The sequence below is a fragment of the Ahaetulla prasina genome, chromosome 13 (assembly GCF_028640845.1).
Source record: "Ahaetulla prasina isolate Xishuangbanna chromosome 13, ASM2864084v1, whole genome shotgun sequence".
NCBI lineage: Eukaryota > Metazoa > Chordata > Lepidosauria > Squamata > Colubridae > Ahaetulla > Ahaetulla prasina.
Window position 1 is genome coordinate 60,001 of NC_080551.1, and position 56,099 is coordinate 116,099.

At 45.3% G+C, this 56,099-nt stretch overlaps 2 protein-coding genes across 2 annotated transcripts; both read right to left on the bottom strand.

The window, feature by feature from the left end:
* Positions 1-21,680: 21,680 nt before the first annotated feature.
* On the bottom strand, positions 21,681-23,490 carry LOC131184904 (vomeronasal type-2 receptor 116-like). Its single transcript, XM_058156779.1, has 2 exons — positions 22,943-23,490; positions 21,681-22,845 (listed from the first exon to the last, which is right to left on the bottom strand). The coding sequence occupies exons 1-2, from the start codon at positions 23,234-23,236 to the stop codon at positions 22,615-22,617; spliced, it is 525 nt and encodes a 174-aa protein (XP_058012762.1). The 5' UTR covers positions 23,237-23,490; the 3' UTR covers positions 21,681-22,614.
* A 189-nt stretch (positions 23,491-23,679) lies between these two features.
* On the bottom strand, positions 23,680-42,321 carry LOC131184739 (vomeronasal type-2 receptor 26-like). The gene is made up of 6 exons (XM_058156444.1): positions 42,072-42,321; positions 32,080-32,877; positions 25,993-26,205; positions 24,143-24,269; positions 23,768-23,841; positions 23,680-23,691 (listed from the first exon to the last, which is right to left on the bottom strand). Exons 1-6 carry the CDS (start codon positions 42,087-42,089, stop codon positions 23,680-23,682), a joined length of 1,242 nt encoding a protein of 413 aa, XP_058012427.1. The 5' UTR covers positions 42,090-42,321.
* Positions 42,322-56,099: the final 13,778 nt, after the last annotated feature.

Below are 56,099 nucleotides of genomic sequence, written 5' to 3' on the forward strand. Positions count from 1 at the left end.
AAAAAAAAAAAAAAAAAAAAAAAAAAAAAAAAAAAAAAAAAAAAAAAAAAAAAAAAAAAAAAAAAAAAAAAAAAAAAAAAAAAAAAAAAAAAAAAAAAAAAAAAAAAAAAAAAAAAAAAAAAAAAAAAAAAAAAAAAAAAAAAAAAAAAAAAAAAAAAAAAAAAAAAAAAAAAAAAAAAAAAAAAAAAAAAAAAAAAAAAAAAAAAAAAAAAAAAAAAAAAAAAAAAAAAAAAAAAAAAAAAAAAAAAAAAAAAAAAAAAAAAAAAAAAAAAAAAAAAAAAAAAAAAAAAAAAAAAAAAAAAAAAAAAAAAAAAAAAAAAAAAAAAAAAAAAAAAAAAAAAAAAAAAAAAAAAAAAAAAAAAAAAAAAAAAAAAAAAAAAAAAAAAAAAAAAAAAAAAAAAAAAAAAAAAAAAAAAAAAAAAAAAAAAAAAAAAAAAAAAAAAAAAAAAAAAAAAAAAAAAAAAAAAAAAAAAAAAAAAAAAAAAAAAAAAAAAAAAAAAAAAAAAAAAAAAAAAAAAAAAAAAAAAAAAAAAAAAAAAAAAAAAAAAAAAAAAAAAAAAAAAAAAAAAAAAAAAAAAAAAAAAAAAAAAAAAAAAAAAAAAAAAAAAAAAAAAAAAAAAAAAAAAAAAAAAAAAAAAAAAAAAAAAAAAAAAAAAAAAAAAAAAAAAAAAAAAAAAAAAAAAAAAAAAAAAAAAAAAAAAAAAAAAAAAAAAAAAAAAAAAAAAAAAAAAAAAAAAAAAAAAAAAAAAAAAAAAAAAAAAAAAAAAAAAAAAAAAAAAAAAAAAAAAAAAAAAAAAAAAAAAAAAAAAAAAAAAAAAAAAAAAAAAAAAAAAAAAAAAAAAAAAAAAAAAAAAAAAAAAAAAAAAAAAAAAAAAAAAAAAAAAAAAAAAAAAAAAAAAAAAAAAAAAAAAAAAAAAAAAAAAAAAAAAAAAAAAAAAAAAAAAAAAAAAAAAAAAAAAAAAAAAAAAAAAAAAAAAAAAAAAAAAAAAAAAAAAAAAAAAAAAAAAAAAAAAAAAAAAAAAAAAAAAAAAAAAAAAAAAAAAAAAAAAAAAAAAAAAAAAAAAAAAAAAAAAAAAAAAAAAAAAAAAAAAAAAAAAAAAAAAAAAAAAAAAAAAAAAAAAAAAAAAAAAAAAAAAAAAAAAAAAAAAAAAAAAAAAAAAAAAAAAAAAAAAAAAAAAAAAAAAAAAAAAAAAAAAAAAAAAAAAAAAAAAAAAAAAAAAAAAAAAAAAAAAAAAAAAAAAAAAAAAAAAAAAAAAAAAAAAAAAAAAAAAAAAAAAAAAAAAAAAAAAAAAAAAAAAAAAAAAAAAAAAAAAAAAAAAAAAAAAAAAAAAAAAAAAAAAAAAAAAAAAAAAAAAAAAAAAAAAAAAAAAAAAAAAAAAAAAAAAAAAAAAAAAAAAAAAAAAAAAAAAAAAAAAAAAAAAAAAAAAAAAAAAAAAAAAAAAAAAAAAAAAATAACTTTTTCACCCTTCTGAGTAGTCCCTATGCAGATAGCCACACCCACCCAGTCAATGACCAGCTAGCCAAGCCCACCCGGTCACATGACCACCAAGTCACGCCCCCCCCAAAATAAGCCACACCCACAGAACCAGTTGTTAAAAATTTGAATCCCACCCCTGGTTAAAGATGCTTTGTGATCCTAATCATATGGGAAGTAATCAAACCAGGCTCTTTGTGCCAATAAAGAATTAAAAATAAAACTGCCCTGAAAAGTTTCCCTTTCCTAAGAAGAGAAGAAACGGCTGTTCCCACCCCTGAAATTTCCCAACCCTCTGAGAACTTGGCTGTAAAATTGGGAAGAGCCCAGAAGACTCCTCACCTCATGAAAGCCATCTTCTCTCGGATGATTGGCAGTTAACTGGCAGTTGAGCTGGAGCGATGACATCATCCAGCCAGTAGAATCCCAAGGAGATTCCAAGGATGGAGAATCTTTTCTCCACCTTTTCTGCCCACCCCAATGCCAGCCCAAGGCCTCTGGGACACTCCGGACAAAGCCCCAAAGCTGCCTATTTCTCCCCTTCGGGCTCTTTTGGGGTAGACTGCCTCTTCCTAAGGAAGCTCAGCTAAGCTAGAGAACTGAGCAAGATTCCCTGATGCAGCTCTTGGTCAGCTCCCAGTTCGATTCCCTTTGTGTTGAGATATTGGGGTGTTTTTTGTTGTTGTTGCTGTTGTTGCTGCTGTTGTGGCAACATCCCTCTGTCAGCTCCCTGTGTTTTTGCTGCTCAGGTTCAGACCTCTTTTTCTGGGTGCCAAAGTCTCCTTTGATGGTTTTTAAGGGCAGAGAAAGGGGAGAAATTCTCTGCCTGGGTTTTTAAATGCAGACCTCATTTCTAATAGCCTAATGGAGCTGAGCCCCAAATCCCAGGACCCTCTTTGAGACAGGATCCAGTGGGGGGGGAGGGATCCAGGTGTATCCAGAGAGCCAAAAGATCCCATTTGGCCTTTTTGCCCAAGAGGCCAAGATCTTCCCAGGTAGATTCTCTGTGATGGATGGAGTCCATAGAGTTGAGTTAAGGGCGGCTAAAGGGAATCGAACCTTTAGATGAGCCTCACTCTTAACTCCAACTCTTTTGGGGGGGAACTTTGAACATTCGTATTGGGGGGGGGGCTTTTTCAAGGCTTGTGATTGGTGGAGGCCCTGTGGGCCCAGAGTATCAATTACAGGGATTTTCCTGCAGTTCCTCAGTTCCAGTTTTAAGTCAATCAATGCTGTTGTATCTATGCTGGTCTGTTTCTTGCCTACTGAAGCCCATTATATCATAAAAACTCTCAGAAATTGGCTCTGCTTCGACTCCATGACTGCAACGACTGAGGGCAGAAATTCCAGGCCCCTCTGTGGTCGTAAACCAAGGACTGCCTGTGAATAGAATTGAATTGGATTGAACTAAGAGAGGAAAATAATCTAGAGTCCTTTCACCTTTTTCACCCTTCTGAGTAGTCCCTATGCAGATAGCCACACCCACAGAACCAGTTGTTAAAATTTGAATCCCACCCTGGTTAAAGATGCTTTGTGATCCTAATCATATGGGAAGTAATCAAACCAGGCTCTTTGTGCCAATAAAGAATTAAAATAAAACTGCCCTGAAAAGTTTCCCTTTCCTAAGAAGAGAAGAAGCCCCATTGGTTCTTCAGGCCAAGATCTTCCCAGGTAGATTCTCTGTGATGGATGGAGTCCATAGAGTTGAGTTAAGGGCGGCTAAAGGGAATCGAACCTTTAGATGAGCCTCACTCTTAACTCCAACTCTTTTGGGGGGGAACTTTGAACATTCGTATTGGGGGGGGGGCTTTTTCAAGGCTTGTGATTGGTGGAGGCCCTGTAGGCCCAGAGTATCAATTACAGGGATTTGCCTGCAGTTCCTCAGTTCCAGTTTTAAGTCAATCAATGCTGTTGTATCTATGCTGGTCTGTTTCTTGCCTACTGAAGCCCATTATATCATAAAAGCTCTCAGAAATTGGCTCTGCTTCGACTTCATGACTGCAACGACTGAGGGCAGAAATTCCAGGCCCCTCTGTGGTCGTAAATCAAGGACTGCCTGTGAATGGAATTGGGGGGGGGATTCACCTGAATTTTGAACCAGGCAATAAGGGTGACAGGGGCTTTTGGGCCCTTTGGTTGCCCAATGCAGGTCATCTGGGGAAGGTCTTCTCCATCTGGGCCTCCAGGGCTGCATCTTCCTCCCCAAACGTTGCAGGATTTTACTAAGACTGGACCTCAACACAATGGACAATCTAACAATCAAAGTGAAATAGAAAACCTAAAGCCTCTGGATTTTTATTCAGGAATGTAATTTCATGTAATTCATTTAATGGGTTTTGATATTCAGTAGTTTTGGGTGATGATTACAAAGCTATCTGCAGAGGGAAGATTTTATGAGTCTATTTTGAATCAGAATAGGGACCATGGAGGTCTTCTAGTCCAACCCCTCACTCAAGCAGGAGACCCTGTCTGGAACCCTTGTTTGGGGAGCATCCGGTGGAAAAAGGGGAATTTCTTTTTATCACTCAAAGGCTCTGAAGAAGGTTCATAACTGATCTGAACAAGCAGTGAAGAAAGCTGTTTTATATCTGAGGTCAGATCAAATGCAAAATATTTGCTTTTAATAAATCCAATCTGGTTCTCATGAATGTATTTGAATAGTTTGCTAATTAGACATAGTTTCAAATATTAAAGACAGATTATTAGCAAGATTGTATCATAATAATGGAAAATAGCAAACAAATTAAAAAAGTATTAAAAATGTAAATCATATTACTGTATCACCCTACAATTTACCCCAATTAGATTAACATGTGGAAATGCCGACAAAAATATTCTATTCCAACAAAGGGCCTATTATAATATTTGAGGATTGCTGCATCTCTTTTTGCTACTATATCCCAGATTCCTTGTGGAGGATTCTTTTTAGCTTTAAATATTATGCCAATAATACCCATATTTTCTGATTTTAGACAACACAGTAATTGTGTAAATTCCCAAATTAGCTCTGAGGGCAGCAACTGGAGTCCTTTTACCCATCCCAAGATACTCCTCAGAGGCTGTGATGGGGTTGGTTCTGCTGGTGGTTTCTCTCTGAAGCCCCAAACATCAGATTGATATGAGAATATGGGGGAAAACTGGGCCTCAGATACTTTAATAATTGGGCTGAGGGAACTGGAGAGCTATGAGGTTTTCATTTAAGCCCCACTTTCACTCCTGCCCTTTCTCTAACTGAGCTCCTTTGATGATGAGGGAGCCAAGATTCAGTCTCGGAGAAAACTAACCCAGGTAAGGAAAGGTGTTACTTGCTCTACTGGATTACCATCAAATAGGCATCTACAGCTATGATGCTGTTTTCCAAAGACCATAACTTTTGAACTTGATTTATTAATTATCAAAGAATTATTATGACAAAAGAATCCAAGTCGTCTTCACAGGGTATAGAATTGGATTGAACTAAGAGAGGAAAATAATCTAGAGTCCTTTCACCTTTTTTTCACCCTTTTTGAATCTCTTTCACAAAATCCAAAAAAGGAGAGAAGCCATGGAAATCAAAATTATTCAGGAAATTACAGATATTCCCCAATATAGGAATAAATGAAAAATAAACAAACAGAAAAGAAGGAGACTGTTAGAATGGAGGGAGTGCAACTCCATCACCCTGAATGATTTACAGTTCATGGAAAACAAACTGAAGAGAAGGAGCCCCATTGGTTCTTCAGGCCAAGATCGCCCCTCCCACTTTCTCCGCTTCTCTCTCTGCGACGAACTCCCTCCTCCTTCAGGTGAAGCCCCAAAGGACTCTGCCCGGAGACCGATGACGCTCAAGCAGGAATATTCCCATTGGTTCTGCCGCTGGTTCTGGCCCCTCCCACTTTCTCCGCTTCTCTCTCTCCGCAGAACTGGCTCTCCTCCTTCAGGTGAAGCCCCAAAGGACTCTGCCCGGAGACCGATGACGCTCAAGCAGGAATATTCCCATTGGTTCTGCCGCTGGTTCTGGCCCCTCCCACTTTCTCCGCTTCTCTCTCTCCGCAGAACTGGCTCTCCTCCTTCAGGTGAAGCCCCAAAGGACTCTGCCCGGAGACCGATGACGCTCAAGCAGGAGAATTCCCATTGGTTCTTCAGGCCAAGATCCCCCCTCCCACTTTTTCCGCTTCTCTCTCTGCGATGAACTCCCTCCTCCTTCAGGTGAAGCCCCAAAGGACTCTGCCCGGAGACCGATGACGCTCAAGCAGGGAGAATTCCCATTGGTCCTTCCGCTGGTTCTGGCCCCTCCCACTTTCTCCGCTTCTCTCTCTCTCCGCAGAACTGGCTCTCCTCCTTCAGGTGAAGCCCCAAAGGACTCTGCCCGGAGACCGATGACGCTCAAGCAGGGAGAATTCCCATTGGTGCTGCCGCTGGTTCTGGCCCCTCCCACTTTCTCCGCTTCTCTCTCTCTCCGCAGAACTGGCTCTCCTCCTTCAGGTGAAGCCCCAAAGGACTCTGCCCGGAGACCGATGACGCTCAAGCAGGAATATTCCCATTGGTTCTTCAGGCCAAGATCGCCCCTCCCACTTTCTCCGGTTCCCTCTCTCCGCAAAGGGATCGCAGAAAGGCTGCCTAGCCCTGAATGGGGCTTCCCAGGGGATTTAGGAATTGGGCGGGTCCAGGAAGAAGGAGGACCAATGGAAATTCTCCCTTCTGTAGCGTCATCGGTCTCTGGGCAGAGTCTTTCTTGACTCCGCCCACAGGAGGAGAGAGTTCCCGAAGAGAAGAAGCCCCATTGGTTCTTCAGGCCAAGATCGCCCCTCCCACTTTCTCCGCTTCTCTCTCTCTCCGCAGAACTGGCTCTCCTCCTTCAGGTGAAGCCCCAAAGGACTCTGCCCGGAGACCGATGACGCTCAAGCAGGGAAAATTCCCATTGGTGCTGCCGCTGGTTCTGGCCCCTCCCATCTCCAAAGTCCAAGATAGACGTTTCCTCCCCCCAGTTCAGACCCCCGATCCCTCCTCTGGGGCTGGAAGCATCTGAATGGACACACACCAGGGATTTCCCTACTGCTTCTGTGGGCGTGGCAGGGGAAGGATACTGCAAAATCTCCATTCCCACCCCACTCTGGGGCCAGCCAGAGGTGGTATTTGCCGGTTCTCCGAACTGCTCAAAATTTCCGCTACCGGTTCTCCAGAACCTGTCAGAACCTGCTGGAGTTCAACACACACACGAGCTTGGTTTTGGTTCAAGACTTCCTGTTGTGGATGTCATTGGGGGAGGGTTAAGGGGGGGGAGCGGGAATCCCTGGCTGAGACTTGTAAAGAGAGCAAAGCAAGTGGAGGGTCCCATCTAGGGCTGCCATGAAGCCCCCCTTGAGCTGCATCCCCCCAATTCCGAAAGGATCCCCCAGGGCTGTGTGCTCTCCCCACTTCTCTTCTCTCTGTATACCAATGACTGCATCTCCAACGATCCATCTGTCAAGCTACTGAAGTTCGCAGATAACACAACAGTGATCGGTCTCATTCGAGACAATGACGAATCCGCATATAGACGAGAGGTCGAACGACTAGCCTTGTGGTGCAACCAAAACAATCTGGAACTGAACACACTCAAAACCGTAGAAATGGTGGTAGACTTTAGGAGAAACCCTTCCATACTTCCACCTCTCACAATACTTGACAACACAGTATCAACAGTAGAAACCTTCAAATTTCTAGGTTCTATCATATCGCAAGATCTAAAATGGACAGCTAACATCAAAAACATCATCAGAAAAGGACAACAAAGAATGTTCTTTGTGCACCAACTCAGAAAGCTCAAACTGCCCAAGGAGCTGCTGATTCAATTCTACAGAGGAATTATTGAGTCTGTCATTTGCACCTCTATAACTGTCTGGTTGGTTCTGCAACCCAACAAGAAAAACACAGACTTCAGAGGATAATTAGAACTGCAGAAAAAATAATGGCTACCAACCTGCCTTCCATTGAGGACCTGTATACTGCACGAATCAAGAAGAGGGCCGTGAAAATATTTGCAGATCCCTCACATCCTGGACATAAACTGTTTCAATTCCTAACCTCAAAACGACGCTATAGAGCACTGCACACCAGAACAACAAGACACAAGAACAGTTTTTTCCCGAATGCCATCACTCTGCTAAACAAATAATTCCATCAACACTGTCAGACTATTTACTGAATCTGCACTACTATTAATCGTTTCATAGTTCCCATCACCAATCTCTTTCCACTTATGACTGTATGACTATAACTTGTTGCTGGCAATCCTTATGATTTATATTGATATATTGACCATCAATTGTGTTGTAAATGTTGTACTTTGATGAATGTATCTTTTCTTTTATGTACACTGAGAGCATATGCACCAAGACAAATTCCTTGTGTGTCCAATCACACTTGGCCAATAAAAAATTCTATTCTATTTTTCTGCTTCTCTCTCTGCGACGAACTCCCTCCTCCTTCAGGTGAAGCCCCAAAGGACTCTGCCCGGAGACCGATGACGCTCAAGCAGGGAATATTCCCATTGGTTCTGCCGCTGGTTCTGGCCCCTCCCACCTCCAAAGTCCAAGATAGACGTTTCCTCCCCCCCGTTCAGGCCCCCGATCCCTCCTCTGGGGCTGGAAGCATCTGAATGGACACACACCAGGGATTTCCCTACTGCTTCTGTGGGCGTGGCAGGGGAAGGATACTGCAAAATCTCCATTCCCACCCCACTCTGGGGCCAGCCAGAGGTGGTATTTGCCGGTTCTCCGAACTGCTCAAAATTTCCGCTACCGGTTCTCCAGAACCTGTCAGAACCTGCTGGAGTTCAACACACACACACACACACACACGAGCTTGGTTTTGGTTCAAGACTTCCTGTTGTGGATGTCATTGGGGGAGGGTTAAGGGGGGGGAGCGGGAATCCCTGGCTGAGACTCGTAAAGAGAGCAAAGCAAGTGGAGGGTCCCGTCTAGGGCTGCCATGAAGCCCCCCTTGAGCTGCATCCCCCCAATTCCGAAAGGATCCCCCAGGGCTGTGTGCTCTCCCCACTTCTCTTCTCTCTGTATACCAATGACTGCATCTCCAACGATCCATCTGTCAAGCTACTGAAGTTCGCAGATAACACAACAGTGATCGGTCTCATTCGAGACAATGACGAATCCGCATATAGACGAGAGGTCGAACGACTAGCCTTGTGGTGCAACCAAAACAATCTGGAACTGAACACACTCAAAACCGTAGAAATGGTGGTAGACTTTAGGAGAAACCCTTCCATACTTCCACCTCTCACAATACTTGACAACACAGTATCAACAGTAGAAACCTTCAAATTTCTAGGTTCTATCATATCGCAAGATCTCAAATGGACAGCTAACATCAAAAACATCATCAGAAAAGGACAACAAAGAATGTTCTTTCTGCACCAACTCAGAAAGCTCAAACTGCCCAAGGAGCTGCTGATTCAATTCTACAGAGGAATTATTGAGTCTGTCATTTGTACCTCTATAACTGTCTGGTTCGGTTCTGCAACCCAACAAGAAAAACACAGACTTCAGAGGATAATTAGAACTGCAGAAAAAATAATGGCTACCAACCTGCCTTCCATTGAGGACCTGTATACTGCACGAATCAAGAAGAGGGCCGTGAAAATATTTGCAGATCCCTCACATCCTGGACATAAACTGTTTCAATTCCTAACCTCAAAACGACGCTATAGAGCACTGCACACCAGAACAACAAGACACAAGAACAGTTTTTTCCCGAATGCCATCACTCTGCTAAACAAATAATTCCATCAACACTGTCAGACTATTTACTGAATCTGCACTACTATTAATCGTTTCATAGTTCCCATCACCAATCTCTTTCCACTTATGACTGTATGACTATAACTTGTTGCTGGCAATCCTTATGATTTATATTGATATATTGACCATCAATTGTGTTGTAAATGTTGTACTTTGATGAACGTATCTTTTCTTTTATGTACACTGAGAGCATATGCACCAAGACAAATTCCTTGTGTGTCCAATCACACTTGGCCAATAAAAAATTCTATTCTATTTTTTTGCTTCTCTCTCTGCCAGGAACTCCCTCCTCCTTCAGGTGAAGCCCCAAAGGACTCTGCCCGGAGACCGATGACGCTCAAGCAGGGAATATTCCCATTGGTTCTGCCGCTGGTTCTGGCCCCTCCCACCTCCAAAGTCCAAGATAGACGTTTCCTCCCTCCAGTTCAGACCCCCGATCCCTCCTCCTCCTCCTTCCTTCCTTCCTTCCTTCCTTCCTTCCTTCCTTCCTTCCTTCCTTCCTTCCTTCCTTCCTTTCAGACGATCCTCCATTGCCCGGAGGCTGCGAGGGTCCGGAGGGAGAGGAAGGAGCCCCCCATTGCTTGGAGGGACAGGAACAGGACGGGGCCCGGGTGCTTGCAGGACCCCCTTTCTCTGAGGGTCCCTGCCCGTCTCCCCAAGCCAGAGCAGGTGGAAGCCTCCAGGTCCTCCCCTTCCAATATTGTCACCTGGGAGATCCAGCTGCCCCTCCCCCTCCATTAGTTAGAGAGCGTCCTTGAGGTCCTTTGCGGCGGTGCTTGCAGTTTGATAAGATTTTTAAAAGAAAGCACCTTTTTCCACTCGCGGATTGTGAGAATATGCGGAGGGAGGGAGGGGCAGTTGATTGGGGGCAGAGCGTGGCGTGTCCTCCGCTGGGGAGAGGTGGAAGCCTCCCTCCCTCCCTCCCTCCCTCCCTCCCTCCCTCCCTCCCTCCCTCCCTTCCTCCCTCCCTCCCTCCCTCCCTCCCTCCCTCCCTCCCTCCCTCCCTCCCTCCCTCCCTCCCTCCCTCCCTCCCTCCCTCCCTCCCTCCCTCCCTCCCTCCCTCCCTCCCTCCCTCCCTCCCTCCCTCCCTCCCTCCCTCCCTCCCTCCCTCCCTCCCTCCCTCCCTCCCTCCCTCCCTCCCTCCCTCCCTCCCTCCCTCCCTCCCTCCCTCCTCCTCCTTCAGGTGAAGCCCCAAAGGACTCTGCCCGGAGACCGATGACGCTCAAGCAGGAGAATTCCCATTGGTTCTGCCGCTGGTTCTGGCCCCTCCCACTTTCTCCGCTTCTCTCTCTGCGACGAACTCCCTCCTCCTTCAGGTGAAGCCCCAAAGGACTCTGCCCGGAGACCGATGACGCTCAAGCAGGAGAATTCCCATTGGTTCTTCAGGCCAAGATCGCCCCTCCCACTTTCTCCGCTTCTCTCTCTCCGCAGAACTGGCTCTCCTCCTTCAGGTGAAGCCCCAAAGGACTCTGCCCGGAGACCGATGACGCTCAAGCAGGAGAATTCCCATTGGTCCTTCCCTCCCTCCCTCCCTCCCTCCCTCCCTCCCTCCCTCCCTCCCTCCCTCCCTCCCTCCCTCCTCCTCCTTCAGGTGAAGCCCCAAAGGACTCTGCCCGGAGACCGATGACGCTCAAGCAGGAATATTCCCATTGGTTCTGCCGCTGGTTCTGGCCCCTCCCACTTTCTCCGCTTCTCTCTCTGCGATGAACTCCCACCTCCATCAGGTGAAGCCCCAAAGGACTCTGCCCGGAGACCGATGACGCTCAAGCAGGAATATTCCCATTGGTTCTGCCGCTGGTTCTGGCCCCTCCCACTTTCTCCGCTTCTCTCTCTGCGATGAACTCCCACCTCCATCAGGTGAAGCCCCAAAGGACTCTGCCCGGAGACCGATGATGCTCAAGCAGGGAGAATTCCCATTGGTGCTGCTGCTGGTTCTGGCCCCTCCCACTTTCTCCGCTTCTCTCTCTGCGATGAACTCCCACCTCCATCAGGTGAAGCCCCAAAGGACTCTGCCCGGAGACCGATGATGCTCAAGCAGGGAGAATTCCCATTGGTGCTGCTGCTGGTTCTGGCCCCTCCCACTTTCTCCGCTTCTCTCTCTGCGACGAACTCCCTCCTCCTTCAGGTGAAGCCACAAAGGACTCTGCCCGGAGACCGATGGCGCTCAAGCAGGGAATATTCCCATTGGTTCTGCCGCTGGTTCTGGCCCCTCCCTCCCTCCCTCCCTCCCTCCCTCCCTCCCTCCCTCCCTCCCTCCCTCCCTCCCTCCCTCCCTCCCTCCCTCCCTCCCTCCCTCCCTCCCTCCCTCCCTCCCTCCCTCCCTCCCTCCCTCCCTCCCTCCCTCCCTCCCTCCCTCCCTCCCTCCCTCCCTCCCTCCCTCCCTCCTCCTCCTTCAGGTGAAGCCCCAAAGGACTCTGCCCGGAGACCGATGACGCTCAAGCAGGAGAATTCCCATTGGTTCTGCCGCTGGTTCTGGCCCCTCCCACTTTCTCCGCTTCTCTCTCTGCGACGAACTCCCTCCTCCTTCAGGTGAAGCCACAAAGGACTCTGCCCGGAGACCGATGACGCTCAAGCAGGGAATATTCCCATTGGTGCTGCCGCTGGTTCTGGCCCCTCCCACTTTCTCCGCTTCTCTCTCTGCGACGAACTCCCTCCTCCTTCAGGTGAAGCCCCAAAGGACTCTGCCCGGAGACCGATGACGCTCAAGCAGGAATATTCCCATTGGTTCTGCCGCTGGTTCTGGCCCCTCCCACTTTTCCCGCTTCTCTCTCTGCGACGAACTCCCTCCTCCTTCAGGTGAAGCCACAAAGGACTCTGCCCGGAGACCGATGACGCTCAAGCAGGGAATATTCCCATTGGTGCTGCCGCTGGTTCTGGCCCCTCCCATCTCCAAAGTCCAAGATAGACGTTTCCTCCCCAACCCTTCCTTCCTTCCTTCCTTCCTTCCTTCCTTCCTTCCTTCCTTCCTTCCTTCCTTCCTTCCTTCCTTCCTTCCTTCCTTCCTTCCTTCCTTCCTTCCTTCCTTCCTTTCTTCCTTCCTTTCAGATGATCCTCCATTGCCCGGAGGCTGCGAGGGTCCGGAGGGAGAGGAAGGAGCCCCCCCCCATTGCTTGGAGGGACAGGAACAGGACGGGGCCCGGGTGCTTGCAGGACCCCCTTTCTCTGAGGGTCCCTGCCCGTCTCCCCAAGCCAGAGCAGGTGGAAGCCTCCAGGACCTCCCCTTCCAATATTGTCACCTGGGAGATCCAGCTGCCCCTCCCCCTGCATTAGTTAGAGAGCTTCCTTGAGGGCTTTCGCGGCGCTGCTTGCAGTTTGATAAGATTTTTAAAAGAAAGCGCGTTTTTCCACTCGCGGATTGTGAGAATATGCGGAGGGAGGGAGGGGCAGTTGATTGGGGGCAGAGCGTGGCGTGTCCTCCGCGGGGGAGAGGTGGAAGGGGCGCCTGCGGGCGAAGGCGGCATCCAGTGGCTCCTCTCCAAAGAGGGCCGGAGGTTTTGGGCAGTGCGGGGCCAGGTTCGCAAGGCCGGCGGAGGTCGCGTGTTGCTGGTCGTGGCTGGTTCCGGGCAGGCGAGGGGCTTGAGTGACAGCTGTCTGTTTGGCCAAGGCGCGAGGGGAGCTGCCTGGAGCGTCTCCGGTGCTAAGCAGGGCTGCTGAGGGTCTCCTCTGGAGGGGCGACCAGGCCGAGCGCTGCGGAAAAGCCAGCCGGCAGGGACCCACCAATCCTTCTCAGCTCCTCCTTTCCCTTCGCTCTGCCTCCCAGTACCCAAACCTCCCTATTATGACAGCTTCCAGGCCCCCCGCCAGTCTCGCCCTTCCCACAGGGGGCGCTCTTCCTCCCCATTGGCCCAAGGGCTCAACTTCAGCCCCCCCCCGGCTCCCCCGCAGCCCAAGGCCTCGGCAGCCCCGGAGAGGCTCCGCTTCCCCCGTCGCCCTTTGGACTTCAGCCCCGCCGTTCGCGGACTCCGCCAGCCGAGCTGAAGGGCCCGAAGGCATCTGGGGAGGCGCAGAGCAGCCCTTCCTGGTGGCCCTTCAGCTCCGCCGTCCAAGGAGGCTCTTCCTGCCTCCTGTCCATCTTCTCCGGCTGCTTCTCCCACTGGATCCCTTTCTCTGCAACGGCGCCAAGGACCTCGATCTGGCCGGGAGCGATGGAGGCTCCTCGGGAGTTTGCCTTGGTTGTTGGATTAGACTGACTGGGTTTCACTGGTTTAACTGGAGAAGTCTCAGCCTGACCGACTCAAAACTTCAGAGCTCAAACCAAGGAGAAGCTTCTGGGCATGTATTCATTTCTCCGTCCCCCCAGCTCCCCCCCATCTTTCCCTTCCAGGCTGTTTTCCTCCCTGATCAGCTGCCCCAAAGCGCCTGGAGCCTCTTTGTGACGTCCTCCTCTTACGCAGCCCTTACACAGCAGAGCAAAACCTCAACCACCAGCCCAAACTCCCCCTGAAGAGCCTCCATCAGGCCCGGGAAGACGGAGCTCCGTGGCGCAGGTGAGGCAAAGGGATCCAGCGGGACAACCAGGCGGAGAAGATGGACAGGCGGAAGGAAGGAAGAGGCTCCTGTGGCGGCGGAGCTCTTTCAAGGGCCGGTCGGCCAAGTCCCAGAGCGGGATGGAGATCCGGCGGCTCTGAGCGCGAACGGCGTGGAGCTGGGAGCGGAGCCTCTGCGGGGCTGCCGAGTCCTTCGGGGGGGGGGGCAGCAGAGGGAGCCTCGGGGGGCCTGAACCCTTGGGCCGAAGGGGAGGAAGGGCGCCCCCTGTGGGGAGGGCTGGAATAGCAGGGGAGGCAAAGAGGCCTCGGAGCTGCCGGACTTTGGGGACCGTCGGGCTGAGCGAAGGGAAAGCAGGAGCTGCGATGTTGAGGTGGGTCGGTCGGTAAGCAAAGAGCCTGCTTGTCTCTGGGTGGGAAAGAGGCAGGAAAAGACCTCCTTGCTGCTGCTGCTGCTGATGGCCGGCTGGCTTTTCCGCAGCGCTCGCCCCGGTCGCTCATCCAGGTGGGACCCTCCGCATCCCTGCTCAGCACCGGAGACGCTCCAGGCGAGCTGCAGGCCGAGGCGTTGAAGCCGCTCCGGGAGAATCTCCGCGGTTCTTTGGCCCCTTTCACTTTGCAATTGCCGCTTCCTCTTGCCGCGCCCCCTCCCCTCCCTCCCTCCCTCCCTCCCTCCTTCCCTTGCACCTCCCTCCCTCCCTCCCTCCCTCCCTCCCTCCCTCCCTCCCTTCCCCAAACCTCCCTCCCTTGCCTGTCCCCTCCCTCCCTCCCTTCCCCAAACCTCCCTCCCTTCCCCAAACCTCCCTCCCTCCCTCCCTCCCTTCCCCAAACCTCCCTCCCTCCCTCCCTCCCTCCCTTCCCCAAACCTCCCTCCCTCCCTCCCTTCCCCAAACCTCCCTCCCTCCCTCCCTCCCTCCCTCCCTCCCCCCCTCCTCTCCCTCCCTCCCCCGTAGTTTCTCCCCTTCCAACAATTCCCGCCTTAACAAACGAGCAAACTTTCTTTTCATAATCTGATGAAACCTCGGGAAACAGGGCGCCAATCTAGAAATAAGGGGCGAGGGGCTGAGTAGGAGAAGTATTCGAACCCCCCTTTCTTTTCTTCTCTGGATCCTCCTCATATTCCAGACAAGGAAGAACTGATGGAAACTGAGCAAGGAGAGATTCAAGCTGGAAATGGAGAAATTTCCTGACAGGGAGACCAGTCAACCCATGGAACAGAAGTTGCCTTCGGAAGTTGTGGGAACTTCATCCCTGGAAGCTTTCAAGAAGAGACTGGACTGATCTCCTACTTGTATTGTATTTTCTTATTTGCAAATACATCCTAGATATGATAAAGATTTTAAGACAGAAGGTTTTTATAATAATTGGACAAATTTAGATAAAATTTTAACAGATACTGATGAAAATGTAATTAAAAAATTATATGGATATTTATTAGAGGTTAAATTGGAAAAAGAACAAAAAGAAACAATGATTGCTTAGGGGGAAAAATTTGGACATGGGATTGATTTAGAGAAATGGCAAAAATTGTGGTCATAAAATTACAAAATGACAATGTCAACTGCATATAAAGAGAATTTGTATAAGATGTTTTACAGGTGGCCTCTACCCACGAGAATAGCCAGAATGTTCAAGAATAAATCCAAAAAATGTTGGAAATGCCATCAGACACTGGGCTCATATTACCATATGTGGTGGACATGTGTAGAAGCTAAAAGATACTGGAGTAAAACCCACACATGGTTGGAAAAAATGATAAAAAAGCACATAGACTTTAAACCAGAGGTTTTTTTATTGGGGATTATACCTGAAACATATAATAGAGAATTGAGATATTTGATGTGAATGTAGCAACAGCGGCTAGAATTGTGTTTGCTAAAAATTGGAAAAATGAGAAAATACCAACGCAAGACGAAGTTATTAAGAAAATAATGGAATGTGCTGAAATGATTAAACTGACATTTGAAATTAGAGAACAGGAAGATAAACAATATTATAAGATATGGGACTTATTTTATCAATGGTTAGAAAAAAAAACATGGTAACGTAGTTTGATAGAGATTTTTATAATACAAAAATTGTAGAATTTTACGAAATATAAAGATGTATTATTATTGGATTGATCAGAGATGATGAAATGAATGGTATAATATAAATTAACCTAAATTTTAGAATATTTTGTATGAAGTGAGGGAAGAAACAGACATAGCTAAATAAATGATTGATGGAGATAATAATATTTGATACATATTAGATTGATAAAATGAGAAATTAGGTAAACTATAAGCTATGAATATGGTGAAAATGCACAAAAGATTTGTAATCAACCGACACACTGTTTGAATTTGTAATTGAAGATGGTGTTATGCTTTTATGTATATTTGTTTTAAAATAAAAAGTTTCAGAAAAAAAAAATCTTATGGAAAATGGCATTGCAATAGCCTGCCACCTGATGGCCATCGTGAATATGGCAGGTGGTGCAAAGAAAGAGATATAATAATGAAAATACTTGTACGTATAGCATGGCTAATTATGAGAAATGGTGCGGGATATTCTTTCCTGATGCTCCATCAAGCCCTTGTGTATGTTGAGACCTTATAAAACTAAGAGATTTAGGTTAGATATAAATCTAAGAGGTAACCCAGGAGTGAAGCCACCTGGAATGAAGGTGCTCCAAACTCAGCGGTGCCTCATTGTCAGCTTTGATGTCTCCATCAAAGGCCTTGGAAGAAGAGCAGAAGAGATCTCAAAAACACAGACAGTGACAATTACGGGAAGAAGCAGCTTCTCCTTTTGGGATCCTGAGCTGCTTCTCCTGGGGTCCATGTGCAGAGGAGAGGCTGGGGGAAAGCCTGGGGGTGAAAGTCACAGATACACCCCTGGGGACTCGGTTCTATTGCAGTTGTGGTCCTTCCTATCAGGACACTTTAATGTCAGCGTTCCGAGTAAGTCATCCGCCAAAAGCAGAACTCCGAGACGGGTCGCTTCCTCAAAGAACATGTTTATTGGATACATCATATCGGCACAGCCAGTGAAAACCAACTCTAAGTGTTCCCGGGGATTTTAGCCTAATTAAAGGAACAAATGGTTCCTCCCCAGATGTCACCAGTCACATCGTCCAATGTAAGTATCTGGCAGGCTGCTTGGTCCCTCCTCCCTTCCTTCAACTGCCACCTGTTAAAATGACCTTGGTTCCCACAAGAAAACTTTTTGTTTTGACTGCAGTCAGTCGATCTACTTCCCCTTCCCTTCCCCCTTTCAGAGTTCGTGGCAACTGTGAGGCAGCAAAAGATGGCTTCAGCCAGGCTCGCTTCAGAGTTGACACGCAGCTTCCGAGATCTGCAAGTGGCCGTCACACAGCATCTAAAGCAGGGGTCTCCAACCTTGGTCCCTTTAAGACTTGTGGACTTCAAAGCTGGCTGAGGAACTCTGGGAGTTGAAGTCCACAAATCTTAAAAGGGACCAAGGTTGGAGACCTCTGATCTAGAGGCTACCATGTCAGGACAAATCATGCATTGTAAAGTCTGCATGGAGGTGGAAGACACTTCTAATTAATCTACTGGATCCCCTGCATGGATTGCTCCTGTGACACGTAGGACAGGCGGGGAGGAAGCTAACAACCAAAACTGCAAGAACACAAGTGAGCAGTCAGACGAGGAGACCTGAACTCAATGGTAGCCTCACTGTGCAACGAATGAGAACCTACGTTCAATTCTGCAGCTACTAAGATTGTTGGTGGAGTAGGTACAAAAATAGCCAGGGAAATGACTGAAACCTGGGAAACGGGCCCTTTGTCAATCAACAGGAGTGCTGATTTACCACCAGTTTATCAGGTACTTAGGAACTAAGGAATCACCAGCCAACCAGTGGTGGATTGCTACCGATTCGCCCTGGATTGGGCCAACTGATAGCGGCGGCGGTGGGAGGCTCCGCCCACCCACCCGGACATCTCTGCACATGGGCAGAAGTGTTGCGCACGCGCACGAGTGCACACATGCCCAGGAGGAAACTGGTAGCAATGGGATTTGAATCCCACTACTGCAACCAATGACTTAATAGTTGGCCATCAACACCTGAATCAACCAATGAAAAGCCACATGCAACCAGGCACCACATAAATACTATGAATAGAAGAGCCCAGAGCACCCATTCTGGTCGAGAGACGTTCCCTGAGGATGAGTTCACCCTCGGAAGGAAATTCAGAGACTCGGATCCCGGTGACTGACCCAGATTGGATCCTGCAATCTGAAATCTTTTAGCGGGGAAATATGACCATAAGTAGAATACTGTGCTGCAGAAGTTTCCAGATACAGCTCAAATCCATGAAAATCTACTCCTTTGTCACTTTTACTCTTTCTAATATACCCCATAGATGGTTGAAGCATTGTTCCCTGTAAGGAGAAACTGCTGATGGTTATAGCAGAAATACAAAAACTGGATTGCTAAACACAGACACAAAACATACACAGTTGTGTTTAATATTTTTTTTTATTTAAGAAAAAGTGTCACATTTCAAATAAAAAAAGCCCGGAGGCCAATTTCTCTCTGTTCCTCGTAACTGACAAGAAGATCCTGGAGATTTCAAGGCTGTGGTCAGGAAAAGAGGAGCTCCAGCTGAAGGACCAGGAGCTGATGGTGAACAATCTCCAACTCACGGCAGAAAAGGAGGAGCTCTGCAAAGATTTGGAAGAGAAACTGAGCAAGGGAGCAATTTAAAATGAAGATTTGCAACAGCAGAGATCCAAGCCCATCCTCCCTTGCTCCGAATGTCTTCTCCTCCACCGTTGGCCCTTTGCCTTTTTTTGGGTGGAGGGGGGGGCGGAGAGGATGGAGGGCAGCAGGAAGTCTCCCTTCTAGAGAAAGCCCAGAGATCTCCTCACCCACCCCAAAACCTATCTTCGGATTTTCCGAATGAAAATGCTCAGGCTACTACTGTATCTTCTAGGTGCCAATAATTATTATAATATGGCAGGCAGCTTTCTCAGCACATGTCATAGAACCTTGGCTGGGCTGTCCTGGCTCATTCTCAACTGCTCTCTTTGAAAGATGGCTGGCAATTTCATTCACAAGATGAAGAAAAAGCTCATTCAAAGAAACAGAGGTAGGAGAGAATTAAAAACATTTACTAACTATTTAACTTTAGCAGCAAGTGTAAAGAGTTTAGATGCCAGAAATATCAGCTGGCACCTAATATTTGGGAATGAAGAACCCAGATAAAACTGTGGCTGTAAAAATGAATGTCTTTCATCACGGTCAATAAGTTTGTGTTTTTAAAGAAGTCTATTTTATTCCCCAGTGGTACCAGAAGAGCAGCTCTGGAGACGCCCAGAGGTATGTAATATATGAGACATAAATCATGAAAGTAAACCGGGCTCTTTTGGGGGAGGGTGTCTATGTCAACTGGGCTGGAGGGTTTCCCCTGTGCTCAGGCCCAACGTCCTAATGGTCTCAATTGCTTTTCAGCAGGGGCCAACATCACGGGCCAACAAATTGCCTCCATCCCCCAGGAGCATCCTCCTCAGTGGTCCATCACCCCCCATCACCCCCCTCAGGTAAGCAGTCTAAATCTTCTGGGGAATGTTTTGAGGGTCCATTTCTAAGTATAGCGGATAGCGGAGGGTGAGGGAGCTGATATATGAGTCTAGGCAGATAGACAGGCTCAGAAAAGAGAATCAAGATCTGAGTTACGCTACATAACTACTTTGCCGAAAGCACGAAGTAAGTTGAACCCCGCAATCCGAAATCCAGGTAAAAAAAATAATAAGGGGCTAATTTCTCTCTGGTCCTTGAATTTACAGCAAAACAACGCAGAAGTCTTCTCCGAATGAGGAGCTCCTGAAAAAAAACCTCCCAGCTTGTTGAAACCAATGCAGAACTCTGCAGGGAGCTGGAGGAGAGACAGAGGAGGTGAGAAAGTGCCAGGTAGTTTTAGGGAGTTTTCATTTTAAACAGGTTGGATGGTTGGAGTAAAAACCTGAGGGGGCTCATTTCACTCTTGTCTTCCTCTTTTACCGAATTGAGGAACTGGAGATAAAGCTGGAAGTAGAACAATCGGAATATAAGAGCCTCCTCCTCTGCAGCAAGCTGGGGAGAAGCAGGAGCTCCTCGCGGAGAATAAAAAGCTCCAGGAACAACTGCACAGGTGAGAAATATTTAATACCATCTCTCATCTCTCATGAGGGGGCTAATTTCTTCCTGCTCTTCATAATTTAAAGAAATTCAATGTTGTTTCAAGATATAGCAGGGGAAAGAATACAATTAAAAGAAGAACCAAAGGACCTGCAAAGAAAGAACCTGAAGTTGAGCGAGGAGAAGGCGACCATCCTGAAGAACTTCAGGGGGAGGCTGAGCAGGTGAGAAACGTTGAGACAGCAGCCCTGACTAAGGGAGGGAGAGGACCAGGATTTCTTGAAGCAGCTTAGAAATGCAGAAATACAGTGATATTTACATCGATGGTCACAGAACGAATGGAACTACTACAGGGGAAAATGGACAACCTCAGGATGAAGAGCATCACCTTCACAGAAGAGAAAGAGGCCATGCGGAAGAACTTCAGGGAAAGGCTGAGCAGGTGAGAGATCTTTAGACAGCAGCTCTGACTTTCCCTCCCAGAATTGGATATGAAATTCTCCCTCCCTGGGGAGCTTCACAGGGGAGCTTCGCCGCTACATCATCTCTACTCAAGAGATCCCCACTGTAAACTCCATTTATGAATATTTAGATAAAATGACAGTGGATGTTTCAGGACAATATTATTATTAGCAGAATGTTACATATAAGACTCTTCAAGAATTGAGCAAAGATTGAAGGCCATATTCCCCTTCTGATCGAGAGATCTGAGGAAGGACTGCTTCAAATTAATAAGAGCAAGTCAACCGCTGGCATTCAAGAACCATCATTCACCTGCAAGGAGGAAGGCCTGGGACATCGAAAGAACATGAGGAGGCATAGGTGGAAGCTCTCAGGAACCCCACAATCCAAAATTCAAATAAAAAAAATCAAGGGTCCAATTTCTCTCTGGTCCTCGTATTTGCAGTAACACAACACAGAAGGTTTCACCAAATGAGCAGCTCCTGAAGGAAAATTCCCAGCTTGTAGAAAACAATGCAGAATTCTGCAGGACTCTGGAGGAGAAACGGAGGTGAGAAATTTTTCGGACAGCAACCCTGACTTGGGCAAAATGGCAAAACTAAATTACTTTAAAAGTAAGGCAAAGAAAGTGCCAGGTATTTTTAGGGAGTTTTAATTTTAAACAAGTTGGATGGTTGGAGTGAAAACCTGAGGGGGCTCATTTCGCTCTTGTCTTCCTCTTTTACAGAATTGAGGAATTGGAGATAAAGCTGCAAGTGGAACGATCCGAATATAAGAGCCTCCTCTGCAGGGTTCTGCAGCAAGCTGGAGAGAAACAGGAGCTCCTCACGGAAAACAAAAGACTAAAAGATCAACTGCACAGGTGAGAAATATTTAATATCACCTATCATGATAGGGCTAATTTCTGCTTTTCATAATTTACAGAAATTCGACCTTATTTGAGGACATGGTGAAGGAAAGAGGGCAGCTAAAAGCCGAAATTAAACACCTTCAGCAAAACAACCTGAAGTTGAGCGAGGAAAAGGCCCTCATCCTCAGGAACTTCAGGGAGAGGCTGAGGAGGTGAGAAACTCTTAGACAGAAGCCCTGAGTAAGGGAGGGAGAGGACCCGGATTTCTGCAAGCAGCTTAGAACTGACTTGCTCAAGAAATGAGATCTCGTCCAGCCACTCCTGGAATCATGAAGTGGACGCAGGAGGGATCGATGACAAAGGCCCCCATTTCCCGATCCCTATTTAGATTCCAAACTTTATTTCTTTCATCAGCCTACATAAAATAACCTTAGAGCAAAAAGAAGATTCCAGGATGAAGAACTTACCCTAGAAGGGATGGAGGGATAGCTGAATATTAGAAAGGGGAGGCTCCATTTGAACACTTACTACTAAATCTCCCCTTCTGAGTCTTCCAGAGCCAGAGACCGACCGCCGTGCTGAAGGGGCTGGAACATCACACGGGGAAGGAGAGGACCAGGAGGAGGACTTGAAGAACTTGGAAAAGCTCCCGAGGAATCCCAGAATGGATTGAAACATCTATTGTACTACAAACATCCCTAAATTTGTAAAATAAAATTCCAAAAGAAAGAAAAAATTCATGAATGTCTGGCTCCTGACACTTTTAGTCCTACCTATACAAAGCTAGGAGTAAGTCCCATGGAAGTGAATGGGATTTTTCAAAGATATGTATAAGAGAAAAATTTTAACACCCATACTTCCTGCTGCCCCAAACTATTTATGTGCTTTTGGAGTTGCCATTGTGGTTAACTGAGAAAATTTGGTTGGTGGTCCAAATTCATCTCTAACCTTCCGATTTTTCCAGAGAGAAAGAATTGAGGAAGAACAGCTGCAGGTGACTGATGTGCAGAGAGCAGCCGGTACCACTTAATAGTACAGAGTCCAAAAGAAACACAAGGGCGGACATGACAACACCGGAAGACAAGAGAGAAGCTCTTGAAGACACAAAACCTCCGATGCTGCCGTGTAAACCGGAGAAGCTTCTGGGGAGAATCTGAAAGCCAAGACATTCCCAGAATCCAGGCAAAGTGTCCTGGGATGGCTTCTCTGGAAAAGCTGAGAGAGGCCCTCAAGAGACTCCCTGGCAGGATGGCCTCTGGCATCCCTGGTCAACCTTCGAAAGGAAGCTCCTGGAGCTTCCAGAGTGGTTGGCTGGATCGATCCGTAATTCTTCTTCAGGAAGAAGGAGCAGAAACACCTCATTGAAATGTGCAGAAATGGATGGAAGCATCTGTTCAACCATTCAAGATCTATCTATCTACGGTGGAGTTCCACGCTTCATGCCTTCAGGTGATTTCTCCCCGAGGGGATCCTTTGATGGGAAGTGAGGGATCTCCTCTTCCTTTTTCCACCCATTGAGCACTGAAATGGCTGCTCCTCTTGTCTGTTTGGCTGCTGTTCCTCAGGCCTTTGAGGTCCCAATGGAGCCGGATATGACTCTCCTTCCAGGTCACGTCCAGTTCCTTGCAGTGACATCAGATTTGGTTCTGAATCATTCTCATCCATTCCCTGATAAAAATAAAGAAAAGCCTATTAAAACACCTTTTAAATAAAAGGAAATTTTACAATTCTTTAAATATCATGGTGTTATCTCTCATGCTTTTACATTTGTTCTGGTCATAAGCTGCTCCTTTGTGTTCAGGTCTGGCCTCAGAAGGATAATGCAGCACTTGGGGATGAAGATGCAGCCCAGCAGACCAGCACTGGAGGCCAGGATGGAGAAGACCTGCACAGCCACCATGTATTTCCCTTTGGTGCTCAGGTAGGTGGGCACAAAAGTCACCCAGACACTGCAGAAGACCAGCATGCTGAAGGTGATCAGCTTGGCTTCGTTGAAGGCCCCAGGCAGATTCCTGGCCAGGAAAGCCACCGTGAAGCAGATGGCAGCCAGGAAGCCCATGTAGCTGAGGGTGACGTAGAACAGGACAACGGCCCCTTCGTTGCATTGCAGGACGATCTCTCCAGGCTGGGAGTGGAGGTCAGAGTCAGGGAAGGGGGGAGAAACTCCCAGCCAGGTGGAGCAGATGATAATTTGGACAGCAGAAGAAGAAAGGATGATGGAGTTGGCCAAGCTCTTCCCCAACCATCTCTTCACTCGGTTTCCTGGTTTTGTGGCCAGGAAGGCCAGCACCACCGTGATGGTTTTGGCCAAGAGAGAAGAAATGGCAACTGAGAAGATGAGGCTGAAGACCGTCTGTCGGAGAAGGCAGGTGGCTTTCTTTGGTTGACCAATGAAGAGAGAAGGAGACAAGAAGCAAAGCAGGAAGGAGACCAGGAGGATGTGGGAGAGGTCCCGGTTGTTGGCTTTGACAAGGGGAGTTTCTCGGTATTTAATGAAGATGATTAAGGCAAGGCCTGTGGTTAGAAACAAGAGAAGGGCAAAAGAGACCAGGATGATGCCCAGAAGTTCTTCATAAGACAGGAAGGTTACGACTTTGGGGATACATTGGACTCTGTCCTCATTTGGATATTTATCCTCTGGACACTTGGTGCATTTTTGTGTATCTGAGAAAGCCAAAAAGCAATATTTCTTTAATATACTGGGTTTTTTACATTTCCAAAAATACCTTTTTGGACAAAACCTGATTACAGGCTTTGCTTAACCATTCCACAGGGGGAAAAAATGATAACATAATTTTCTAATACCTTTATAGCTAAGGTATAGTAAATTGGAGGATTTCTAGTGCAATTTGAATAAAGAAAAAAAGAGCTGAGTTTCAATGCATATTTTAATTTGTACTTTCATCAAAATGCTGTGGAGAAATCCATTTTCACAAAGCCTCCCATTTCCCTCAGTGTGACCCACCTTCCTGAGTGGAGAAGGTCCCCTCTGGACAAGGAATGCAGTCATAGCAGCAAACTGGCTCTCCTTCTCGAGCCCTTTTGACAAATCCAGGATGGCAACTTTCCACACATCTGGACTGAGGCAGGGACTGAGCAGAAAAACAAGGAATGCCAAAGGAAATATGTTAGGACTCTCCATCCATGGAAAATAGGGGGAGAAATGGACATTAGACAAGTAGATTCTGGGCTTCACTGAGGTAAATATGAAATCTCTGACTCCTCCCAAACACGGAAGGAGATGTGACCCTGGCAGGTTCTTTCTTTAATTCTTCTCTTATGCTTCTACCATAACACACTGTAATAAATAACTTTTCCACTTAATAAAGTCTGGGGGGGGATGGAATTGAGAAAAGATTTAAGCATTAAGTAACAAACAATTGGTTCCTCCTTATGGCTGTATTAAAATGCATTCCTCCACTCTTCTTCTATCCATGGTATGGTTATCAAAGATGTATCAAATTGTTATTAGATTTTTTAAGTAGAATAAAATGTGATTAAGAAGGAAAGTTCTGGAAAGGTTTCTTCTGGACTACAGAAAGCCTTGCAAAGCTGTTTCCCCTTGTCACCAGTTCAAAATAGTCTTTTGTCACCATTTAAGAGATAAAGGAAAAATCCTCATAAATTATAGCTGATGATGTTTCTGCAAGAAAACCAGGAAGCTCAGAGAGCACCAAGGAGCCCCCATGTCAACCCTGAGCTACAAATATTCTCCTTTATTAAGGCTAAAGGTTTCTGCATTGTTTCTAGAACTGTCATGAGATTGAGGGGAGATCATGAGAAAGTGTCCCTGAAAAAGATTAAGTTGCAAATCTTTGGCTGCAACAGACGGGACGTGAATGTGAATATCAGAAGATATTTCTAAGTTATCCAAGAAAGAGTCCTTTGTGTTGAAGAACTGCAATTAGGAGACTCCAACTGGCATGGAAAGACAGGCCCACATTTAATGTTAGTTAAATTTGGAGACTCCTTTTGCCCGGAGGGACTGAAGGTGGCTAACACTCAAGATAAAAAAAGGCCATTCAAGGGATTTCCAGATGAAAGACCCTCTTAAGAGCCAAAGGCCAAATCTAAGTAGTGTTTCCTGTCACAATCTCTCTCTTGTTTCTTCTGATATCAGGAAGACCTTTTCTTTCAATCAAAGTTGTGTTTCAGTGTTTCAGGTTTCTGGGTCAAGGGATTCTCTCACTGGTCACTCTCCTTTTATGGGAACTGAAAGTCTTGGATCTCCTTCCTAAAGGCAGAAGGTCAATTGCTCCCCCCAGTTGGGTGAGAGACAGATATGGCTACCTTTGACCAGGTCTGGACTACTTAAAAAGTATCACTGACCATGGAGCTGCCCTTTGAGGGAACCATTTCCCAATGGCCTTTCCCTCAGCAGGAGAAGAGGAAGCTTCTCTCCCAATGGGACCCCCAGGAGCTCCATCCAGCCATGATCCAATCTCATCTCATTCAGTCCAAACCTCAATTCAGGGTCTGTTCCACAGAATTCCCTTCTACTTTGCTCTTTCAGGACAAGGAACAAGCAAACCGGAGGCTCTTAACAACACAACCTCCAGCACGTGAGGGTTTCTCATCCCAGGTTGGACATGGCTGAATCAGCTAAAAAGTCTTCAATATCACAGCATCTGAAGAAGACCTTGGTCAATAGTACTGAAGCCTCCCAAGTGGTCTATAGAAAGAAAACTAAAAGGTTTCTACTCCCCATGTTCAATTCTCAGTGAAGGTCATGGACCCTGGAAACAGAGCTTAGTCCACATGAAATGGGTCCCAAATCTTTGGAAAAAAGAGGAAAGACTCCCAAAATTTTCCCACCTTGTTGAGCAACTTTAGCCGTGAAAGAGCTCCTTGGTGGATAGTAAGTCTCTGTCTTTTCCAAGCCCCCATTTGCTGTTCGATAGGATCCTCCTTGGGGACAATCAACAAGCTCATCATTGCCAGATCTGCTGCTACATCTCCATTTTGATCCAAGTAGAGTTTCCTATCAGAAATATTGCAATACTCATTCTTCTGCAGGAAAGGATGGAACTAGAAGGGAAACATCCAGGAATTTTACAATTTGAAAGCTTTTTTAAAAAAAATATTTAGCTTTTATACACTTGAATCTTTCTTCTACAGTTGTTTTAACATCAAAATACGCTTATTGAGAAAAACAGGTGCTACTGCTATCTTCATGAATTAAAAACAGGTTGAGCAAAATTTCTCAACCATATATTGGCAAAATATATATTAACAAAACATAATTTATGCAATTGGTAAGTTATAGGGGACATTCTAGAGCAGGTGACCAGTAAAATGAATTTTAGGAAAAAAGATTATTCATAAATGCCTAGAAAACATCAGGCTGATTATGAGAAATGGTTCATTTAGTGACCGTTACAACAGCACTAAAAAAGTGACTAATGATAGTTTTTCCCACGATCATTGCAGAATCCCCAGGGTCTCCAGGTGATCAAAATCTGAATTCTTGGCATCTACCGTATGTTTTGGACTATAAGACGCACCTTAATTTTTGGGGAGGAAAACAAGAAAAGAAGAATTCTGCCTGTCAGCCTCCGCTTATTACTTTAAGTGTTTATTTACTTAGTAAAGTGTTTAATTGTTTTATCACTTCGTTAAATGTTTTATTGCTACTTGTTGTTATGTGTGATTAATGGGGCGATGGCCCCTTAAGCGCTCCGGCTGCCACATGAGAGGAGGAGGGAAGAAGGATTCAAACAGACAGACGCGGTTTAACGAGCACTGCATGCCAGTAATACCAACCAGAAGACAGAGAGAGGAATAACATCGGAAGTAAAGTACCACGTGGCCAAAGAGGAGAAGGACAATGGACTAGAGCTGTTTGAACTTTGGAGGGAGGAGGGCTGAATAAGGGGAAATGCATCTGTAAGCCATATCTATTTCCAGTTCTAGCTTTGCTTCTATTGCTATCTGACGAGCTCAGTAAAAGTTACCTTTCTCTATAAACAAATGGAGTCAGAGTTATTCTTTCTTGAGTATTTTTTTTTTATTGAAAGAGTTTAAAAAAAAACAAAAACATTTCCCCCCCCTTTTTCCCCCTCCCTCCCAAAACAAAACAAAAACAAAACACCCCCCTCCCTCCCCCACTCCCCGGCTTCCCAGGTCAATCACAAGGTAAAGTTATACATAAACCAAACATAGAATAAAATTTTCCCTTCCAATCCAAATAACCACATCCAAAGCTTTTCGTCTCCCAACCCCCTCCCCATTACATCCAGTTCAATAGCAATAAATCTTCCTTGAATATCTGCCTCAATTAGCTTAGCTGGTATATCCTTCCTGATATATACAACAATTCCATGCTTCTTTTCCAAAGCTGATGCAACAAAATGGTTACCCAATTTTGAATTAATTAAATATTTTTGGTCTGATAATTTTATATGTGTCTCTTGCAAACAAATCACATCATTTTTAAATTGTTTCAAGTAGTGAAATATTTTCCTTCTTTTCTGAGCTGAATTCAAGCCATTAACATTCCATGACAAGATTCTATTTGCCATTACTGGCCTCCTGAAGCTTTGAAGCAGACAACGGAAGCTCCTCCTCCGGTATCTTCCGTCTAGCTCCTCCCACAGCTTCCATAATGGGATCCTGACTTTTACTTTGAGACTGTTGCTCTTCTTTACGCTTAAGGGCTCCTCTTGTCACCCTTTGCTCTTGTGGTTCCTCTAATACTGGCAGCAATAAAGGCTCTTGGATCACCACGCCTTCTTGAGTCTCTTGAACGTTTTCTATCACTTCTATTTCGACTTTCAAAACTGTAGAAAGAAAATCCTTTGCCATTAAAACAGTGTCAATTCTATATCTCCTTCCTTGATAGAATAGTGTCAGTCCAACTGGCACCTCCCATCTGAATTGAATCTGATGTTTTTTAAGTTCTTGTGTAAAAAAAGCAAATTCCTTCCTGTCTCTTAACATCTTTGAAGGAATCTCTTTCAACACCTTCAACTCCTGTTCTCCAATTTTTAAAATTGTCTGATATGAAACTTGCAGAATTTGATTTCTCATAGTCCTTTTCACAAAATAAACCACAATGTCCCGAGGAAGCTTTCTCTGTCTTGCAATCCAAGAATTAACTCTATATATTTTATCAATTTGGTAAGCTACCTCTTGGGGGTCCACTACAATAAATTCAGCCAATGCTTCTGATATAATTTTTCTTAAGTCTTCTCCACGCTCTTCTTGCATACCATGAATTCTAAGAGCTCCTTCCATAAGTTTATATTGTAATATCACAACCTGATCTTCATTTTGATCCACTTTTTTCTGAACACCTTTCATTTTGTCTTCTAAATGCTTATTTGACTGAGAGATCTGTTGCATTTCCACTTCCAATCCTTCAATTTTTTTACTCAGTCCTTGAACTGCCATAAGAATATCTTCTCTTATTTTTGCATTAAAATTCTCCATCATCTCTTTTTGCCTATCTTCAGAAAGTTTTAATTGTTCTTTCAATATTTCCTCAAGACTTGGTTCAGATCCCCTTCTTCCAGAAGGCTTTAAAGGTTTAGCTGCCATTCTGTCTTCAAAAGAATCAGGAATTCAAACTTAATAACTCTCCTTCCCTCCTTTCAGTATAAAAAAACTCCGTTTGTAACAATCCACAAGTAACGCTGCTTCATCGTACTAAAAAATTTTTACTTTCACTTTTAGACGCCATTTTAAAAGTCAATTAATCAAAGACAAAGAAGGGTTTCAAGTTTCAAAAAGGGAGTCGGTACTTGCCGTGCTGATTCTGCATCAAAGATCGAACGCTTGTGAAATTCCCGTCTGCTTGGAATATCAATCAATTTAATAAGTCCTCTAGAGCAGAAGCGACATTCCTCTCCTTTTTCCTGATAAAAACAGGAGCGTGCTGAAGTTGGAGGGAGTGGAATTCGGTGGGGTCATAAATCCAGGAAAATTCGCTCTTGAGAGCAAACCCCCTATCAGACCTGCCACTCTTCCACAACTCTGATAACCTCTTTCACCCAGAGATTATGCTAAGCTCAGTGAACAGTGATTTATTTTCTGTTTCACTGACTTTTACAATCTTCTAACACGGAGTGCTCTGTTAGAGCACCCAGCAGGAGGGTGACGTCACTGGAGCCCCCTTTTTTTCTTTCTTGAGTATTGATTGGAGGCAATCTGACACTGCCTCTGCCTATCAGCATCAGAATCAGCATCACTTCCACTCGGATTTTGATAAGGAGCAGCACAGATCTTTTTATCCATTTAAAACAAACCCTATCACACTACGCGCATTTAACTGGAGTGGGTGGGGATGATTTTCATGGGGGCAGAAGAGGGACTTGGCACCAAAGGCTCCACTCCCGAAACGCCCCCGTCTTCCTCCCTATAGCCGTAGGCGTTGAAAGCCTGGCTTTCTCACAGCCAGGCCCAATACAGACGCAGCACTTCAGTCCTCCTGGGCGCTGCCATCTCGTAAACACAGTGCTGGGCTTCCCGGCAAGCCCCCTCATTCCGGAAGCGGCCCGAGGAAGCGTGGAGGTCAGGACTCGATTGACAAAGCGGGTGCTGCACAGGGGGCGTAAGGCAAGGCGCTGCCATCCCAAACCACTGTTCCCATGATCTCCGCTGCCTCCCCAATTCCAAAAACGGGGCGTGCAGAGGCAAAGAAAGAGCATTGCGTTTTCGGGCGGTTCCAGGCAGCGGAGATCACGGCCACAGTGTGTTTGGGTGGCAGTGCCTTGCCTTGCACTTCCTGCACAGCCCCCGGCAAGCCCCCAATTCCTTAAAGATGCAAGCCCGTTCAGCATATCTGAAGCCTGCAGGTGGCCTGCCTGGACCATCCCCACCCTATGCCATGCAGCAGCCATAGGGGCAGAAATCTCGGGAGGCTAAGACTGTAGAGAGTGGGGATCTCCAGTCTTCACGCAAGTTGTGAAGGCAGCAATCAGAAGTGCTGGAGCTGCTTCCAGGCAGACCCTGGGAGAACTCGGAGCTCTCGGTGGCTAAAGGGGAAGAAGAAGAAAACTCTGGGCATGTTGAGAAGACACAGACTCCTGTTGCTGGAAGAAAGGCTGCTCCTCCTGCAGTCCCCCCCACCCCCGTCCTTGTGCCTGCACTCCTCCCTCCTCAGCCACCTTCTCCTCCCAAACGGTCTTCCTGCCCAGAGGGGCTCCATCCGTGGTCAAGGTTGGCTCCCCCCCCCCCCGCTCTCTTAAACTGAACTGCATTGGGCTTTTCTGGCTTGTTGATAAATGATCCTGGGAGAAAGCAGCAGCCGGCCACTGTGGAGGCAGCTATCAGACTGTCTCTGATTATATTTAGGAAAGAAAACACCTTGACTTCATTTGAAAATAAAGAAAAGTACTTGTTTTGACCCAGGTTCCTGGATCCGGACTCCTGGACTCGGATGATTCAGAAAGTGAGGGAGAAGACCTGGCAAGCCCTGCTTCTCTTGGGCCCTCTCCCTCCCTGGCACCCACTCAAAGGGAGGAGGAGGGGCAGCAAGGCCTGATTCTCCCGAGCCTTCTTCTGATTTGGCAACGCCCCAAGAACACTTTTGGAGTGATGCAAGACTGTGCAGACGTGACCGGCGCGCGCAGCAGAGGAAGCGTTGGGACAAAGTCAAGGAATGATGGTCATGCAGTGACATCTGCAGAGACTATAAATAGGAGGCGGGACTTCCTGGTTTTTTGTCTTGGACAAAGCAATGAATTTGCGCAGGCAAACTGTATCAATGGAGGGAAGAATATATTCGTGAGTAATTCTGGCCTTATCTATAATTTCCTCGTTATCTCCAGAGACTTGGCAGGCCCGTGGGTAGACATGGCCAGGACATTTATCTATGTAAATAAAGTAGAAGAGAAGGCCTTTGACTGACTCTTTGTTGGGAGTATTGGGGGAGGGAAACAGAACAGTACTTTTACTAAATACATCTGGACTACAGCTGTGTAAAGTTGAATCTGAGACAAAATATGGCCAACATCCCATATCCCCTCGTTAGTCCCTCCTCCCCACAAAAGGTCAGGCAGGGCTGGTTCAATGCCAGCTCCTTCTCGCCCCCCCCCCCCCCCGGTGCTAATCTTCTTCCGAAGGTCTCCGGCAGTTTATCATCTCAGGAATGCAGGGTTCGTTGGAAAGCCCGCGCATCTGGCGTTCATGCTGATTTCAAACCTTTCCTTCCCCCTCCCTTCTTCTTTTATGTCAGAAGACACTCTTAAAGGGCCGTCTTCTCTTAACCTGAATAGGATAGTAATACATCTTAAGTCCATGAGCTATTTTACATTAAACATAATGACACTGCAATCTAACTACTGAATATAGATTGTACAAATAGAAGTGAGGATTGGAGTGGAGGCTGACAGCAGCGCTGATCCGTTTCAGGTGGTCAAAAGGGGCAGGCATAAGAGCACAAAGGTGCCTACTGTTCCTGTCCTATTGTTTCCTTCATTATATTCAATTAATATAGTTATCACATACTTATGCTCATATATATGCTTATATATTATGTAGTCACTTTCATGCTTATGCTTATATATACTGTTGTGACAAATAAATAAATAAGTAAATAAATAAATGGCCAAGTGGCTGTGGGGAGCTGAGACATTTCTCCTTCATGCTGCCCCCCCAGCTGCTCAGTGCAGTTCACACCAGGCCTTTGCTAACTTTCTCTTGCTGTTTTGCGTAAATCAGTTATATTGTGAAATGTGTCCGTTAAGCTATTGCTCTGAAAGCCCCTCCCCCTTTTCTTTCTAGACTTTTCTGAACCCCTTTGTTCACTGTAAGAACAATACTGTTTAAACTAGTTTTTCCAAAAGTTCCTTAACTTTTTAATTCCTTATTTTCTCTATTTATTATGCAGAAGCGAAAGCTGTAATGAAACATTATTTTAGAAGCAATATTTCATATTCCACAATATCGGGACCCCCATACCTGCCACGGCTGCAGCCTTGGAGCCCCCAACCTCCCTTCGCCCTCCTTCCTTCCCCTCCTCGATCTGGAGGAATAGGCAGCATTCAAGGCCTGGGCCAGAGTCTGAATGAAACTGTAGAAAAGGTGAAAATTTGGGATCCGTCTTCTGTCCCATTTCCACTGGGTATCCAGTGGGGCTTCCTGGGTGCATCTTCTGCGGCCTTTGACAGAAAAGACATGCTTTGAAAGAGAACAGTGGAAATAATGATCTTCAAACTGATGTTCCACAAAGAAATAAGGTTCAAAGCCAGCATCCTTTGGCCTTTCTTTTCCCAGAAAAGCAAAGCTCCAAATACTATGGATGTATTTGTAAACTCTGTGCTTTTTCAATGCAGATGTTCCCAAAACTGTCATGATCCAGACTTTCTCTTCGATGGGTCCTGGCAAATGTATAAGTGTTTTGTGGAAAGGAAGAGCTCTGTCCCTAACGGACTCATATTCTATGAAGTGAACAAAGACGTTGACTTGTCTCCACTTAGAGAGGGCCTCCCTGAGGGATGCTGCTGTGTATCCAGTTGTTGACAATCGTTGTGATATAATAGCACAAATTCCACTCCTGACAAGCATAAGAGTAAAAATCTTCATGAAATTCTCTCCCTTCTCTGTGTCTGAAGCAAAGAGGCCAATGAAGGTCCATCTGAAATGGAGGAGCAGCTGGACAATTGCTGGGTAGTGGAATCCTTCTCTGGGAAGCATTTGGTGGAAAAAGGGGAATTTCCTTTTATCACTCAGAGCCTCTGAAACAATGTTATCACTGACCTGAAAAAGTAAGGAAGAAAGCTGTGTTATATTGAAGGTCAGATAAAGTCCAAAACTTTATTTTTTAATAAAGTCAACTTGGTATTGATGAACAAATTAAATAAACTATTGCTGATTAGCAATTATGCCATAGCAAGAAACAGAATATTAAGCACAGAGCGTTAACAACACTGTATATAAAAATGGAATACAAGAAACAGATGAAATAAAAAAGAATAAGAATAAAAAAACATAAATCATATTTCGGTATCACTCCTACAGTTTATTGCAATCAGACCCACATGTCTATGGAGATTCTCAGTCATCCAGGTCACAATTGTCCCCAAAGTGCTTTTTCAAGAGGCAACTGGACTTTCTGGTTTTTCTTTGAAGACGTTTCGCTTCTCATCTAAGAAGCTTCTTCAGCTCTGGATGAGAGCAAAAGATCTTCAAAGAAAAAACAGAAAGTCCAGTCGCCTCTTGGAAAAGCACCTTTGGGACAATCAGACCCACATATGCAGATGTCAAGTGAATGTTTTGTTCCAATGAAGGTCCATAAATGTTTAATTCTGACTGCACAGAACATGTGTTGCTTTAACACAAGTATCTCAATAGGTTGTTTGTCTAATGTGCGGTCCAAGACTCTGATCTCTCGTTCTCTTTCTTAAGACAGTTGACAGTCAATATTCCAGATTCTTGGTGAAGCAATATTTATTTATTTATTTTATTTCTATCCCACCTTATTATTTTTTGGCCTATTCTCTAGTTATACAAGAGACAAGGAGATATATATATATATTTGATTATATATGTAATAATGGCAGCAAGAATGGTATTTGCACAAAATTGGAAGGCGGAAAAAATTCCTACAAAGGGAGAGGTAATGAAGAAGATACTAGAATGTGCAGAAATGAGTGTCAGCCTCCACTCCAATCCTCACATCCTTTTGTGGGAGGAGGGACTAACGATGGGATATGGAACGTTAGCCATATTTTGTCTCAGATCCAAATTTATACTGCTGCAGTCCAGATGTATTTAGTAAAAGTACTTTTCTTTATTTGCAATTGAAGTCAAGGTGTATTCTTTCCTAAATATAATCAGAGGCAGCCTGACATTAAGTTGGATCTCAACTTAAGCTCTGAAGAGCCCAAACAGCTGCAAAGTTTCTTGGGATTTGCGAACTTTTATCGTCAATTCATCCCCTCCTTTGCTCAAATTGCTTTGCCAATCACCAACCTCTTAAAAACTAAAGGAGATACAAAACCCAAACCATCATTACCTCTCGAATGGTCAATGGAATGTCAAGCAGCGTTTGAAAAGTTGAAATGACTGTTTGCTGCTGAACCTATTTTGAAACACCCTGACATGGATGCTCCTTTTGTTGTACAAGCAGATGCTAGTGACGTAGCGGTCGGAGCCGTTTTGCTCCAAAACAATGCTGATGGTAAACTACAACCTTGTGCTTTCACTTCTCGAAAATTGACTGAAACTGAAAGAAGGTGGGCTATTTGGGAGAAAGAAGCATTTGCAGTTCATTGGGCTCTTCACACTTGGAGACAATTCTTAGAAGGTTCCAACCATCCTTTTGAAGTTTGGACTGATCACAAAAATCTGGAAGCGCTAAAAACTCCTAGAAAACTTTCACCTAAACAAACCCGCTGGGCTCAATATTTTAACCGTTTTAATTTCACTTTACATTACATTCCCGGAGGAAAGAACTTTTTGGCAGATGCTCTTTCACGTCTGCCCCAATACAATGGTACACGCTCCGAGGTGGTTCGCCCAATACTTCCCATTCAGCAATTAGCAGCTCCGGCTATAACCCGAAGCCATACCAAAACCGAGACGTCACTGCCAGATGAATTAACTAAGTTATTTAAGGAAGCTTTGAACTCAGATGATTGGTTCTTGGCTCATTCGCACGAATGCACGCTCCGTGATGGACTAGCTTGGATTGGAGGAAAACTATATGTTCCTCTATCACTCAGAGAAACCATCCTTCAACGATGCCATGATGCTAAAATGGCAGGACATTTTGGGTTTGTGAAAACCTTGCACCTCCTTAAAAGACAATTTTATTTATTTATTTATTTATTTGTTCACACTTTTATACCGCCCTATCTCCCTAGGGACTCAGGGCGGTTTACAGCCATATAAAACATATATATATACAGAATAAAACATTAATTTAAAAAACTTATTACAAAGGCAGAATATTTAAAATAGAGATATAAATAATAAAACCCCATTAAAACCAGATTTAAAATTTAAATATTTAAAAATTTGAAAATTCTAGTCCAGTCCTGCGCAAATAAATAGATGTGTCTTAAGCTCGCGACGGAAGGCTCGAAGGTCAGGAAGTTGTTGAAGTTCTGGGGGAAGCTCGTTCCAGAGGGTGGGGGCCCCCACAGAAAAGGCCCTTCCCCTGGGTGTCACCAGTCGGCACTGCCTGGCCGACGGCACCCTGAGGAGTCCCTCTCTGTGAGAGCGCACGGGCCGGTGGGAGGCATTCGGTGGCAGCAGACGGTCCCGTAAGTAGCCCGGCCTTATGCCATGGAGCACTTTGAAGATCATTACCAAAACCTTGAAGCGCACCCGGAAGGCCACAGGCAGCCAGTGCAGTCTGCGCAGGAGAGATGTTATGTGGGAGCCGCGAGGGGCTCCCTCTATCACCCGCGCAGCCGCCTTCTGAACTAGCTGAAGCCTCCGGATGCCCCTCAAGGGGAGCCCCATGTAGAGAGCATTGCAGTAATCCAGACAAGAAGTCACGAGAGCATGAGTGACCGTGCATAGGGCATCCCGGTCTAGAAAGGGGCGCAACTGGCGAACCAGGCGAACCTGGTAAAAAGCTCTCCTGGAGACGGCCGTCAAATGGTCTTCAAAAGACAGCCGTCCATCCAGGAGGACGCCCAGGTTGCGCACCCTCTCCATTGGGGCCAATGACTCGCCCCCAACAGTCAGCCGCAGCTGCAGCTGACTGTACCGGGATGCCGGCATCCACAGCCACTCTGTCTTGGAGGGATTGAGCTTGAGCCTGTTTCTCCCCATCCAGACCCGTATGGCTTCCAGACACCGGGACAGCACTTCGATAGCTTCGTTGGTGTGGTCCGGTGTGGAAAAGTACAGCTGAGTATCATCAGCGTACAGCTGGTACCTCACACCGAAACCACTGATGATCTCACCCAGCGGCTTCATGTAGATGTTGAACAAGAGGGGCGAGAGAATCGACCCCTGAGGCACCCCACAAGTGAGGCGTCTCGGGGCCGATCTCTACCCCCCCGTCAACACCGTCTGTGACCTATCAGAGAGATAGGAGGAGAACCACTGATAAACGGTGCCTCCCACCCCCAATCCCTCCAACCGGTGCAGCAGGATACCATGGTCGATGGTATCAAAAGCCGCTGAGAGGTCTAATAGGACCAAGGCAGAGGAATAACCCCTATCCCTGGCCCTCCAGAGATCATCAACCAACGCGACCAAAGCTGTCTCAGTGCTGTATCCGGGCCGAAAGCTGGACTGGAACGGGTCTAGATAGACGGTTTCCTCCAGGTACTGGGGTAGCTGACATGCCACCACACTCTCTACAACCTTCGCCGCGAAGCGAAAGTTGGAGACCGGACGATAATTATCTAAAACAGCTGGGTCCAGGGAAGGCTTCTTGAGGAGAGGCCTCACCACCGCCTCTTTCAAGGCGGCCGGAAAGACTCCCTCCAACAAAGAAGCATTCGTAATCCCCTGGAGCCAGCCTCGTGTCACCTCCTGTGCAGCCAGCACCAACCAGGAGGGACACGGGTCCAGTAAACATGTGGTGGCGTTCAACCTACTCACCAATCTGTCCACGTCCTCGGGAGCCACAGGGTCAAACTCATCCCAAACAGTCTCAACAAGACGGCTCTCTGACAACTCGCCTGGATCTACCCAATTTTGGTCCAGGCCGTCCCGAAGCTGAACGATTTTGTCGTATAGATAACCATTAAACTCCTCAGCACGTCCCTGCAACAGGTCATCCCGCTCCCCCTGTTGAAGGAGAGAGCGAGTCATCCGAAACAGGGCGGCCGGGCGGTTATCTGCCGACGCAATGAGGGAGGAGACATAGCAGCGTCTCGCTTCCCTCATTGCCACTAGGTAGGTCCTAGTATAGGACCTAACTAGTGTCCGATCAGCCTCCGAACGACTGGACCTCCAAGAACTCTCTAGGCGTCTTCTCCGGCGTTTTATCCCCCTCAGCTCCTCAGAAAACCAGGTAGCTGGTTGAGACCTGCGCCGGGACTTGGTGGCCAAATCTTAAAAAGGACATTCAATCGTATATAGCACGTTTCCCTGTTTGCGCATCATCTAAAAGGCCTCCAGGAAAACCTCCTGGATTACTTCAAACAGTAGCCCGGCCAGAAGCTCTATGGAAAGAAATATCCATGGATTTCATAGTGGAACTACCCGAAAGTGCAGGCAATACTGTAATCTGGGTAGTCACAGACCTGTTCTCCAAACAAGTCCATTTTATTCCATGTTCCAAAATACCTTCTTCAAAGACTCTGGCAAAGTTGTTTGTGCAACACATTTATAGACTCCATGGGGTTCCTGAACACATCATCTCAGATCGAGGAGTTCAATTCACTTCTCAGTTTTGGAAAGAGTTTTTGCGACTGATTGGCTCCGCCCAAGGATTAAGCTCCTCCCATCATCCCCAGACTAATGGAAGTTGTGAATGCTCGAACTCGGTACTAGAACAATATTTACGTTGTTACATTAACTATCAACAAGACAATTGGGTGGACCTACTACCTTTTGCAGAAGTAGCCTACAATAACTCAATTCATAATAGCACAGGATTTACTCCTTTTAAAGTAGCTTCAGGCCAAGACTTTGTTCCCATCTCGCAACTCCCAAAGGAAAAAACCACGGTTTCATCCTTGTCAGAATGGATAGATCAAATACAAAGCACATAGAAAATTACTCGAAAGGCGATTGATGATGCCCACCATGCACATAAAAAACAAGCAGATAAAAAAAGATCTCCTGAGAACAAGTACCAAGTTGGAGATAGAGTTTATCTCTCCACCAAATATTTACAAACCACTCAAAAATCTAAAAAACTGGGACCTAAGTATGTGGGACCGTTCCCCATAGTGAAAATCATCAACCCCGTGACTGTACAGCTAGATTTACCAAAAACACTTAGAAGAATTCATCCTGTTTTCCATGTGAGCTTACTGAAACCAGAACACACGTCTACTTTCCATGCTAACCATACACCCCCTCCTATACCAATTCTCATAGAGGGCGAACAAAATTTTGAAGTAAAAGAAATCTTAGATTCCAGAAAACATAGAAATAAAATTCAATATCTTATTGCTTGGAAGTACTTCCCTTTGTCCCAAGCTGAATGGGTGAACAAGGAAGATGTTCGTGCTTCAGAAAAGATAGCACAGTTCTATAAAAAATATCCTGACAAACCCTAACTTTTCTCTTTTCTTTTCTAGGACTAACGTCCTTGTTGCAGGAGGGCCAAATGTCAGCCTCCACTCCACTCCAATCCTCACATCCTTTTGTATACTTTATATTCAGTAGTTAGATTGCAGTGGGGTTTTATGTGTAATGTACATAGCTCATGGATTCAGGTTAAGTAGAGAGGGCCCTTTAAGAGTGTCGTCTGACATGAGATCAAGGGAAGGGGAGATTGATGGTTTGAATTCAACAGGAATGTTAGAGCGGGGGCTTTCAATAGACATTGCATTCCTGAGATGATTTACAACCAGAGACCTGCAGAAGAAGATTACCACGGGGGGCCGAGAAGGAGCTGGCATTGGACCAGACCTGGCTGACCTCTTGTGGGAGGAGGGACTAACAATGGGATATGGAATGTTAGCTATATTTTGTCTCAGATCCAACTTTATACTGCTGCAGTCCAGATGTATTTAGTAAAAGTACTTTTCTTTATTTGCAAATGAAGTCAAGGTGTATTCTTTCCTAAATATAATCAGATTAAATATAATCAGAGGCAGCCTGACATTGAGTAGATTAACATTAGGGGGAAGGAAGAATTGGAGTATTACATCATATGGGGGCAATTTTATCAATGGATAGAGACTGAATATAGACAATAGGCAATATAAAATATGGGAAAATATGTTGTAATACATTAAATTTAAATGTAAAAGGAAAGATAAGTACTAAGAAAATGATGATAAATGTTGAATATGATGACACCAAAAATTTTTTGTACCCAGACGTTACACTGATTAACAATGAAGTTTGTTTAAAAATTAAAATTAAAAAAATCCCCTCCCCCCCAAAAAAAAAGAAATGAGACCACAGCTCCTAATATAATTTGTCCGTTGCATAATCCAAGAGGGCTTTCTTTGCAATTCTGCATCTTCTAACCCTGGGACTCTGTCAGGTCCTAAGAATTTCTTTCATGTGGAAAAGGAAGGAGACCCTCTATGAGTTCTCTGGTTTCACGTATCAGGACACAGTAAAAAGCATCTGGTCTTAAGCAGTTCTTAAAAGTAGGTAAATGCAACCTTAGATGAACAACAACAACTACAGGACATATTACACCCTGTCATCATTTCCTTGACAGAAAGAGAGCCAAAATGGAGAAGCCAGGTGTGAAAGGCCAAGGACATCCTGACTGCTTCCACAGGTGTGAAGAGGCTGAGAGGTGCTGCTGATCAAGGGACCCGGATTAATCAACCATCGCAAGTGTGACTTTTTCTATAAAAGCCAAAGTTTCAGGAGTTTGCTGGTCTCAGCATTTGAAGTGTGTGTTAACACAATGCAAAAGGGTAAAAAATCTAGCAATGATCTGAGAGAAGCAATTGTGGCTGCCTCTATCAATCTGGGAAGCGTTACAAGGCCACTTCCAAACAATTTTTTTTATTTTATTTTTTTTATTGAAAGAGTTTTAAAAAACAAAAACATTTTCCCCCTTTTTTCCCCCTCCCTCCCACCCAAAAAAACCCCTCCCCCCCCCGGCTTCCCAGGTCAATCACAAGGTATTGTTATACATAAACCAAACATAGAATAAAATTTTCCCTTCCAATCCAAATAACCACATCCAAAGCTTTTCATCTCCCAACCCCCTCCCCATTACATAAAATAACTTTCTAATTATTCAAAGGCAATCTGATATTTCTTAATCTGATATCTGTTTTGTAGATAATCAATCCATTTTTTCCATTCAATTAAATATCTTTCCTGCGTATTGTCTTTTAAAAACGCTGAGATTTTAGCCATCTCATCCAAATTAATAACTTTCAATATCCATTCTTCTATTGTAGGTATCTCTCCTTTCTTCCAGTGTTGTCCAATCAACAGTCTTGCTGCTGTTATTAAATTCAGAATCAATTTAGTCTCAATCCCTGTACAATCCGTTATAATTCCCAAAAGGAAAAATTGTGGCAGGAACTTTATCTTCTTCTTCAGTACATTTTGAATAATCCACCAAATTCTTATCCAAAAGACCTTAATTTTCTTGCAAGTCCACCAAATATGAAAATATGTAGCATCATCACAATCACATCTCCAACATTTCGCTTGGATATTAGGATACATACATGATAATTTTTTGGGATCTAAGTGCCATCTATAAAACATCTTATAAAAATTTTCCCTTAAATTCTGTGCTTGTGTAAACTTAACATTTCTAACCCAAATTTTCTCCCAACTTCCAAACAATTTAAAGTCCATCATTCTATAGTGAAGAAGATTATTTAGAAGGGGAAAACATTCAAGGCAGTTCTCATAGTTTCCTCATCTTCTATTTTTTTTATCTTTAAGCCATAATTGTGCTTGTTTGTTTCCGTTAATAGACTCTCGGACCATCAAAAGCATCTCCCATAATTCCTCCCAATTTTCCATATTGGAAAGGAGAAAAAGTTTTTAAAATTTATTTATAACTTAACCCAAATTCAAGTCCATGTATCACTTTTCTTCTTTTCTTCTTTATTTCTGGAAGAGTCTAATTCCAATGTGTCTTGAAACTGTTTCAATTTCAATCCTTATCGGTTCCTTGTCAGTTCTACTCCTCTTTCTAGCAGGAGCTGTAAAAATAATGCTCCTTCCTAGTTTTCCCACGGCGATCTGAATAACGTGATATATTTTCTTTCTTTCCTCCAGCAGATGTTTTTTGCCAATTCACAAATACTTCCACAACAAAATGTCCCTTATTAGTCAGCAAAGTTATTGTTTCCGGTCTTAGTTCTTTTGTTAGCGAACGGTGTTTCCTTCAATTTTCTGTTTCTTGTAATGATCTCTTCCGACACCAAATTAAAAATCAGATGGAAAGTTTTTTAAGGGCTTCAATTGCAAAGTTCCGTTTTACTTTTACTTTTCTTTGGTTTATACTGCCACAATAGCCGCTGATTTCCAATTGAAGGCTTCTTTCAAAGTTAAATAAGTTTTCTTCTTACCTATGCCTTGGCAAATCACTTTTCAGTAAGAATACTCCATTCAATCACCTCTCCTGCTCCATTCTTTTGGTGTGGCCGCCCCCACTTGTGACAGCTCTAATGGCTGTCTTCCCAAGCTGCTGAGTCGGAGGCTTATATAGGCACTCCAGGGAATTTGCCACTTCCCTTGTTCACCGTCTCTCCAAGACAGGACCCCCAAGAGGCCGGGATATCTGCGTTCTTCTGGAGACCCAGGGGGAGGGGGAAGAGGGATATATGGGAAAGGGAGGGAGGAGGAGGAAGGGAGAGGAAGAGGAGAAGTAGAGGAGGGAGGAGGAGGAGGGGAGGGGGAAAGGGAGGGAAGAGGAAGGAGGAGGGGGAAGGGGGAGGAAGGGGAAAGGAAGAGGAGAAATAGAGGAGGGGAGGAGGAGGAGAGGGAGGAGGAGGAGGAGGAGAAGAGGGAAGAAGTGGAGCAAGAAGAGGAGGAGGAGGAGGGGAGGAGGAGGAAGAGGAGAAGAAGAGTTTGTTTCCCATCAACTGGGAGATAAACTCTGCACCAAGTGGAAGATCCAACAGGTTCCTAACAAACCTAGCCGACAACTTCGTTTCCCAAAAAGTAGAGAAGGGAACAAGGGGATCAGCCATATTGGACTTAGTTCTCACTAACAGAGATGAAATGATAGAAGGTGTTGAAGCTACAGGAACCTTGGGGGCAAGTGATCATGCAATACATCTTTGGCACTGCTAGATGGCTTCTGATGACAGGGAAAGGGGAGGGGGTGACTATCCGGATTAGGAAAGACCCCCCCCACTCCAAGTACTTACCAGTCCCATCCAAGGCATGAAAGCCTGGTCCAATCCCTCTCTCTCAGCCGTAGCCGACCTCACAAGCTTGTTGTGAGGGCAAAGGCGTCTTCGATATGTTCACGCCTTAAACTATTTAGAGAAAGAATAAAGGTGAATTAAAATCTGAGTCATAAAAAACAAATATATATAAATAAGTCAATCGCCAGGTGTGTTTGGGAAATGGAATCTCCTTTTAGGTTAATTTCCCCAGGTCAGTTTCTAGCTTTGGGGTCTCAATGCCTCTCCAACTGGGACATCCCGAAGCCAATTTTTCCCTAGTTCATATCGCTGCCCCCCAGCCCCCCGGCCCCCTCCCAGCCCCTTTCCTGAGACAGGAACCTTTGACACAGTGGATCAGGAGTTTGATCAGAGGGATGGAGGCTGCGGACACAGCAGGTATCAGCACGTCTGTGGTCTGAGGTTGCAGGCCATTTTTCTAATCTCCCCCTCCCCTTAATTCTGCATTAAAGGGAGGGTCTCCCCTTTCCAAGGAGCCCAGGCGAGGGAGGCCCTGGGATGCCTCCAGTGCTGCATCCAATCCAGCCACTTTCCAGGGATTTTGAGCAGAGCCTCCATGATGTGGTCCTGATCCCCAAGGATGCTGGAGGTTGTCATGGAGAGCTCCGGCCAATGAGCTTAGGAGGAGCCTCTGATGTCACAAACCAAGGCTCTGATTGGCCTGGAGCTGAGATCTTCAGCTGGGGGCGGGGCTTATTCATTGATGAGCTGTGTCAATGTTCCAGAAAAACCTCTTCTGCATAAAAAAAAACAACTCTGAAGCCATTGTCTTTCAAAGTTCTTTACTAGCATAAGGAAACTGGCACACGATGAGTGAAATTCCAAAACTGAAATGTCAGGCTGCTTCTGATTATATTTAGGAAAGAATACACCTTGACTTCATTTGCAAATAAAGAAAAGTACTTTTACTAAATACATTGTGACTGCAGCAGTGTAAAGTTGAACCTGAGACAAAATATGGCTAACATTCCATATCCCATTGTTAGTCCGTCCTCCCCCCAAGAGGTCAGCAGGTTTGGTTCAATGCCAGCTCCTTCTCGGCCCACCGTGGTAATCTTCTTCCACAGATCTCTGTCTGTCAATCATCTCAGGAATGCAATGTCCGTTGAAAGCGCGCACTCTAACATTCCTTTTGAATTCAAACTATGTCAGACGACACTCTTAAAGGGCCCTTTCTACTTAAACTGAATTCATGGGCTATTTACATTACACATAAAACCCCATGCAATCTAACTACTGAATATAAAGAGTACAAAAGGATGTGAGGATTGGAGTGGAGGCTGACATTCGGCCCTCCTGCAACAAGGACGTTAGTCCTAGAAAGAAAAAGAGAAAAGTTAGGGTTTGTCAGGATATTTTTTTATAGAATTGTGCTATCTTTTCTGAAGCACGAACATCTTCCTTGTTCACCCATTCAGCTTGGGACAAAGGGAAGTGCTTCCAAGCAATAAGATATTGAATTTTATTTCTATGTTTTCTTGAATCTAAGATTTCTTTTACTTCAAAATGTTGTTCGCCCTCTATGAGAATTGGTATAGGAGGGGGTGTATGGTTCGCACGGAAAGTAGACGTGTGTTCTGGTTTCAGCAAGCTCACATGGAAAACGGGGTGAATTCTTCTAAATGTTTTTGGTAATTCTAGTTGTACAGTCATGGGGTTGATGATTTTCACTATGGGGAAAGGTTCCACATACTTAGGTCCCAGTTTTTTAGATTTTTGAGTGGTTTGTAAATATTTGGTGGAGAGATAAACTCTATCTCCAACTTGGTACTTGTTCTCAGGGGATCTTTTTTTATCCGCTTGTTTTTTAAGCGCACGGTGGGCGTCATCAATCGCCTTACGAGTCATTTTCCATGTGCTTTGTATTTGATCTATCCATTCTGCCAAGGATGAAACCGTGGTTTTTCCCTTTGGGAGTTGCGAGATGGGAACAAAGTCTTGGCCTGAAGCTACTTTAAAAGGAGTAAATCCCGTGCTACTATGAATTGAGTTATTGTAGGCTACTCCTGCAAAAGGCAGTAAGTCTGCCCAATTGTCTTGTTGATAGTTAATGTAACAACGTAAATATTGTTCTAGTACCGAGTTCGAGCGTTCACAACTTCCATTAGTCTGGGGATGATGGGAGGAGCTTAATCCTTGGGCGGAGCCAATCAGTCGCAAAAATTCTTTCCAAAATTGAGAAGTGAATTGAACTCCTCGATCTGAGATGATGCGTTGAGGAACTCCGTGGAGTCTATAAATGTGTTGCACAAACAACTTTGCCAGAGTTTTTGAAGAGGGTATTTTGGAACATGGAATAAAATGGACTTGTTTGGAGAAAAGGTCTGTGACTACCCAGATTGTGTATTGCCTGCACTTTTGGGTAGCTCCACTATGAAATCCATAGATATTTCTTTCCATGGGGCTCCTGGCCGGGCCACTGTTTGAAGTAATCCAGGAGGTTTTCCTGGAGGCCTTTTAGATGATGCGCAAACAGGGCAACTTGCTATATACGATTGAATGTCCTTTTTAAGACTTGGCCACTAAAATTGTCTTTTAAGAAGGTGCAAGGTTTTCACAAACCCAAAATGTCCTGCCATTTTAGCATCATGGCATCGTTGTAGGATGGTTTCTCTGAGTGATAGAGGAACATATAGTTTTGCTCCAATCCAAGCTAGTCCATCACGGAGCGTGCATTCGTGCGAATGAGCCAAGAACCAGTCATCAGAGTTCAAAGCTTCTTTAAACAATTTAGTTAATTCATCTGGCAGTGATGTCTTGGTTTTGGTATGGCTTCAGTTTATAGCCAGAGCTGCTAATTGCTGAATGGGGAGTATTGGGCGAACCACCTCGGAAGGTGTACCATTGTATTGGGGCAGCGTGAAAGAGCATCTGCCAAAAAGTTCTTTCCTCCGGGAATGTAATGTAAAGTGAAATTAAAACGGTTAAAATATTGGGGCGGGCGATGATGGCGGCCTTGCGGAGGTGCGTGGGAGGGCGGCAGGTCTTCAGCTGTTTTCAGCTGTTTTGCGGCGCTTATCCATCTGTGCTGTTAGCGGCGTTTATCCATCTGCGCCACTGACTGCACCCGCCAGACTGCACCCCCTGGACTGAGCCTCACGGCCCCTGGCCCTCTAGCTCTTTGGAACATCTCCCTGACGATTGCAGGGGTGAGCGGTGGGGGTCGGCAGCCATGTGGAGGTGTGGGGGTGGGCGGCGTGTGCCATCTCTGCCGCTGCGCCCGGACTGCGTTTCTCGGCCTTTTGGCCCCATCTCGTTGGAACATCCCCCCGCTGGCGGTGAGGATCGGTGGCCATGTGGAGGCGGCCAATTGGAGACGTGGTGATTGGGCGGCGTGTTCCCAGCTGAGGGCGGCGCCCATTCATCGGCGCCGCTGATTGCGCCCCTGGACTGCAGCTCCTGGTCTTCTGGCCCCCAACTCGTTGGAACATCCCCCCCGCTGAGTGCGGGGGCGAGCGGTGGACTTGACGGCCATGTGGAGGCGTGGGGGTGGGGCGGTGTATTCCCAGCTGATACCATTGTTTACCCATCTACCCTGCCCCCTGGCCCCCTCCCTGGCCTGCTGGAACATCTCCCCCGCAGACAGCATTCTCCGGTCCGGTGGAACATCTGCTCAGCGGTCGTTGGGTGAGGTCTTTGGCCTCTTAGTACCCACGGTAGCCGCGCACAGTGCTGGAGAAGGGGCGAGCGATGAAGGATAGCGGCCATGATGAGCTGCAGGAGGGAGAATGGTGTCCCGACCGGATCGACATTTCTGCCTTGTTCCTCTAGCTGCAAGACCAACTGAGGCATTTTCGACGTCCGGATCCTTTAGGGAGTGGCTTGGACTTGCCAGGAGGGTTGTGGGAGGTGATGAAGATGGCCCCTTGGACGGCATTTCCAGGTACCCTCGGAGGATGGAGCCGGAGACGAGAGGAACGGCGGAGGCGTTGTTGTCTCTGTTAAACGTGTCTCCCTTTTATATGGGGGACAATGACGGACAGTGACGGAGGCGACGGAAGCACCACTTATTTCCCTATGGGACTCGGGTTTTATGGAACAGAGCAGTTGTGTTTTATGTCCTGGTTGGTTTAAGACGGTTTAAGATCTTTCTCTGTTAATCCACCAGGATATCATGGACTTTACATCTAGCCATGAAAGACTGCTTGTTCTACTTTTTCCATCTTGTACCGAGCCCCGGATAACCACCTTAGTATAACATCTCAGCCGATAAAGGGGACGGAATCAGCTGTCGGCCGATGCCATGCGTTATTCGCCACATGAACTCTTGTGCCTGCGAGGCACCCCCGCCTCACAGGAATGGGCCTCCACATTATCGAGGGCCGGCCTTATTGACGGGTTTTGGGACCCAGAGGGGTGGCATGTGTCGAGGAAGAATCTTTGGGGTTTTTTAAAAAAGGGTTTTTAAAGGGGGGGGAGGGAAAGGATGGGTGTGGGGAGTAACCCGTCGGGGAGGGGTCCAGTTCCTGCGTGTTGTGACCCAGGTTCCTGGACCTGGACTCCTGGACTCGGATGATTCAGAAAGTGAGGGAGAAGACCTGGCCAGCCCTGCTTCTCTTGAGCCCTTTCCCTCCCTGGCACCCACTCAAAGGGAGGAGGAGGGGCCGGCAAAGCCTGATTCCATGGAGCCTCCTTCTGATTTGGCAACGCCCCAAGAACAGTTTTGGAGTGATGCAAGGTTACGTAGGCGTGATCGGCGTGCGCAGCAGCGGAAGAGTTGGGACAAAGCCAAGTCATAATTGTCATGCAGTGACATCTGCAGAGACTATAAATAGGAGGCGGGACTTCCTGGTTTTTTGTCTTGGACAAAGTAATGAATTTGGGCGGGCAATCTGTATCAACGGAGGGAAGAATATATTCGTGAGTAATTCTGGCCTTATCTGTAATTTCCTTGTTATCTCCAGAAACTTGGCAGGCCCGTGGGTAGACGTAGCCAGGACATTTATATATGTGTAAATAAATCAGAAAAGGAGGCCTCTGACTGACTCTTTGCTGGGAGTATTGGGGGAAGGGAAACAGAACACTGTGCCTGCTTGCGGCGTTACTTCATCTGGTCCGAAGGCAGGGGGGAGGGGTATGTTCCTGGTTTTGAGGGTCGTTCCATCTGTACGGTAAGTGGGAGAGGCAGATATGGCGGAAGCAAGGGGCCGTATCGATCTTTGGGAGCACGTGCTCGCTGTCTAAAAGCGATTGCGCGCTCTGGCCCCTCAGACTTCACACATTCCCTGGGCAGCCAGGATCCTCAGAGCTTGGGCCTTCGGTTGATGCTGTGCAATACACGGTCCGTGGTTAACAAAGCCCCCCTGATTTGTGATCTTATTCAGGAGGGGTCCGCGGACCTTATGGGCATTACGGAGACCTGGTTGGGCACGGAAGGGGGTGTTCCCCTTGTCGAACTGTGCCCTCCGGGTTTCCAAGCATTCCATCAACTGAGGGCCCAAGGTAGGGGTGGGCGGGGTGGCAGTTGTTATTAGGGAAAGTCTACAGCCGAGGGAGTTCACTGTGCCTCAGATAGCCGGTTGTGAATCCCTCTTTGTGAGGTGGGGTCATAGGGGTCAGATGGGCTTGTTGATCACGTACCTGGCTCCTTGCTGCATGACTACAGCCCTGCCCGAGCTGTTGGAGGTGCTTGCCGGGGTGGCGGTTGAGACCCCCAGACTTATGGTCATGGGGGATTTCAACTTGCCATCGACCGGCTTGTCATCGACGGCAGCTCGGGAGTTCAAGGCCTCCATGACGGCCTTGGACCTGATACAAGTAGTTGATGGCCCTACTCACATTGGGGGAGGCACACTGGATCTGATTTATATCTTTGGACAGTGGTTAAATGATCTGGATTTAGGAGATTTAGTAACAGAGCCTTTGTCATGGTCAGATCATTTTCTTCTTCGCTTGAACTTTCGGACCGCTACCCACCACCGCAGGGAGATGGGACCAATACGGTGGTTCTGTCCCAGGCACCTGATGGACCCCGAGAGGTTCCTGATGGAGCTTGGGCCGTTCCCTGAGGATCTGGCCCACGTCACGGCTGAAGAACTAGTTGTTGCCTGGGAACAGACCATGGCTGGGGCTTTAGACCGTGTCGTGCCTTTGCGGCCTCTGACCTGTCGTAGATCTCAACCAGCCCCTTGGTTCTCTGAGGAGCTGAGGGAGATGAAACACTGGAGAAGACGCCTAGAGAGTACCTGGAGATCCAGCCGTTCCGAAGCTGACCGGACACTAGTTAGGTCTTATTCTAAGACCTACCTAGTGGCAATGAGGGAGGTGAAGCGTTCCTACGTTTCCTCCCTCATTGTGTTGGCAGATAACCACCCGGCCGCCTTTTTTCGGGTGACCCGCTCTCTCCTTCATCAGGAGGTGCGGGATGACCCCTTACAGGGCCGTGCCGAGGAGTTTAGTGGTTATTTATACGATAAAATCGTTCAGCTCCGGGATGGTCTGGATCAAAATTGGGATGATCCAGGTGAGAGGGCGGAGACTCGTCTTGTTGAGATTGTTTGGGATGAATTTGACCCTGTGGCTCTCAAGGATGTGGACAGGTTGTTGGCGAGGTTGCATGCCACCACATGTTTACTGGACCCGTGCCCCTCCTGGCTGGTGCTGGCCACACAGGAGTTGACACGAGGCTGGCTCCGGGGGATTATTAATGCTTCCTTGTTGGAAAGGGTTTTCCCTGCCGCCTTGAAAGAGGCGGTGGTGAGACCCCTCCTCAAGAAGCCTTCCCTGGACCCAGCTGTTTTGGGAAATTATCGTCCGGTCTCCAACCTTTGCTTTGTTGCAAAGGTTGTAGAGAGTGTGGTGGCATGTCAGCTACCCCAATACCTGGATGAAGCTTTCTATCTAGACCCGTTCCAGTCCGGCTTCCGGCCCGGATATAGTACGGAGACGGCTTTGGTCGCATTGGTAGATGATCTCTGGAGGGACAGGGACAGGGGTTGCTCCTCTGCCCTGGTCTTACTAGACCTCTCAGCGGCTTTTGATACCATCGACCATGGTATCTTGCTGCACTGGTTGGGGAGTTTGGGAGTGGGAGGCACCGTTTATCGGTGGTTCTCCTCCTATCTCTCTTACCGGTCGCAGATGGTGTTGACAGGGGGGCAGAGATCGACCGCGAGGCGCCTCACTTGTGGGGTGCCGCAGGGGTCGATTCTCTCGCCTCTCCTGTTCAACATCTATATGAAGCCGCTGAGTGAGATCATCAGTGCTTTGGGGTGAGGTACCAACTGTACGCTGACGATACGCAGCTGTACTTTTCCACCCCAGGCCACCCCAACGAAGCTATCGAAGTACTGTCCCCGTGCCTGGAAGCCATACGGGTCTGGATGGGGAGAAACAGGCTCAAGCTCAATCCCTCCAAGACGGAGTGGCTGTGGATGCCGGCACCCCAGTACAGGCAGCTGCAGCTCCAGCTGACTGTTGGGGGCGAATCATTGGCCCCAATGGAAAGGGTGCACAACTTGGGCGTTCTCCTGGATGGACGGTTGTTGTTTGAAGATCACTTGACGGCTGTCTCCAGGAGAGCTTTTTATCAGGTCTGCCTGATCCGCCAGTTGCGCCCCTTCCTTGACTGGGATGACCTATGCATGGTCACTCACGCTCTCGTTACCTCTCGCTTGGATTATTGCAATGCTCTCTACATGGGGCTCCCCTTGAAGAGCACCCGGAGGCTCCAGTTAGTTCAGAATGCAGCTGCGCGGGTGATAGAGGGAGCCGCACGTGGCTCCCATGTTAACACCACTTCTGCGCAGGCTGCACTGGCTGCCTGTGGTCTCTCGGGTGCACTTTAAGGTTTTGGTTACTACCTTTAAAGCGCACCATGGCTTAGGGCCAGGGTACTTACGGGACCGCCTACTGCTACCGAACGCCTCCCACCGACCCGTACACTCACACAGAGAGGGACTTCTCAGGGTGCCGTCCGCCAAGCAATGTCGGCTGGCGGCCCCCAGGGGAAGGTCCTTCTCTGTGGGGGCTCCTACCCTCTGGAACGAACTTCCCCCTGGACTGCGTCAACTGCCTGACCTTCGGACCTCTCGCCGCGAGCTGAAGACGTATCTGTTTATTCGCGCAGGACTGGCTTAGGAATTTTAAATTTTAAGGATTTTTAATTTTAATATTTATATCTGATACAAATTTTATGGGGTTTTTAACGGTATAATGTTTTAAATTTTTGCCAAACATATAATAAGTTTTTTAATCTTTGTTTTTATCTGTACATTGTCATTGTTTTTTATTGTGGCTGTGAACCGCCCTGAGTCCTTCGGGAGAAGGGCAGTACAAAAATCCAATAAATACTAAATACTAATACTAATTGAGCCCAGCGGGCTTGTTTCGGCGAAAGTTTTCTAGGAGTTTTTAGTGCTTTCAGATTTTTGTGATCAGTCCAAACTTCAAAAGGAAGATTGGAACCTTCTAAGAATTGTCTAACCCGGTGTCCTAGTTTTCCACAACAGTAGCATTTAATTATTGTTGAAGATTGAAAGGTGGAGGGTGTGGTAGGTTTTAAGAGGGAAGGTTTTGTAGGTAGCCGCTGTGGAGTTGTAGTTGTTGATTGGCTTTGGCGGGGGTTGAATTCTCTGTCCAGAGCTATGGACACGTTGTACCAGTCATTTAGTTGTTCTGGGATTCCTCTGGTGGAGCAGGCTTTTCTGATTTTTTGATCGATTGCCTCTTTGAAATAGTGGAGGAGGATGCGGTCTGGCCAATGCCTAAGATTACCAGCAAGTCTTCGAAAATCCCATACAAATTCCTTTAGAGGCCTGTTACCTTGTTTCATCATTTTTAAGGTGGTTTCACATTCTGCAATTAGGTCATCATCTTGAAACTGGTTGCGAAGCAATGCAATAAATCCGTCAACATCGTTTAATTCAGGGGCACGTTCATTGTGTAGTTGAGCTATCCACTCTGAGGCTAGCCCGATGTTCATACCATGGCATTGATTAGGCTTCTTTCTGATGGGTATTGATGTCTATATTGTTCAACGTAAGCCTCAATTCTGCTGAGAAAGTAAGCCAAGTGGTGTGGATTCCCATCAAAGGTTGCTTTGAAAGCAGGAGGGGCTGGGTGAGGGGGTGGAGGTGGGTTTAGCTGGCCTGCTTGCGGTTGAAGAGGAATTTGTGGGATGGCTGTTGCTGATTGCTGTAAAAATGCTTATTGCGGTGGGAGGGCTGAAGCCACCGTGGCTGGTTGCTGAGTTGTAAAGGGGGGTGGAATCCCCCCTGGCTGCTGAGAAGAAAGTCCTTGACATGCTTCAGCTGGCGCGGCCAAACCCGGCCTAGGGCCCCCAGGAAAGAAAGGTGCTGAACCCGCTGGTTGCCATTGGTATTGGATCCATCCTTGTCCAGGATAAAATGCTCAACCAGGAGGAATAGAAGCAGCAGGAGGTAGCGTAGGCCTCGGCTGGTGGGAAAAGTCAATTAGGGGGGCGGGTTGCGGTTCCCCCAAGTCACTGGTGCTGCCTGAACTCCCTGCTGTGTGAAGAGGGGAAGGGAGGACCTCCTGCGTTCATTGGAATGGCTTCGAGCTTCAGTAATTTCCCCCTGTCTGCTGGGAGGGAAGATGAATTTAGGCTGAGGTAAACTCAAAGGCTCTCGAGGCAGGTGAGCTGAGCTTATGTGAGGTCTCACTTCCAAACGCTCAAAAGTTTCCAGGAGGTCCAATAGGGATTGGGATTTTAGGGGGTTTCTCAGGTCCCAATCCAGTGACTCTCCCGATTCTCCAGTTTTTACTGTCCTCCATTGAGATTGAGAAGAGGGAGGGGGCTCTCCATTCCGCCCTGGGGAAATGTTTTATCCCAGGGATCTCACTTCTTGCAATTGATGGGGAGGGGTTTGGCCGGAGCGACAGCTTACCCATGAATCGGAGTCTTCAGGCCGTGCACAAAGCTGACGAACAGGTTCCACAACTTCAGGCTTTTGAATCATATCTTCCGATGGGAAGTAGGTGATCTCGACCAAGTCCTCAGATTCCAGCCCCACAGCCCCTTCAAGGGTTTCTGTTTGCTGCCGTTCCATCTTCACTGGGTCTTTGCACCGCTGTGGAGGTTGCAGAGGCTGGGGCCCAGCACCCTCCTTAACAGGCCCTCAGAGCAGAGGAGAAGGTACCGTTAAGCCAAAGAAAGTTTGGAGTTTTGGAATAATGACAGGGTTCCAGAAAAACCTCTTCTGCATAAAAAAACTCTGAAGCCATTGTCTTTCAAAGTTCTTTACTAGCATAAGGAAACAGGCACACGATGAGTGAAATTCCAAAACTGAAAATTCCGGATTCTTTTCCCAGTTATACAAATCCCACCCCCCTAACCCCTCTGCTGGTCACATGGTTCAACGTTCTTCCACTTTATTCGAAACCTCTTCTTGCCACTCCTTCTGCAGATGTGAACACAATCCGACCTTGACCGTTTGAAGAATGTTACCATACCCCTCAACCCCCCTTCTTCCCCTCAGGGGAGAAATGTGGCAGCGTCTGGAAACCTACGGCCTAGTATGGTTTCCAGGCCTGACACTAAGTTTAGCGGTATTATTCTTATGTATATTGACAACAGTATATATGAATCATCTATTGTAATGTCCTTCCTGTTAAAGACTACTTCAGCTTCAATTGCAAAAATACAAGAGCAACCAATAGATTTAAACTTAATGTTAACCGCTTCAATCTAGATTGCAGAAAATATGACTTTTGTAACAGAGTTATCGGTGCTTGGAATACATTACCTGACTCTGTGGTCTCTTCTCATAATCCCAAAAGCTTTAACCAAAAACTTTCTACTATTGACCTCACCCCATTCCTAAAAGGACTATAAGGGGCGTGCATAAGAGCACAAGCGTGCCTACTGTTCCTGTCCTATTGTTTTTTCTTATATATATATGCTTATACTTCCTTATATTTCCTCATATATATGTTTATATACTATATAATCATTTTGTGTGATGCTTATGTTTATTGTTATGACAAATAAAAATAATAAAAAAAAATATGGTGCTAGACCAATAAGTTAAATATAGTTAGGTATATATAAATGTAATAAGTCGGATACCTAACGACTAATATTAATAATCCAAGTAATGAGCAGTGGAGGGTTCTATCAGTATGAAAAAGTGGTGGGAGTGTTGTTGGAGTCCAACTTTGCAGAAAAATTTCTAAAAATGACAAGTACAAATTTAACTAAAGTAGGGATAGGAAGGAAGCAAACTGCCCAGATATCATCGGCTACATCTAGTCCATCAACGCAGAGATCGATAGAGGATATGGTCCAAAGGGAGAGGACCATAAAGTCAGAGAATGTGACAATCTCTGTATGTTAGGAGATTTTAATGCGATAACAGACAAAGAATTACACTATAGATGCAACAAATTAAGAAAAAGAATTAGAATTTCGCCTAAAACTTTCTTCAAAACAATAGATGAATTAAATTTACAGGACACCTGGAGAGAGAGAAATCAGGGGAAGAAACAATATACGTATTATTCTTATGTATATTGACAACAGTATATATGAATCATCTATTGTAATGTCCTTCCTGTTAAAGACTACTTCAGCTTCAATTGCAAAAATACAAGAGCAACCAATAGATTTAAACTTAATGTTAACCGCTTCAATCTAGATTGCAGAAAATATGACTTTTGTAACAGAGTTATCGGTGCTTGGAATACATTACCTGACTCTGTGGTCTCTTCTCATAATCCCAAAAGCTTTAACCAAAAACTTTCTACTATTGACCTCACCCCATTCCTAAAAGGACTATAAGGGGCGTGCATAAGAGCACAAGCGTGCCTACTGTTCCTGTCCTATTGTTTTTTCTTATATATATATATGCTTATACTTCCTTATATTTCCTCATATATATGTTTATATACTATATAATCATTTTGTGTGATGCTTATGTTTATTGTTATGACAAATAAAAATAATAAAAAAAAATATGGTGCTAGACCAATAAGTTAAATATAGTTAGGTATATATAAATGTAATAAGTCGGATACCTAACGACTAATATTAATAATCCAAGTAATGAGCAGTGGAGGGTTCTATCAGTATGAAAAAGTGGTGGGAGTGTTGTTGGAGTCCAACTTTGCAGAAAAATTTCTAAAAATGACAAGTACAAATTTAACTAAAGTAGGGATAGGAAGGAAGCAAACTGCCCAGATATCATCGGCTACATCTAGTCCATCAACGCAGAGATCGATAGAGGATATGGTCCAAAGGGAGAGGACCATAAAGTCAGAGAATGTGACAATCTCTGTATGTTAGGAGATTTTAATGCGATAACAGACAAAGAATTACACTATAGATGCAACAAATTAAGAAAAAGAATTAGAATTTCGCCTAAAACTTTCTTCAAAACAATAGATGAATTAAATTTACAGGACACCTGGAGAGAGAGAAATCAGGGGAAGAAACAATATACATATTATTCTAATAGACATCAGTCCTGGTCCAGACTCGACATGGGCAGACCATAACCCAATGAGGGTCTGTTGGAAAGGGCAAAAAAAATTAAGATGGACCCTAAATAGGTCAATCCTAAAAGAGGAAAAATTCAATGGAAAAACAAATGAACTTTTTTTAAAAAAGAAAAAAGAAAACAAGAAAGAAGATACATCCCTACAAAATCTATGGGACACTGCGAAGGCATACATATGGGGAGTCACTGTATCATATATGGCGAATAAAAATAAAGAGAAGAAACAGTGACAGAAACACCTAGAAGAATATAGAAGAGCTGAAGCAGAGTTGCAGAGGAAACCTCAAAAAAGGGAGCCAAAGCAACAAATGGACTTAAGTAAACATAAACTGAATACGCTTGAGAAGGAATTGGTGAGAGACATTAAAAAAAAAACTAACCAAAATTTCTTTGAGAATGCAAATAAACCAGGGAGGTGGCTAGCATATAAACCAGGGGTGAAATACTCCAGGATTGGAACGGATTGTGCAATCCGGTAGTGACTGTGGCTGGTAGTTCGGCAATCCGGTAGCGATGGCAGAGCAAAACTCCGCCCACCCACCTGAGTGTCTGGTTTTAACCAGGAAGTAATGTGTTTGTTATCTTCTGTGCATGCGCAGGTTTTGCACATGCGCAGGTCTGTGCGTGCATGTGACGTGTGTGCACTTCCGAACCAGTAAGGAAGGTGAGTAGATTTCACCCCGATATAAACTGAAGAAAGAGAAAAATGGATTAGTAAACTGCAAAATGAGGAAGGAGTGATGTGCTATCCGAATGAGCAGAAAAAGAATATACTGCAGGAATATTATAAGAAACTGTATGATGATATAGACAGATATTCAGAAGATAAAGCAATGAAGTGTTTAAGGAAAGCCTCATTGCCTAAAATTTCAAAAGAAACAAAAAATATGTTAAATGAAGAAATAATCAGGAATCCCGGTTGTCTTGGTTAATTTTGGCAGAGCTGGCTTGCTGTCAGGGTTCTGACCAATGCGTTAATGAAAGCAGGAGCCTCAAGCAAAGTTTCAAGACAAATCCAGTTGTTTATTAGGAGCAACATGCCGGCACGGACCAAGTGAAGCCAGCTCTGACCCCACTCAGTTCATGCCCTGCCTATGACCTTGTTTCCTCCTCCCCCCCCTCAAGGTGTGTCATCAGTCACATTCCCCAATGAAGCAATTTCGCGGGTTGTAGAAGTCACTCCCTCTGGCCATTACTGGTTTCTATGAAGATGGCCTTGACTTTGGTTGACTAGGATGTGCGTTATTTTGACTGAGGTGCAAATTCCTTGATGAAGCTGCGAGGCCCGATTCCCCATTCCCCTACCTATGGCAACTCGGGAGCAGGTTAGGGAAGCTTCACAAGTTATTATTTATTTATTTATTTATTTGATCATATTTATATACCGCCCTATCTCCCGAAGGACTCAGGGCGGTTTACAGGCACTTAAAAACACATAAATACAATATAAAAGCAATTAAAAAACTTATTCTAAAAGCCCAATAATTAAAAATATAGAAATAAAACCCAATTTAAAACCCATAAATTTAAA

Bases quoted from the DNA above. Each gene is read 5' to 3' on its own strand.
- LOC131184904 (XM_058156779.1), bottom strand. From the start codon at position 23,236: ATGGGCTTCCTGGCTGCCATCTGCTTCACGGTGGCTTTCCTGGCCAGG. The intron at 22,846-22,942 runs GTAAAAGCATGA...TATTTTTATCAG, and splicing joins AGCTTATGACCAGAACAAAT to GGAATGGATGAGAATGATTC.
- LOC131184739 (XM_058156444.1), bottom strand. The intron at 24,270-25,992 runs GTGGGAAAATTT...TTTTCTGCTCAG, and splicing joins GGCTAAAGTTGCTCAACAAG to TCCCTGCCTCAGTCCAGATG. The intron at 23,842-24,142 runs GTGGGTCACACT...TGGCTTTCTCAG, and splicing joins GACCTTCTCCACTCAGGAAG to ATACACAAAAATGCACCAAG.